Source organism: Hippopotamus amphibius, chromosome 17 (genome assembly GCF_030028045.1).
Source record: "Hippopotamus amphibius kiboko isolate mHipAmp2 chromosome 17, mHipAmp2.hap2, whole genome shotgun sequence".
NCBI lineage: Eukaryota > Metazoa > Chordata > Mammalia > Artiodactyla > Hippopotamidae > Hippopotamus > Hippopotamus amphibius.
In genome coordinates this window covers 6617311-6688386 of record NC_080202.1, presented here as the reverse complement: position 1 = coordinate 6688386, position 71076 = coordinate 6617311, and the positions used below count along the sequence as shown (strand labels likewise).

The following is a 71076-nucleotide window of genomic DNA, read 5'->3' as shown; positions in this document are numbered from 1 at the left end:
CTTTTCCTTTTTTACTGCGCTAGGGCCAAACTTCTGCTTTGTCTGAATTGTCACTTTCCAACTTCCCACGTGTGGGAGCCGGAAGCCCCGTGAGTCAGCATAAATGAGACACTTGGACCCATCATAATGGTGGTAGCAAGTGTTTACATAACTTGGGTAAAGGATACAGTTCAGCTGCTGTGGGAAAAGGATATTCGTGATGGGAAAGTGGACTTGGTCCCTCAGTCTCATCCTTACTCCTGACACAATGCTGTCCAAGGTCGATGGGCTTGTGTGAGTCACTTGAGATGAGAGTTGCCGCCTGCCTAGCTTTTGATCCCTGACTGCTGATGAAGCCACGTTATTAGCACAATATGGTCAAATTTCTGCCTGCTCCACAGGATAACCCATCACCTGGGTCCCTGGAACCGAATTTCCGGCCGCGCTCCAGAGCCGGGAGCCAGGCATTTGAACCCAGGGGCTTTTCTTCCAGCAGAGGGGCTTTCCAGCCTAGGGTTTTCCCTAAGACAGGTCTACCTCCGGTCTAAGTCAAAAATGTTTGGACTCAGTCTTAAATGTGCCTTTCTTCTCAGTTTTTAAAAATTCCCTAGCCTAAAATGGCTTGAGCAGCCTTCATTCAGGTGTCTTACGGTTTCTCTGTGAAGCTTTTCTGGCAGACACTATCGTTTGCCTACACAAACCATTTCGGGCCCCCCTTTTGCTCTTGCTACCTCCAATTACAGAAGCAGAAAAGCCAAGTACAGGATTTCCTGATTTGGACCAATGAGAAGAAGAGGAAGTCCACCTGGGGCTTCTGAGAAAATTTTTCTTCCTTATATAAGAGGTAAGTTGAGATGCTCCCTGATGTCACCTTTCCCTCCTTTTCTCCATCTTGAACGCATTTATGCTGAGCTATGACTTGAATAGTTAAGGATGTTGGATTGAACAGATTTCTGCGGACATTTACTGAGCCTCTCCTGTGCGCTTGACGCTATCCCAGGTACCAGGGATGTGAGTCTCAAACACGACGGGGTGCCTGTCCTCACGGGGTTGACAGTCTGGTCCCAGGGAGGGTAAAGTCAACAAAGAAGCAAATAAATTGATGGATCAATAGTGACTGAAATTGAGCATCGGAGAAGAAGTTTCCAGGTCTGAGGAGGGAGAAGGGTGGACTCTCCCAGAGGATGCTGCTATTAAAATACCACAGGCCAGACAGGCTGAAGATGAGAGAGACGCAGCAGGGAGCTTCACAACACCTACTGGGCAGAGATCCATTTTCACCATGAAAGGGAGGACGAAAGAGGGGAGACCAAAGCAGAAAAAGCGACAGGGGTCTGAGGCGCACACGTCCAGCTGCAGGCAGAGAAAAAGGTGGTTAAAGAAAAGCGTTAAAGCTCTGTCGAGGCAGAAAGAGGCATCAGTAGGTAATGAAAGGGATTCTCACAAGTGCCTGGAAATAGGCTGGTGAGGACTGTACAGACTAAGGCTTAAAAACACTTTGTTCTTCTGTGGGACAAGGAAAGCTATTGTGGTCCACAGGAAGTAAGGAGCTCTGGGGCGTGTGTATGTGTGTGTGTGTGTGTGTGTGTGTGTGAGAGAGAGAGAGAGAGAGAGAGAGAGATTGGGGGCGGTGGTCTCTAACCCCACATGCAGAACGCTTGCCAGTGTGTCTTCTGTACCTTGCACTGCCTGAGCGGAGGGCTAGAACTGTCCCTGTGGGGACACAATGAAGCCAGGCCCCGGGGTAGGAAGGTTGGGATGTCACTGTGTGTTCGAGTCACAGCTCATGACTTTCTGTGAACCAGCTCGACCCTGCTGGGTTAGCATCAGGGCATGAAGACCCTGCTTCGGGGTCCCAGAGCCCACCAGGTGGGGGTGTGGATGCAACAGGAGAAGCAGGGACTGACTGCAGCCCTGAGAACCTGCCCCCAGGGCCTCTGGGTATGACAGAGAACCAGTGAAGGCAGGACCACAGCTGCCCTGAGGGCACCCCCACTGTGACCCCACGGGTTAGGTGGGTCCTAGGATCTGGCTTAAGCCAAGTCTGGAGAGTGCCTGGAGGGCTGCGGGCTGGAATTTTCTGCCTGCCTTCTATCAGAGGAGCCATGTAGTGAGGTGTGGGAGAGCCTAGGCTCTGAGGTCACCTCCAGGGTCAAATTCAGGCTCCAGGGTGGCTTTGGGCAAATTTTAACCTGTTTCTGCATCTATAAAATGGGCACAGTGGTACCTCCCTCATGAGTGATAAGGGGGAGTGAAAGCTTAAAAAGTGTGTAGGACATAGAAAGCACTCAATAAATATAAGTAATTTCATTTTATTATTACTATTATCATTGCCATTGTGAGTTGCTTGGACAAGGGAAGGGCGCACACTCTTTGAAATAGACCACTTCCGCTCACTCCTTAGTTTCAAGGGCAACTGACGTTTTTCAGTACAGGGTGAAGTCTGAAGACAAACTTTAAAACGAAATCCCAGACCTCTTAGCTGTCACTTCTCCCCTTTGCCCTGGGCAGTGGTGAGGAAGCCTCCCAGGGTGGTGTAACCCTGGCTTAAGAACTGCCGGGAAGCCAGCCTGGAAACACACAAGCCTGGGTCGTCACTCCTCCCCAGAAGCTCTAATAGCTGATGACGTGAACTGGGTGATCTGGACATCAGCTGCCCCTGCCGCCCAAGGTTGGACTTTACCAAGGAGACGTTTGTGATAGTTCCCTGGTCCCTGTCCCCACCACCACTGCCTCCTAGACTCTGCCCAGCGAGGGCAGCCCTGGCCCTTCTCTGCTCTCTGCTCAGTGTCTCCTTGACCTTCTGGGTGAGGCGGTGGTGGGGGGGTGGGGGGGGGATGATTTGCATAACATGTGAAAACAGAATTGTGGCCGCTTTGTTTGATGCCAGGGGTCTTATGCAGGGCACAGAGGCTACAGAGGAAAAAACAAAAGGAAATATTCTGGGAATTCCCAGTTAGTTCTTGGCACCAGTAGGAATCTTAATTCGCTAGAAAGTTTTTCTCTGCTTCTTCGTGCCTCCCACCTGCCCCCCTGCCTCCTAACACTTTCAGGAGCTTCATGGGTGAGTGACTGAGCCTGAAACAAGCCCTTAGAGGTCCCAGGTGGTGTCCCTGGGCCCACTGCTGGGGATAACGTGTGTCTAGCAGGTGTGCTCAGATGGGCAGCTCAGTGGGTGTCCGAATCTCTCCAGAGCGTGTTGGCAGCCAGAGCCCTTTGGGGACCAGGGATTCCACTGTGGGCCTTGGCCGTGACCTTGTTCTCTTTGATATTCCTAATGATGGTACATGGGATAAGAATAGTAGCTCCTCTTTGAACTATTGTGGGGATTGAATGAGTGTATATCCAAGAAAGCTTTAGAACACCGCCTGGTACATATGAACCCTCAGATCTGAGCTATTTTCTGTAGTTGCTATTTGTTAAAAGTAAGCTGCTTCTTTTTAAAAAATTCATCCTTTCCTATGCCCCCAAAGGGTCCCTTTTGGTAGAGCAAGCGTATCTTTCCACCCTGTTCTTCTTCCTCAAGAACACATTAGTGATTTCCTTATAAAATGTAGGATTAACTTGTTAACTTCTGCCAAAAGAAAGAGAGAGAGAGAGTGGGATGAACTGGGAGATTGGGATTGCCATATGTACATTACTAATAAGAAAAAAATATCAAATTATACACTTTAAATATATGAAGTTTATTATATGTCAAAAAAAGAGAGAGAGAGAGAAAGGGAGAGAGAGAAAGGGTTTGAGGGGGAAAGATAGAAAGAAAAAAGACTGTAGAAATGTTTAATCTGGATTGTACTGAAGCTCTAAATCAATTTGGGAGGAAATGATACCTTTATTCTATAGAGTCCTCTAATCATTTAACATGCTGTATGCTTGTTTTAGGATTTTTTTAGAGGGGGGAGCTGCTCTGTGGGGCCTGTGGAATCTTAGTTCTCTGACCAGGGATCAAACCCAAGCCCCCTGCAGTGGAAGCGCAGCGTCTTCTTTGTTTGTTTGTTTTTTGTTGTTGTTTGTTTTGGTTTTGTTTTATGTTTTGGCTGCTCTGCGGGGCCTGCAGGATCTTCGCTCTCTGACCAGGGTCAGCTACAATTGGCCCTGGCCGTCTACCTCTACAAGGATTACACCACGTGCTGCTGCAGCTGCTGACTCTCAGCGCCCCCCAGAAAGGAGTTCAGGGTGCAGAGCGGACATGAGGCACCCTGCGCTCTGGGAAGAACTGGCAGAAGAGGTCTTTAGATAGTTAGATATTTTCAGGAGCCAACTTTATGGGCCCAATTCCTGGATCTCCTCATATCTAGGAAAACACTGAAGTCCTTCATGGTGACAACTGCTCCTTGTGACCAGCAGTAACCTTCTGTAAACAATGTGTGTTGATTGCATGTTTTTCCCTTTCACCAAAACCACGTATATACTAAGCTTCCCCCTTGCCTCTTGGAACAGTTTCTCAGAGCTACCTGGGATGCTGTCTCCAGGCTGCAGTCCTAACTGAGCTTGCAACTCTCATGTTGTGCAATTTTTTTTAAGTCAACGAAAGTAATGATGGTGGGTATCCAGGTCTTCTTCTTGATCTCAAAGGAGAAAGCTTTCAACATTTTACCATTAAGTCTGATGTTTTTTACAAGTTTTTTTTTTTTTTTTTGTAAAAACTCATTGTGTGATCATGGAAGTTCTTTTTTATTCCTAGTTTAAGAAGAAGCATTTTTTTAAAAAAGGATTTATTTATTTATTTTTGGCTGCATTGGGTCTTCGTTGCTCTGCGTGGGCTTTCTCTAGTTGTGGCGAGCAGGGACTGCTCTTAGAAGCATTTTTTAAAAATGGTAAATGGAGGGTCACTAGTAATAGCACATGCTTAACATGGTAAATGAGTGTTGAATTTTTATCAAACACTTTTTTCTGCACCCATTGAAATGATCATCTGATTTCTCTCCTTTCATCTGTGTATGTAGAGTGTTAACACTAATTGATTTTGTAATGTTGCATCAAATTTATAATCCTGGAAAAAACCCAGTCTTTTTCCAGGATATATGATCTTTCTTATACGTTGCTGGATTCAGTTTGCTAATATATTTTTTAGAATTTTTTTGCACTTGTGTTCATGTTCCTGATTGATACTGACATATAATTTTTGTTTTGATATCAAAGTTTATACACTGGCTTCATAAAATGAGCTGGTGTGTGTGTGTGTGTGTTTTGCTCTGGAAGAGTTTGGGTACGTTTGGAATTATTCCTTCCTTAAATATTTCACTCCCATGAGTGCCTAGAAACACAAGATCCTGACTTGAGTGTCTCACTCACAACCAGCTTCGCATCACGCTTCTCTCCAGAGCCCCGGAGCCCCCCTCGAGGGTTACACTAACCCTTTACAGCTACAGGTGTCTCATCCTCTCTGTGCTCTATAATGCTGGGGGCAGTGGGCAGGTCACAGATCATTTATACCAATCACTCCCCAGACTGAAGGTACAGTGATGTTTGGGGGAGGTGTCCCCATGGGTGTGTTTTGGGGGCGGGGAGGAGATGGGGCATTACAGAAAGCCAAAGTGTAGAGCCCCAGGCACCCAGTGCAGCAGGCAAATTCACCTTGACTCCAAAGCTATTCCTTGCAGACTTGTCCAGAAGCAGCAGAAGCTTGGATGACAAACAGTCCTCCACACTCTCCAGCTCCACTGCTTCCCTCCAGCCCTCTCTTCTCTCAATGGTATTCTCAGCACCACCTTCCGTGATGGGGAAACCTCCAGGGGCCTTTATTTGGATGGACAGGGTGTGACACCAGTGGGGAGGCTGACAGGGCACATTCCAGGAAAGGAAGCAAGAGAGGATTCCTTTTGCCTCTTCCTCTCCTGCATCCTGGGGAGGTTTGCTGCCCTGGAGGCAGGTTGAGATTGTGCTGGCAGAGGAGTAAAAAGAGAATCTACTTTCCTTTCCAAAGCTGTGCCCACAAAAGACCCCTCGAGGTTTAGCTAAAGTCCTATGCTAGCCATTCTCAAAGGTCTTGTTCTCTAGACCTTTTTATACTTTAAAAAATTAATGAGGGCCCCAAAGGACTTTTGTCTATCTGGGTCCTATCTAGGGATATTTACTGCCCTAGAAAATAAAACTGAGACATGAAAAAATATTTAATTCATCTAAAAATAACAACAATTAACCCATTAACAGCAATCACTCCTATCGGTTCTGAGGCTCAAGATGGTTGAGCACTTTAGTCCAGAGCCTGACTCCCAGAGGAAGGAGAGCCTCATCTCTGGGGAAGGAAGGTGACTGGGGGGATAAATCTTCATGAGCTCCAGTGAAGCCAGCTGGCTGGATTTCATGAAAGAAGAGGCCCCAGTTTCTTCAAGGCAGGAGGGGTCTTAAAGCCAAACTCCCACCCAGGCTCCATCTGAACCACCAGGCGATGTGGAACTGTTCTGCCACTTGACCTTGTTCAAGTCCGTGTCCTCACCTCTAAAACAGAAATGGTAATGTAACAACTTGGCCCACAGGGCTATTGTGAGGTCCAAGGGAGGTAAGGAATAGTAAAGCATTTTGTGAACAGTGAGCTCACCTGTTTCTGTGCTACCCAGCAGCTCTGTTAGAACATTCTTCTTTCTCTTAAGCAAGAATCCAGGTCCTGTAACTGTTACCCACTGATCGGGACCTGTCTTCTCACTATGTGATCCCAGGACCAACAGCAGCAGCATCGTCTGGGAGTGTGTTAGAAATGCAGACTCCCAGGCCCCACCCCAGAACTAATGAATCAGAAATGCAGGGGATGGGGCTCAGCCTGCCTTACGTTAACAAGCCCTCCTGGTGATTCTGAGCCCTACCTGGCGAGACGAGTCCTCCGCTCACACCAGATGCAACTAATCACCCCGGTTCTACAACACCAAAGATGGTTAGTGTGTGGTCTGTGAACCGGGAGCTTGGATATCACTGCAGTTATCACACGGCTTTAAAAGCTTCCAAACACTCTCAATGTTTGTACTTTCCTGTGGGAGACGGTGAACAAACAGTTCAGAGCTGGGCACTGGCCTCTGAACCACAGGGTGAGTAGCATTGCTCCAGATCTGTGCTTCTCAAATTGAATGTGCTTACAGATCACCTGGGGATCCCGTTCAGGGACAGGCTTAGATTCACTGTGTCTGGGAGGGGGCTGGGATTCTGCATTCCGAAGCCCCCAGGGGGTGCTGCTGTTGCTGCATCACACTTAGAATAGCCAGGCTCTGGACTGGAGCAGTTTCTGTTTCTTCTCATGAGCATCTACCTAAGTATTTGGAGCTGGTAATCATCATCCCATCCCCCAGGCTTCTTCTCTGGGCTAAATATGACCCGTTCCCCCAAGTGCTCTTCAGGCAGCAGTTTCCACCCATCTCCCCGCACAACCCCCCCCCCCCCCAACCTCCCCCCAATCCAGGCTGAACCTGTGAATACTATCCCACTCCCCGCCTCCTCTTTTCTCTCTCCCCTCCTCCTGGCATTTGGAGCTATTTCCTTCAGTATTTCCTAGGCTGGCTTCAGGCCTGGGGGGGATTTTCAGATCCATCGTGCTTCTGGGAAGCTCTTCAGACTGGAGGAAGGAAATCACACCAGAGCTGGACAGTGCAACGTCCATCTGCCTGCCCTGGCCTCACGCCCCGGTGAGCCTCCTGGCCCCCCACCCGTCTCTGAGGTCTCCTATCTGCCTGTCCAAAGTCGCCTCAGTTCAACCTTAGTAACCTGGGCTTTTCTAACTCCATCATCCCTTAAAGCACCCGGTTCACTTGAGGGGCTAGGAGGATAGCACGGAGCAGAGAGGGTCCTTCCTCTGCTGGGGAGAGGGGGCTCTCTGACCACACCAAGACACAGTAACTTTTGTGACTAAGTTGACACTTTTGTGACCCTCTTTACAGGATCCCCCATCCCCAGCACCCTGAAGTCCCCTCCTCCATCTCTCAGGACTCCCCCCAAAACAGCCTTCAGCCAAGGCTTTGTTTGGGAAGATCCCTGTAAAATGCATTTGCTGGGAAGGAGCAGAATGGAGTCAGTCTCATGTCCTAACATCTCAGCTAGGATTCATCTGTCAAATTAGGGAATAGGTTGCCCGGCCCCGGGGCATGAAACTCATGGATAGATAACTTTAAAAAACTATACACAGCTTTACAGAGAAATGAAATCTCAAGGAGATGAGAAACTCCATTTCATCGCCCTGATTGTGGGCTTGTCTGACACAGGGCTGTCATCAGCATGTAAATATTAACTTAAGCTTCTTTCATTTAACTTCTTTTAGTAAATACATTAATATCTACATCTCGGTGTAGTCACTGTTTGGCAGTGTCTTTTAAAGCATACATAACCCTGAAAGTCATTCTAGACTAGCCTGGTGATTGCAGGCTTGGGCCCTACCACTTACTAGCTGTGTGACATTAAGCAAATTCTTAACCTCTCTGAGCCACGCCTGTAAAATGAGAAAATAGGAGCCTAGAGCAGAGAATTTTTTGAGTATTAAATGAGATGATGCATGTCAAGTTCTTAAACAGCAGCTAGCACTTAAAAAGTGCTCAATGAACATCTGCTGCTGTTATAACTATTACCACAGGTATTCAGGGAGCCCTCGATTACTAAGCATTTCAGATTATTTGCAATTGTTTTATTATTATGAAAATGCTGTAACGAATGTTCATCCTTTCCGGCAACCTCTGTGGACTGCCTCATCTGCACCAGAGGATTCTGAGATGATGAAGAGGGTGCCGGTCCTTGAAGAGATGGCACTTTAGTGATGGAGAGAAACCAGGAAGTGGATGATTGCAATAACCCAAGGGCCCAGAAAGCGATGGGAGAGGGCAAGTGGGGCAGGCAAGGGTCAGGAACCATTCGGTGGAGCGGTAATACCTTTGGGAGGAAGGCGCTTCTGAGGCTTGTTATTTATTTCCCCACTTTGTTCCCAGGGCTTAAAATAGCTCCTGGTGTGTCACAGGACCTCCCTCCACCCCCTATTGGCTGGATGCGTTGTCTGCTTGCTCTCCAGAAGGAGCAACTCCCTGGCAGTGCCACCAGTCTGCTGTGGACCAGCCCTGGGTCCAGAGCCCAACCGTGTCCTGATCTAGGTCCAGATGTTTCGTCTGGCCCCACCCGGACCTCTCCCTCCTGACTCATGGGACAGGAAGCTCCTGGCCATGGAGCAGTGCCTCTGAGCTATGGGCTCTTCCTCCTCCCGTCAGCAGTGAGAGGCCCTACGTGGAATTCAGGTCACTGGCGGGGGAGGAAATGATGTGATGTTATGAGAAGTTGGACTCTCAGCAGGAGTGTTGAAGGACGAGGGGTGTCTACAGGGTCTGAGTGCCAGCTGGGTCCACAGTGAGTGAAGAGAGATCTCCTATACATACCCTATGGCTGGGAACCTTGTGTTAGCAGTGGTGCCTCTTTTGTGAGAAAGAGACAAGGAAGGAAGAAAGGAAAACGCCAGCTGGCATTCTAGAAGCCCACTTTGTGCCAGGGGGTTTACAGCCGTTGTATGGATTTGTCCACACAATGACCCTGTGGCAAGGCAGCCCAATTCCAAAAGTGAGAAGCAGACTCAGCAAAGCCCATGGCCCTGTGCTCGTGAGCCCTCGTAATGAACACTGCTTCTGGGAATAGGAACTTGACCTTGTAGGAGGAATAGGAAACACCCCTCCTGACTCTGGGTTCGTGGGGTTTGGATACAACTGGTGCCCCATGACTCAGAACTAACCAATCAAAGCCCCATATCCTCCTACCATCTCCTGACCAGGGGCCCGAGGATCCTGGCAATGACAACCAATGAGAACCACCCCTTCGGCTTTTGCAGGAACTCCTGGGAAAGAGAAGCTCTTAGGCTGCTAGCACGAGATGGTAAGATGCAGGTTATAAACCTGGCCATTTTGTAATCACAAAGGGGCAGCCTTCCTGGGAATAAAGTTAATTTAGAGGAAAGCAGAATGGAGAGATGGAAAGAAAGAGAAAAATAAGAAACCATCTGAAAACCTAGATCCAACTACATATCTGTGGGCCCAGTCAGCCTGAAGATTGACTACCCTTGAAACTTCATTTAGGTGAACCAATAAATCTTTTTTGCCTAGTGACTGAAGCTGACTTCCTGCCACAGATGAATGAATCCCTATGCCAAGGGTATAGCCGTGGAATTGGGACTCAGATGGCATGGTCCACATTTCCTTCCCATCCTCCCCACCTGCCCCACACTCTGCAGGATGCAATTCTTAGCCCTGAGAAGTCCTCTCAATTTGCTGCCTTGAATCAGGTGACCTGGTAGGACTGGTGGGAACATGGGGGGTGGGCTTGGCCCTATGTTCTCCAATATCTCTATATACAGAACTGCACATTTGTTTTCGCTTGAGTTTCATTGGTTCCACTTAGTGGTGTGCTGGTAAATGTTTAACAAGCTAACAAAGAAAAAAGCCCTGCATTGAAGCGTCTGCCAGTTTCTGTGGTGTAAATATTTCCACCACAGCCAGGTTCAGCATTCCCCGTGACATCACTGAATGCAGAGACCAGAAGAGATGTAAGTAGCACTCCATTGGAGAGCATTTCCACCACACAGGTTTAATAGTCATAAATCATAGATTGAAATGAAATGTAGTAAATAATTAAGTTATATGTATTGATTTTTTATTACCTTTGTTTTTAATATACAGATAGTCCCCGACTTACGATGGTTTGACTCACAATTTTCCAACTTGATGAAAGCAATATGCATTTAGAGGAAACTGTGCTTTGAAATTTGAATTTGGACCTTTTCCCCGGCCTGGAGCTATGCAGTCTGAGCCTCTGGGGATGCTGGCAGGGCAGCAGCCGCAGGTCCCAGCCAGCAGTGCACTCACGCGGGGCAACGGCCGATGCGCTTACAGCCAGGCGCACGCAGACCGTCATTTTCTCTTTAACTCTCAGTACCGTATTCAATACGTTCCACCGGATAGTCAGCGCTTTACTCTCATATGGGCTTTGTGTTAGATGATTTTGCCCAACTGTAGGCGAATGTAAGTGTTCTGAGTGCGTTCATGGTGGGCTGGGCTGAGCTACAACGTTTGGTAGGTTTGATGTATTAAATGCTTTTCTGACTTAACGATGTTTTCAGTTTCCGAGGGGTTTATTGGGGTGTGACTCCATGGTAAGTCGAGGACGATCTGTAATTTATCTCCTTGTAAAATTATAAAATTTAATTTTAAGAACTGGCTCACAAAATTCCCCAAAAGTTTATAATTAGCTCTGGTGAGCTGGTACGAGCTGGTTCCAGGACACCACCGATGCCACCAAGATCTCAGTAGGAAAGCACTGCTCCTTCCTGGGTTTAAGAGCTACGAGTTTAAATGAAACTGCTTTAAATGAAAAAAGGGACCTGGATGCGATCCTAAAAGCTTAATTTGGGGGGTGGTCTGTGCCAAGTTGAAGTCTGCAGTGAAACTGAACGGGTCATTAGCCATCCGAATGGGATTTATGACCTGGAGATGCACGCTCGCCGCAGCAAGGTAGCAGTGCTCTGCGTGGTCAGCTGGCCCCGCTCCATAGGAGGCCCTGGAGCAGGGACGTAGATGTGCAGGGCAGCGTGTGTAACAGCCGGGCTCCGGCAGGAAGCTGATGACACACTCAGATCTGCATAACGTGGGGAGTGTTTGAGGGAGAGACTTCACGGAGGTGTGGGCAGGTTTAGGGAGGTCACAGGGGGAGGACAGAGCTCCAGGTGCAAGCAGGGGGAGGGGACTGGTCACTAGAGATGGAGACAGAGAGGGCTTGGGAGCGGCTCGCCTGATGGAATTTGGGACCTTTGCTTGCAGGGAGGGATACAGGGAACACAGGCCCTCTCTCCTCATCCCCTCTGCTTTGCTGTCTCAGCTCCCTGTTGGCCGGACCCACCCAAAGGCCAGAGGGCAAGGAAGCCCATGGTTTCCGACCTCTTTTGGGACAGGAGAAAGGTGGGAGAGGTCTGAAGGGTCAGATGGCAAAGGTCTTGACCTGGGTATCTCAGTGGGAGTGGATGCCCTGATCCTTTGTCTCGGGCCTAGGAAAAGGGCCAAGAGACTCACTTTTCGAACCTCCACAGGCCACCTTCATCCCAGAGACACCCAGGGTCTGATCACCCACCCCCGCTAGGGGCAGGGCGCTGTTTGTGGAGGTCCACTGCCTTCCACTCTGGGGCCAGCACTTCTCTTCCAGCCTGGCAGCAGTTCCTGGGACGAGGAGAGTGAGGTCTGGGAGAAGACCCCTAGCCATGGTCCCACTCTCTGAGGTCCGTGCCATCACCAGGGCCCACTCGCTGCCTGGCTGGTCCTAAGCCTCCATCTCAGATTCTGCAGGGTCCTCGTCTATGGACACTCAGTTGAGGGGGCCCTGCTCTGGGATCCCCAAGACCTGGGCGTCTGGCTCTGACACTTCATCCTGTGGGGTTACCAGATCCTATCACGAACCTGAATTTTCTCATCTGCAAAACCAGGGGCCTGGATGGGATGATCCTGATTCCCAAGGACACCTCTGACTCTGAATGTCAACGACAAGACTTCAGGGGTGCAATCTCTAGGTCATCTGCATAATGAAAAGCGTGTCTTTCCACAGCCAGGAGGTGGCAGCAAAGCTCTGTTTTGAAGAGGCCTGTAGGTCAGGGTAGGCTCAGTTCTTCAAGGGCCCAGAACTTGAAGCCCAGGTGTGGTGGCTAGGTTTCACTGCTGAATGATACCACTACTAATAATAGTAAGAATAGCAATAACAATACCACTCTTATCATTCTTGTTAGTAAAACATCTCCAATTTGGGCAGTATTGCGTTGCTGGGGAAATCTCTTGCACGGCATCATGTAGGAATCTTTCAATGACTCTGTGTGAGGTGGGACGTTCCAGGACTTCCTGCCTCATGTTGAGGCTCAGAGACATTCTCTGACTTGCCCAAGCCCTTCTGGAAAGTATGATGTGCTGGAGATCTGGGGACCCAGGGTGGGGAGGTGGGGGACCGGGTAAGTGCAGAGATGCCAGGCAGCTCCAGGTGAACTGGGAACTGTTTGAGCAGATGGAATTCAGATCTGCTTTTGTTGGGGTGTCAGAAAGGACTGATTCCACAGGAAATTTTTTTGATGACCCCCAACTGCATGGTGTGTTAGCTTCTCAAACCAGAGGAAGACATTTAGAGACACAGCCAAAGCCTCAGCCCCGTCGGGACCTCCGTCTTACACTCCACCTACTCCTTGAGGCCATGTGTCACCTCTGCCCACCACGATGACAGGCTACCAGAGTGCTAACTATGTGTTCGGCTCCAGACCAAGGGCCTTTCTTACTTATTCTTGGTTACTTCTCAGAATAACCCTCTACAGTACATTGTTACATCCCATTTGATATGTGTGGAAGCTGAGGCTTAAAGTCATTAAGTAACTTGTCCCAAATCACACAGCTATGAGTGTTGGGGTGGGACTGGGACCCTGCCCGGGAGCAGGTCGGCCCCCAGGGCTCTCACCACAACAGCGCACACCTCACAGAGGGAAAGCCCACCGTGGGAGGTTCTGTGCTGTACTGCGAGTCTGAAGAGCTGCCAGCTCAGCTCCCTCTCAGCATTGGGAAAGACACAGCCCACCTGCAGCACTGCTAGAAAATGAGGGCATTCCTACCTGCCTGACCTCCCAATGGGCGTGTTGGGAGGCCAGGGATGGAAAAGAGGCCCGTGAATACTCAGTATCATACAAAATGGTTCTGCGTATTTGAAGTTGTATTATCACTCTAATTGGGAGGGCGATGCAGTGGGGTGGCGGGAGTGTAAGACTTTGAGAATGGCCTCGGTTTCCTTGCCTGTAAAATTGAGGAGATTGAAGAGATCATTTTTAATGGACTCTCAGTCCTGATGTTTAGCCATGGATGTGTATGGTGATGATGGTGATGAGGAGGAGGTTGGTGATGGTGGTGGTGATGATGGTGATGAGGAGGAGGATGGTGATGCTGGTGGTGATGATGGTGAGGAGGAGGATGGTGATGGTGGTGATGATGGTGAGGAGGAGGAGGGTGGTGATGGTGGTGGTGATGATGGTGATGAGGAGGAGGATGGTGATGCTGGTGGTGATGATGGTGATGAGGAGGAGGATGGTGATGGTGGTGGTGATGATGGTGATGAGGAGGAGGATGGTGATGATGGTGATGAGGAGGAGGATGGTGATGCTGGTGGTGATGATGGTGATGAGGAGGAGGATGGTGATGATGGTGATGATGGTGATGAGGAGGAGGATGGTGGTGGTGATGATGGTGAGGAGGAGGAGGATGGTGATGGTGGTGGTGAGGAGGAGGAGAATGGTGATGGTGGTGGTGATGGTGATGAGGAGGAGGATGGTGATAGTGGTGATGATGGTGAGGAGGAGGAGGGTGGTGATGGTGATGGTGGTGGTGATGAGGAGGAGGATGGTGATGATGGTGATGTCACATGACCTCAGAATCATTTCCTGCCACCACCACTGCTGCCAACCATCGTTAACTTCCAAAGCCACTGTGTCAAAGGCACGAGAGGTGGGCTGGTGATGAGATGGAAGGGAGGATCTAGAGGCCAGAGAGAAGGGATGATCTGAGATGTTAGAGGACAGTATATCTCAGTGCTTAGTACATAGTAAGCCAGACACCCTGCCCCCCTGCCATCACCCCAACCCCTCATCTGTTCCAGGGAAGCTGTGATTTTTGTTATTGTCTCTGCCTTACAGAATAAGGAAATTGAAGTCCAGAGAGTTAATCTTAAGTTGTTCAAGGCCAAGTTGGTATGTGATAATATTGGGATTCCATGTAGGTTTGTTGGAACCCTAAGTCCTTGCCCCTGACCACATGGGTCAGTCTGACCGTTGAGGCAATGCAGGTTCAGACCACATATGTGGCCAACCCAGGCCACACAGCTCTTGCTACTAAGTGGTCAGACCAAGGTTCAGATTTAATCTTGGCTCCTGATCCTGTCCTTGTGCCTCCTGTGGCGTTCCTACCCTTTCAGGGTAAACGAACCAGCATAATCAGGATCAGCGGGGTCTGGTTGGGATCTGGGAGTGACCCTAGAACTAGCTGCTCCCTTCACCCTTGGCCTGAGCACCGTGGGGGAGGATCCATGTGCCTGGAGAGGAGGGACGGGAAGGAGGAGCAGGGCTTGCAGGATAGACCAGCCGCTAGGCAGTCTTCCCCAGAGCATCTGTCCTCCCAGGAATGAATCCCAGCTTCAGAAACACCTGTTACCTCCAAAGATGTTCTGGGAGCTGTGGGTGGGCTGAGAGGAGTGGAGACACAGCCCCTGGGGGTGACGGGATGGAAAAGCAGAGCTGCTTGGTGGAAAGAGCCCTGTCTGGGGGGGTGGGTCTGGGATCTTGGGGGTCTAGGCTCCCCTGCCCTGGACAACTACATTCTGAGTACTTAATCTATCTGGGTCCAGTTTCCCTGTCTGTAAATTTAGGGGAACTGAGTTGGAAAGAATTATGAGTTCCTAGGCAGAAAATGGGCTGTAGTTATCTGAAAGGGTTGTTATTTTTAACTGCTGGGGAGCTGGTGCTATATCTTGCCATGGGTTAGATTTCCACCTTTCCTACCCGGGGCCATCCCTTACTTTCTTTACAGTTTACACAATAGACCTGGCAAGAATGTGAGGACCACCCCACGGAGGAGGAACGGATCGTGATGATAAACACAGCAGAGCCTGCGATCTGAGTAGTCAGGAGAGTTTATTTCTCACAACACCTTCCCTCCGCTCTCCCAAGGTGTCCCATGGCAACGGGCGTCGGGAGGGGCTCATTCTTCTGTCTTCTGGGGGAGAAAAAGAATTGTACACAGGAAATGAGTCAAACCAAAGGTGAGTCTGGGCATCGTCTTCAAGTGGGGGCAGCTGGAAAGGCTGGAGCCTCAGAAAAATATTAAAGCAAGGCTTTATCTCCCTTTGCGCGTTGTAAAAACAAACCAGCCGAGCCCCTGGAGTTGGGGTGGATCCCCCCCAAAAAACAGGGGCTTCTTGGGCAGCGCCTCTTGCAACAGGAGGGGCGGGGATGATAGGGTGTGTGGCCCCTGGTCCCTCACTGCTCCTCCCCCTGTGAGCCTGGAACCACCGGGGTCCAGGCTAAAGCAGTGGCATCTGTGAATGCACAACCAGCAGCAGGGGAGATGCACTGACAGGCACCCTCCAAGCTCTGCTGGGTGCTGCTTGGTCCTGGATCTCGAGGCAGCTGGGGAGGAAGTCTGCTCTCACCTGGGCCCCCACATCTCGGCTCTTGGCCCGCAGCTTGTTGACCTGGGACTCGGCGATGTCTGCCCGTTCCTCAGCCTCCTCCAGCTCGTGCTGGACCCTCCGGCACCTGGACAGCTGCGTGTTGGCCTGCTCCTCCTGAACGGAAGACGGAGGGGACAAGAGGCTGAGGAAGCCCCTCACGCTGGCGCTGAGGGCCCCGGTCCCTGACGGCCTCTGGGGAACTGGGGAACTGGGGAACCAGGAGAGCTTGGGACCCCAACTCCCTGCTGGCAGAGGAGGGAAAGCTGAGCTGTGCAGCGGTGAGGACGATGCCCCCAGCTCCTAACCGTGTGCACTGCCTGGTCACCTTGTGGGTCTGCTGACCCCCAGGGTGCCCCCAGTTCCCCTACACCCCTCCTCCCTGCCACCTGCCCCACCCCGCCTGGAGCTCTTCAGAGGACACCCGAGTCTCCCAAGGCGCGTGGAGGTGTCAGAGACCAATGGTCCAGGCCCCCCGCCCGGTGCCTGCTCCCAGCACTGTCTGCCTGTGGCCACGCCATTGTGTGGGTCTATCTGAAGGCCATCCAAGGCTTTCTGAGGAAGGTGGCCTCCTGGGCCCCCTCCAGCCTGGCCAGTCCTGCTGTAACTGTACTAATCCTCCCCCCTGCCCTTCTCCCCCACTTAACCAGGGGTCAGGATGGAAGCACCAGGCTCTTGGGCGGAGAGTAAAAGGGCAGGGAGAGAAGCCACATCCCTAGTCGTTTATCTAGGGCAGGCTCCCACTAGCCCTGTGGGATGCTTTGCGTGCAATAGAAAGATGCCAAGGTCCATCAAGGGTGGGAAATGCTACAGTCTAGAACGCCTCTCCACTATGGAGTCCATCTTATATTACCTGCCAAATCTGAGAAATCCTTGAAGTAAGGCAGTCCGTCCAACTTTGTGTAACCCAGAGTTTCCCAAATGATTTCTTTTCTATAAAATGCCCCACCCCTCCTCCACCGGCCACCCCAGCTTCCTGCACTTGACATCCTTCAGACCTAGTGTCCCCAGAAGACATTTGGGAAATGCTGGTTTCAGCCCAAACCATTCCCTTCCTGTTGCTTTTACCTGTTTGCTCAAGGGCAGATGGAAAAGGGTGACCTGGAGGATGGGAGCTAGGGAGGCCGGGGAAGGATGGAGGTGGCGGGGACCTCGGCCAGGGTGAGATGGGAGGATGTGAATTAGGACCAGGTGCTTGAAGTCCGCTCACAGGGACAGGGAGTTCTGAGTGAGTCAGGGTGGGTGGGCTAAAGCCAGGTGGGCTGAGGCAGAGTGAAGGGGTGGAGGGGTGGGGCCAGGACTGCTGAGGCAAGATGCCCCGGGGGAAGGGGAGGGGGAGGGCGAGAGGCGTCCTGAGCTTGTGTTTGTAGCCTGCACCTGAAAACTCAGGCCTCAGCTGCCGTGGACCCTGTGAGCAGGGATGGGCTCCCTCTCCGGGCCAGGGGAGCCGGGAGCCCACACTCACCGCCTTCTCGGCCTGCCTCTTGTAAGCCCTCACTTTGACCTGCAGCTTGTCCACCAGGTCCCGGAGCCTGAGGATGCTCTTGCGGTCCTCCTCCGCCTGCAAACACAGCGTCCGTCCCAGCCGCGGCCCCAGGCCCCCTCCCCCGCTGCTTCTGCCCAGTCTGATCCGGGCATTCAGGAGCGTCACTGCCTACCTGGTAAGTCATTTCCTTGACCTTTCGTTCATATCTGTGGGCACCCTTCAGAGCCTCGGCTCCCCTCTTCTGCTCAGCGTCCAGCTCGCTTTCTAACTCCTGCACCTGCACCCAGAAGAGAACGCAGAGTCACGTCTCCTGGACTTTTCTCACCTGCTCATGTGCTGGTTGTTTTAGAGTGAACTCAAGATCCTCTGATTATATTTTTGCAATGGTGTCTCCTCCTAGGGCTCAGGAACACATTTTATTCCCAAGGCCACCACTAGTCCATGCCATTTGTGCAAATGACGACAAGACGCCCTCTTTGGGCAGAAGCAGCCCCAGGTGCACACAGCTTGGCTAGTGGACTGGGCTTTGCAGAAATGACCCCGCCTCCGGGGCCATGCAGCTCGGTGAGGGCTGTCGTGGGGGCCCGGATTCCTGATCAAGGAAGGTGGCAGGGGTCATGGATAGAACTTGGGCCAGAGAGAGTCAAAGGTGTGTTTACGCCCTGGGTTCAGCTGATTGGTCCAAAGCAAGTCAGTTATCGTCACTATTAGTTTCTGTGTGTTTGAAATGGAGATAATTCCTGCCCAAACTGCCTCGAATGTGGGGATCGAGTGGGACAAAGTGTGAAAGTATTTTTTACTGATATAGCACTACACAGGTACTGTAGATATCATAGCTGTGCCTGCCTTTCCTGAAGTCGTGAAGGGGGCAGGACAGCCACTGAGAATGCAGGTCACCACCTGTGGCCCGATTCCTCAATCCAGAGAGAGCCCAGAGGTGGGGGTGGCAGCCAGTCACTGGGAATCCCAGGGGCCACAGAGAGGACGTCTCTGGGCCTGCAGACTCGGTAGATCAACCTTGAAATCTACCAGTGGAACAGGCAACTCTGGGCACTGTTCCAGAAAAGACACCACCCGCCGGCCCTGGGAAGCTGTCTTCCATCATGTTCTATAAAACATTTGCTTCCCTGGGAATTCTCTCTCGGCCTCTGTAAGGTTCATGGAACTAAGATAACTGGGGAGCTGGAGACGGGAGGACAGTCAAGGTGCCTCACCATGCCAGGGGGAGGCTGGTGGAGGGTTCCCTGCCAACCCAGGAATCAAAGTATCAAAGAGGGTGGCATGGGATCTAATTCCTTCCTCCAGGGAGGGGTCCATGTGAAGGACAAGCCCAAGTTTGTTTTAATAGAAGAGGACTGGGAATAATTAAAAATAAGCATTTAAAGAATTTTGGGGGGAGCTCTGACTTCCCTGGTGTTTACTTTTGTTACTCATGTGTCTACGGCCTTGTAGTTTTTAGCCAAAAAATCGTTTCACATTTAAAGTGTACAAGTGCTGGTGACCACATCCTTGGGAGGGTGGCATGAAGAATGTGTTTGGGTCTTTCCTGCTGGAAGAAGTTGTTTCCTTCTCTTTGCCTCCTCTTCATCCTCTTTCCCATCCCTTCTCCCGGGGACAACAGAGACAGTTTAACATCCTCCGCCAAGGAGCCCTTCTCGAAACTGCAAACTGGTGATGCAGCCCGTTTTAAAAAAACGAATATCCCCCTAAATACAGCTGATTGACTTTGGTGTACCTCAAAAACTGGTACAAGAGTGTAAAGCAATTATTTTCCAATAAAACAAACAAACAAACAAACAAAAACAAAACAAACCATCTGGGTCTAAAGGGAAAAACAAGGGGTATAGGAAACAAAGGGGACCACTAGCAAAGAAACTGAAAACTACAAAATAGGCTCCCAGATAAAGAAAAAGCAGGACTGTCCTGAGTATGGATTGTACTTTCCTGGCAGAGTTAGCTTGGGAGAAGCACCAGTAGCCCTGCATTTAGGATGGCCTGAGAAAGACAGCAGAACTGCGAGTTGTGTTTCAACATCAGGAAATCTGGGAAGGGAATAAGACCTGGGCATGGGAGGTGAAGGGAGACTGCAGGTTTTACGTAGGATGGGCCATTGTTTATCAGTGCAGCTTGATCCAAAAGGTAAATTACACCAAAATGTGTACTCTTATGATTGTAAAGTATGTCCTCCCCTCCATTTATGTAGATGTGAATCTGTATAAAAACAGATGTGAACATTTGAAACGTCATTACACTACAGCTATCGAGGGATATACATTCCAAAGTGGGTTTGTGTGTCTTGGGGGGTAGGGACCAGAGAGGGAGAAGTAGGGTGGACATTTAGCTCATAGGGAGTTTCACAAGTGGTCCTCAAACTGAACCTGCAGTCGACTCAGTGCCCACTTTCCTGCCACCTAAGTTTCCAGACTGTGGTTCTGCCAGAGGCGGCCATCCTGGTGTCACTTTGGGAGTGAGAGTCCTCTCCGGCCACCCTACCCGGTTCTCCAGCTTCTGGATCTGCTTCTTCCCACCCTTCAGGGCCAGCTGCTCAGCCTCGTCCAGGCGGTGCTGCAGGTCCTTCACCATCTGTTCCAGGTTCTTCTTCATCCTCTCCAGGTGGGCGCTGGTGTCCTGCTCCTTCTTCAGCTCCTCGGCCATCATGGCAGCCTGGTTAAGTTCACAGGAAGCATCAGTGGGTCACCCACCCTCCTACTCAGGTGCACAGAGGATGCTGCCAGGCTGGTACTGGGCGTGCTGATGCTCTCCTCCCTCCTGCAGCCATCACTGCTTCTGCACGACTCCCCTCCCGCTTTGCCTCTGCTGAGGCTCCATCTCCCTCTGTCTCTCCAGGAAGCCACCACTTACTGACTGCAGGGGTGAGGAGAGGAAATCTACTTGCCAGGCCCTGGCTTAGAAGCCCCGTTCTTATCTCCAGACAGCATCTCTGATAAGAAAGAACAGAGCTCACATCTGTGATGGCCTTCTTGGCCTTCTCCTCCGCATTTTTGGACTCCTGGATAGAGTTCTCCACCTCCATCTGGCACTGGGCTATGTCAGCTTCCAGTTTTTTCTTGGTATTTATCAGGCTCGTGTTCTACAAGAAAAATTAGATAAGAGGTTCAGGCTACATTTGGACACTTAACATTTGGAAGGGAGAGAGTTGGGCGGGAAAGGAAGTCAATCTCGAGAATGTTCCGTTTCTTATTTTTCACATGGGTGAAAAAAAATGAAAAAGACTTTCATTCTTGATAGGACAAAAAGTCCCAGAACAGACCCAAAAATTGTACATAAAAGAATTGAGTAAATGATAAATGTAGACGTTCAAATATTTAAGGAAGGATAGATTATTTAATTAAAGGTGTTGGAACAAGGAAATGGTTGACATAACTATGTGAAATGAAAAATAATTCTCATGATCAAAACATTATACATAGAGATGTAAGGGTGATGAGAAACGAGAAGACATCTGCAATGTGCATTACTGAAAAAATATTTCCTTCCTTGATATGTAAACAAGATAAATCATTAAGAAAAAAAGGGCAAAGGTGCAAATAGCTGAGATACACCAGAAGAAATACAAATAGCCAACAAATATGGCAAAATGTTCCATCTCATTAGTAAGCAAAGAAATAAGAATTTTTAAAATGAGGCATTTTTTCAACCATAAAACTGGTAAAGATTAAAAAAAATAATAGCCCAGTGCTCTCACATATTTTTCCAATGGGTATAAAAACTGGGACAACTTTGTTAGACAGCAATTTACAACATATTATAAACGTCTTTACTGTTCTGACCATGAAACTGTACTTCCAGGAATTTATTTACTTTTAAGAATCATAAGGAAATAGTAATCACGGATGTATGTGAAAATTTAGTCATGAAGAAGTTTGTCATAGCAATCTTCTAATCATAAAAATTTTTATTGGGAACAGTCTAAAAATATCCAACCATAGAAGACTGATTAAATAAAAGTGCCATAATACATAACTAAAATGGATTACTTTTCTGCCATTAAAAAACTTTATTGGGACTTCCCTGGTGGTGCAATGGTTAAGAATCCACCTGCCAATGCAGGGGATATGGGTTCAATCCCTTGTCTGGGAAGATCCCACATGATGCGGAGCAACTAAGCCCATGTGCCACAGCTACTGAGCCAAATGCCACAACTACTGAAGCTCACGAGCCTAGAGCCTGTGCTCTGCAAGAAGAGAAGCCACCACAATGAGAAGCCTGTGCACCACAACAAAGAGTAGCCCCTGCTCCCCACAACCAGAGAAAAGCCCGTGCACAGCAACAGACCCTATGCAGCCAAAACACAAATTAAAAAAAACTTTATCATAGAAAACTATTTTAAAATATAGAAATATGTTCATGACACACTGAATGAAAAAAAGGTTGCAAAAGTATCGATCACATTTACAAAAAATCTCATATTTATGTACAGAAAAAAGAGCCTAGAACAGAAGATTCCCAAAATGCTAACAATATGGTTGGCATTTTTCTATTTTTTGGCTAATTTCAAAAATAGTTTTTAAAGCAAGAATTTTGGGGGGAATTCCCCGGTGGGCCAGTGATTAGGGCTTCATGGTTCCACTGCAGGGGGTGCGAATTCAATCCCTGGTTGAGGAATTAAGATCCCACGTGCCACACGGTGTGGCCAAAAAATAAAAATAAAAAATAAAAAGAGGAATTTTTTAATTTTCCTAAAAGTAATTATTTCAAAAGACAATCCTAACATCTAAGCTTGTGGCTTAAATATTACAGCCTCTCTGAAGCCTTTTCCAGCCCCTTTATGCAATAATGCATCATTTCTTGCTCTGATTTCCCCATGATCTTTTATCTTTAGATAAAAGAAAGCTCACTAATCCATCCATCTAGAGACAAAGTTATTCCAAGAACTAAGCCTAATGAAAGTTGGTCTTGACCACCACTAGCTTGGGAGGAGAAGTGGGAACTCCTTTCCACTGAGCCTGAGTGCTGCCTGCCCCCAGGGTGGACCCTGAGTGGCGCCAGGTTGGACATGCCTGGGAGTGAAGGAGCTGCACGCGGTCACTGGCATCCAGCAGCTCCTGCTCTGACAGCTTGCGGGTCCGCTCCGTCTGCTCCAGGGCCACCTTCATCTCCTCCAGCTCCTCCATCAGGAGGCCATTCCTGCGCTCCACAACGGCCAGCTGCTCCTTGAGGTCCTCATTGCTCCTCAGGGCATCGTCCAGGTGCAGCTGGGAGTCCTTCGCAGGAAACCAGGGGTGAGGGCAGAGCCCAGGGCGGGCTGAGGTCCCACCAGGTCCGCCAGGGGCTGAGCACTCACCTTGAGCTGGCTCTGGACTGAGCGCAGGTGTTTCTGGGTCTCTGCCACCTGGCAGTTGGAGTGGCCCAGCTGAATCTCCATCTCATTGAGGTCTCCCTCCATCTTCTTCTTCAGCCTCACAGCATCATTCCGGCTGCGGATCTCAGCGTCCAGCGTGCTCTGCGTGGCCTCTGCTGCCCGCTGGCTGTTTCTTTTCAGCTGCTCGATTTCTTCATCTTTCTCAGAGATCTTGCGGTCAAGCTCGGATTTCACCTGGTTTAGCTCTATCTGGACACGCAAAAGCTTGCTCTCTTCATGCTCCAAGGAACCCTGATACAAGTAAAGGAGAGATTTGGGAGTGCTGGGGGCAGCCACCTTCTTGAATGAGGTCTTTCATCCCCATTATGATAAAGTGAGTATTATTAGGCTCGTTTTACAAATAAATAGAAACATACTCAAAGATGTCAAACAATTTGCTCCTAAATTGTTACTAGTAATGAAACCAGAACTGAAACTTTGTTATTAACAACCTTATGTGTTTCTGGGAGCACAGAGCATCTGTTTTGAATAAGTAAAAATTTGATTACTGTGTCTTTTTAAATAGTGACCATAAATCAGGAGCCAACCTCTTCTCTAAAAAGATAAAGACAGAGAAATTGCTCTCCTGTTATCCTACATTGTGCAAATTTCCCTAGACACATCTTAACCATCTGCCCCGCACTGGCCACAACGGATGGTTACATCAGGACAGTGTACTCTTTGGACCACATGGAATTCCCAACAGCCAAGATGACTGTGTATCACCCTCTCTTAAACCTAAGGGATTCTGAGCTGGCTCTCAGGCTGTTTGGTGATTGAGTTCTTGCTTTCTGAGAGGAAGACGTTGAGGACATAATGAACAAGTTTATTTATTCAATAGGGGAAATACGATGGACTAGAGGATGCCCAGCAGACAGGCAGCAGAGAGTGACTTGTTCCCCTACAACCCCCACCCCGCGCCCCTCCCCCGGGACGGTGGCGGGAGGGAGGCTGGATTCTTCCAATGGAGCCCCAGTGCCTCCTGGCAGGAAAGGCCCTGGCGGGTGGTCTAGTTCCCCTTCCTCGGTGCCCTGCCCTCCTCCTTCACACCCCAGACACTTGCCTCCACCTCTTCTAGGGCAGCCTGGAGGTCTGACTTTTCTTGCTCCACTTGCTTCTTGGTCTTCTCCACTTCCTGAAGATTCTTGCTCATTTCCGCAATCTGCATGGTTAAGTCAGAAATCTCTTCTGCAAAGGACAGGCTTGATTTAGGCTGTTTTCACAGGCTGTGTCTGATAACACCGGCATTTGCCAGGCAATTTGGGGATTGGTGATTATTTATGACATGCATATAGGAGAGAACAAATACAGCAAAACCTTTTGGGGGAGGTGTCGCAAGACACAGGTGTGTGGCCTCACCTGAAGATGCAGGGGGAGGAGCAACAGAACACGTATATGACCCTAAACCTTCACACAGTATACAGAATGGTCACGGAGAGGACCACGGGAGAAAATTGTGGAGAAAACACACAGAATCATAGTCTCAGAAATAGAAGGGGCTCTAGGGGGATACGGGTCTGGTCTAATTTTGTAGGTCAGGGATCTGAGATCCTAAGGCTCTAGAGACAGGATCAAGGACACAAAGCCACATAGAGACAGAATCCATGGAAGATCTGTGCTCTAGCAGAGCAGGGAGCTTAGCAGCCTGGTGAGCCCTCTGTTCTCGAGAACAGGGCTTGGCTGTAACTATGCCTTACATTGGGAGAGTGTGGATCTCGGGGTAAACTGAATAGGTGTAAGGAGTTTGTGAGACAGTGGGAAGGAGGAGGCTGTGGCCAAATGGGGGAGGGGTAGCTGGAAGAAGAGGGAAACTATCACACTCCTGTGTTGGGGAGAGAGCCGGGGGCTGTCACATCCCTGTGATGGGGAGAACTCACCTTGCAGATTTTTGTTCTCCCGTCTCAGTGTCTCTAACTGATCCACCACCTCCTCGTAGGCATTGCGCATCTTGAAGATTTCAGAACTAAGCGACCTGGACTCTTTCTGAGCAGCTTCCAACTCAGCTTGACTCTCATCCAGTTTTTGTTTCCACTCTGAGAGGACCTAGGAGATGACAGAGGGACATGTGAGAAGCCAAAAGGACCAGGGACTTGGATGAGTCATGTCAACAAGGGCCATCAGCGATGCCAAGGTTGGTCCCTTCCATCCTTAGGGACCCAAGAGGCAGGATGAGCCCCAAACTCAGGGGCTCCCAACTCTGCTACCTCTACAGAGATCTCCTGTATTCTGAAACTTTTGTTGATCTCAAAGTAATTTGAATTAGCTTTGACAAAAAACAAAGTTCCTTTTGGAGGGACCCTCACGAAAGTAAAGAGCTATCAGCCCAAACCCTCTGCACTAGGACTTGATGCTTCAGGGCCTCCCTGAAGGCATGTGCATCTCACCCATCTCTTGCATCAGTCAAGTGAGGGGGAAGAACCTTATCGAAGTTCCTCTGCTTCTTGTCCAGGCTGGCACAGGCGGCATTGGCTCGCTCCAGACCCAGCATCAGGTCATCCGCCTCTCCCTGGAGCCTCTGCTTGGTTTTCTCCAAGGAAGCGCACTTGGAGCTCACAGCCTCTGTGTTTTCCTCTGCTTCCTGGAGCCTCTGGGCCAGTTTTTTCCTAAGAGAACCAGGTTGGTTGTTGTTGTTGACAAAGGTGGACTCTTTCAGAAGTAATTGTCCGATCAGAAGGGAATTGAGCCATCTCTAAAGGACTGGAATTTGATAAAACCTAGAGTTTGATGATTGGACAGTAAGTATCAACTGAAGAATCCCCAAAATGGGCAAAGCAGTCACCTAGGAGGTGCCAAGGGGACCAGGTGGAATGGACCGTACCCCAGGGGAAGGGCAGGGAGACCTGGTCTGAGGACTTAAGAAAACGTGAAGGCCTGGGGAGGAAGAGTGGGGCTGTCCTCTGTCCCTTCCCTTGTGTCTTAGCGTCATCTCTCCTACCGTAACCTGGGAGCCCCTACTTGGCCTCCTCCAGCTCCTCTGTGCGCTGGATGGCGTCTGTCTCGTATTTGGTCCTCCACTGGGCCACCTCGCTGTTGGCCTTGGACAGCGCCCTCTGCAGCTCGGCCTTGCCTTCCTGCTCCTCTTCGTACTGCTCCCGCAGCAGGTCACCGTCGTGGCGGGAGGACTGCAGGGTGTGGGCCAGGGCTCTCTTGGCCTGCGGAATCACAGTGGCCAGGTTGCAAAACTGTTTGGCCATTTTCCATGTTAAGATATTTTTGTTTCAACCAGTGTTTCCCAACGTGAATCACTCCCTTGCTGCCTTCACAAACTTTGCTGTGGCAGAACACCTCCTGTTTTATTCACTTCATTTTTTAAAATGTTGACTACTTTATTGTATTTAAATACATTTATTTAAATGGAAAGCCATTAACACTTGCCATAAATAGAAGGTAACCAGAATAAATGCAATGGCAGTGAGGCAATGTTATCACCTTCTCGCGATGTACTTCGCTGCTGTGGCTCCATGTCCAAGGCCTACTCTCTGTGTCTTAATGAGGAAGATACACAAGTGCTAGGGAGCTGGTATCCACATTGAGACCTTCTCCTTATTTAATCAGAAGAACTGAAGTAGACTTGGAAGGGAATAATTTTCTCAGTACTTAATGCAGTATTATGGAATACTGTGACCATGAAAACCCCAAAAGCATCTTCTGGTGTCACCAGTGGGCTGCGTCCCCACCTGGGGAACTCTGACATGAGCTGTGCAGTTTCCACGGCTCTGCCCCCTTTTCCCAAGGGGGAGGGGGACATGCCCAGAGGCCTCCATCACTCACTCCCACCTGGTCCGGAAGACAACACAGCTCTCATGATAATGGTCACAAAATACTTTCTGGTTGACCTAGTGCAATAACATACATTTTCATCCTTTTAAAGACACAAATAAAAAACAAAACTTTGCCCAGGAAGGAAAGCTTAGCTGTATCCTGGTCAGAGGACAGCTTTGCTCCTGTAATGGACCTGCTCAGCCTGTGGTTCTCTCCACTCCCCCTGTTCCCCTAGTCCACCAAAGACCCCTACCATATAGTAGGAAGATGGGAGACAAATATAGCACTTCTTCTTTTTGGGAAGAGGCAGATGGAACTTGGTGGAATTCCAAAAGATTGCCCTGTTAAGTTTTAGCTGGCACATGGTGACCTCAGAATTACACTTACGCAGTTTTCCAGACTCCTGGATTCCTATTCTAGTGGTTGAACGCACACTGACAGCATTTCCTAAGAACCTATGTGTGCTGTACTTACTCTTTACTACTACGGTGTGGAAAAAGAATTCTTGCCCTCTAAGAGTTTACAGAGTAGTGGAGAGACATGTATTATGAACACAAACATCTTGATATTGACTTCAAGAACATGATGATGGTGTTTGTGTTTATGAAAATGTCCCAAGGGTGCCCCTAAAACCAAGCAGTCTTTTTGGAGGAGGAGGGCTTAAAGGTGGGTGTTGTAGTTGGTGATATGCAAAGAGTGATGAAGGAGAAAGGAGGCATTTCAAGGGGCCTGGGGTGATTGCTGGGCAGAGTGAAAGAATGCGCAGAGGCAGAGATGGCCCAGCTAGCACAGCGATGGGGAGGGGAGTTTATCAGCCCCTCCAGTGGGGGAACAGAGGCGCTCCGAAGATGGAGCACCCTGGTAGACTTTTCTATCTCTGAAGAAGGAGATCTGATGCCAAGATCCTGTGACCTCCAAGGACAGGTTCCTACATTACTACAAGGAAGAGAGGAGGAGCATCAGACTTCGCAACGTAGCACCGCCCCCAATCAGCCTCGTGACTTCTCAGGTTCTACCTGACTCTGCCTTTCAAAACAGAGGCATCCATCCTTACCTTGGTTTCTTCTTCCAGCTGCCTCTTAAGTTCCTCTAGCTGTTGGGCGAGGGCCTGCTTGCTTTTAGTTAGCTGTGAAATCAGAGCCTCCTTCTCTTCCACTTGGTGGGTCAGCTCACCTGGCAAACAGATACAGTCCCACGTCAGGGTTTGGACCACCCTCTCCCACGGCCCAGTGGGACCCTGGGCCCTGCCCTTCCTCACCATTTTGGGTCTGCAGCCTCGCCTTCTGCATGTTCAGATCATGGATTAACTGCATCTGTTGGTCATCCTTGGCTTTAATTTCATTAAATTGATCTTCCACAGTTCGGCATATTCTTTCTACATGACTCTTAAAAAAAGAAAAAGAAAGAAAGAGAGAGAGAGAGAGGAAGGAAGGAAGGAAGGAAGGAAGGAAGGAAGGAAGGAAGGAAGGAAGGAAGGAAGGAAGGAAGGAAGGAAGAAAGATGAATGTGAAAAATGGATCCCTGGTGCCCAGTATTGAATTGTTTGATAGTTTAGCTTCTCATCAGGTAAAATAAGAATAAAAATGCAGAACACATAAAGATCAGTTTAAAAACTCAGTCATTTCAGGTTTGCTTTATTTTTATTTGTGATTGCTGCCTAATCATTGATATCTTGAAACATCAGCTTTTGATAGATAAGTATTTAATGGTTTAAATTGAAAATCTCCGAGAAGATGACACTCAAAGGAACCATGGGCTCTTCTTACAATTTAGTGATTTTATTGACATGTGAATAATATTACCTTCTGCTATGTCTGTGTGTAAGCAGTATATTCAGGTGATAGTGTTAAGTATCTTATTTAATTATTAAAAAGGTTTCCTATGGTGGAGATAGCGTGGAGGGATTCACCCCACAGCCTCTAGTGGCCCATATTTTTTCGAAGTTTGTTTAAAAACCTCATATATGTTGTAGACCTCGTCCCTTCTCCTTTCACCTCATATAACATAAAATAAATACATTGAGCATGTGTTCGTCTTTAGACTGCCAAGTATGAGAATGCAGCAGGAGAGGAAGGGATATTAGATTCAAAGGAAATCCTCAAGGAGCTTAGGGCGTCTTTGAGAAGAAGACACACGAACATGAAATAATTAAATCAGGTTGTTGAAAAAGGGATATTGATTCACAAGGAGAAAAATCAAAGGCTACACCAACTTTAAACATATAAAGCAATATAAAGTGCTTCTGCCACTGGATTTTAAAATTGAAAACAGAAAGCAGACAGCAATGATGGAGATAGGGAAGGGTGTAAGGAGAGGCCAGTTATAGGCACAGCATGTGGGTGATCCTGGGGTTTCTTCTAACTCAGCAACCGGGCCTGGCTGGGGGAGAGATAGGTAGATAGAGAAAGAGAGAGCATACAAACACAACTTCTTAGAGGGAGACAAAACCCAAGAAGGGCAGAAACATGGAGAAACTGGAAAGAGAGAGCAAGGAGTTGCAGTCAGGGAGTGAGGAAGAAGTCAAGTGAAATCACGGGCAACTTGAACCCAGACCCTGAATAAGGACAGCTAGAGGCACCACGGAGGCCCCCTTAACTCTCTGATCCAAATCTCCTGTTTCTTTTCTCCATAGACACCTTGACCTTCTGAGTAACCCTCTTCATGAGGCCCACGGCCCCACCTCTGGGGTCACTGCTTTTTCCAGCCCAGCTGAGCCACCCAAGTGCAGCTCTGAGTGCCCAGGAATGAGGGCAGCTCTTGAATCTAGGAGCACAAGTCACTCTCTGAGGAAGCCTTTCCTTGGAAGTCACATGCAGAGGTGGGTGAAGTTTAAGCTTCAGGGCCCTCTTTTGCATGGGCCCCAGATCATGTAGAAGGTTCTAGATGAGGATGGGAAGCTGGTCACAAGCAAGAATATATTTCTAGGTAGGCATTTCTGGCAAATGGCCGGAAGAGGTCTCAGAAGAAAAGGACCTGAGTCTCCAAAGCACCAGTAATTTGGGACTTATTTTTCTCATTCTAAATAAATATTTACTTTCATGCTTAATTTTGTATTTATCACGTCGTATACATTTTTCTTAAAGAGCCCCTCCTCTCCTGAATTTTATGTGCTTCAAGGACACCACAAAACCTGGATCCACTGCTGATGTCATGTATAACGTCACACTGGCTCCGCCTCCTGGGGACCAATATTGTGGGCTAAGAAGCTGGAGGACCCTGCACTCTCTGGTGCAATCCATCCACGGGTTTCGTTCTAGAAAATGGCAGATGGATTGGAAGCTTTAGGGAAAGACTTGAGTCGTAGCAGATTTGTGGATCGGGGCTTGGGTGACTTGAATGAATTTGTGGAATGGGGAGCTGGTGGAAGTGGGGAGAGGGTTTCGGTTTAGAACATGCAGTGAGTTGGAGGCACTGAACTACACACACCCACCGGGCAGGTGGATGCCGCCTTGTTGTGTCTGCCAAGAGCAGAAGCATCTGGTACCTTTGACGTGGAGACGGTCTCGATGTTACTGGACATGTCGTCGATCTCCATCTTCAGCTCACTCTTCTCCTTCTGCAGCTTCTGCTTGACCCTCTGCAGGTTGTCAATCTGCTCCCCCAGCTCGGCCACACTGTCCGCGTGCTTCCTCCTCAGCATGGCTGCCGTGGCCTCGTGCTGCAGGGTGGCCTCCTCCAGGTCCCGGCGCATTTTCTGGAACTCGGCCTCCCGCTTCTTGTTCATCTCGATCTGGACCAATGTGGCCCCACTGGCTTCTTCCAGTCGCTCGCTGATCTCCTCCAGTTCCCGGGCCAGATCCGCGCGCTGCTTCTCGATCTTGCCTCTGAGCATGTGTTCTGCTTCCACCTCTTCCTCCAGCTCTTCTGTGCGGGCCTGAAAGGGTCACTGGATCAGGAAGGCTGTGGAGGGGCAGAGTCAGCCCCCTTTGGGAGGGCACGGTGGGGAGGAATGGGGGTGGGCACCATAAGGTCCAGAATACATTACAACATTAAATCCATGGGAAGAAACTGGGCAACAACCTAAGTATCCATCAGTAGGGGAATGATCAGATCAACTGTGAAGGAGCCCACGGTCTAGGAGACCATGAAGCAGTAAGATGCCCATTCATGTCTACCGTGGACAACTCTGCAGGACATATTCCTACATGAAAAGATCAAGTTGCAGAAGGATAGTCTCCATATGATAATATTTTAAATGTATATTTTTATGTGTATATATTTTATGTATATAGACATTTGAATTTTTTTTTTGGCTGTGCCATGTGGCTTGCGGGATCTTAGTTCCCCAACCAGGGATCGAACCCAGGCCCACAGCAGTGAAAGGGCCGAGTCCTAACCACTGGACTGCCAGGGAATTCCCCAGATGCATATATTTTATGTAGAAGTTTACATATACATATATCTTCCTTTATCTTTTTCTGTATATGTATGTATATCTCCTATACATTTTTTCTTTAGGTCTTAAATGTGTACATAAATCCATAGCAAAAGACCCAGAAGGATGAACGGAACTTCCAAGAAGATGGAAGAGCACTGAGCTTAGGGGTGATGCACCTTTATCAATAACATTTTGCCTTGTTGGTAATATTTTGATTATTTTCAAGGAAATCTATGTGCAACATAGAAAATTTGAATATTAATTTCAAAAAAATAGAAGAACAAATCATTCTCTCCAGCTCTAAGAGGAGGGAGACAAAAAGCAGCAAAAGAAACCCACGGGAACGTGTGCAGCGGGCGTGTTGACACTTTACCTGCAGTTCTTTAATCTTCTTCTGTAACTGCAGACTGTAAACTTGTTCATCGCCAATTTTGGTCTGTAACTGACTGATTTCCAACTCCTTCCTGCAAATAGATACACACACATATTTGAGATAACCTGAAACACTAGCCTTTTAAAGGCGGAAGCCAGCTTTTGGGCTCAAACACTGGGATGAAAACGAAAGAGCTACTTCTTCAGTTTCTCCTCTACTTGCTGCTTGTTGTTTTCTAGATCCACGATGGACTCCTGGCACAGTGTCAGGTCTCCTTCCAGCTTCCTCTTCGCTCGCTCCAGGTCAGCCCGCAGTTTCTTCTCCTGCTCTAAGCATCCCTCAAGCTGGGAAGACACAGGTGGGGAGGTGGAGATGCTGCTGGGAAACGGGCTTGCCTCTCAGCCCGGGCAGTGTCCCTGGGCCCCTGTAGGTGTGACAGCATGCCTCTGGCCCCAGGAGCACATTCCTCCTGCCTCCCCCAGTCCCCTCTCCTCCAGCAAAGGCTGGATCCCTCAGAGGCCTCCTGGTGCCTCTTTCAGCTGGTGCCCACTGGGCCTGTCCCAGGCCATGTTCCTGGTGGAAACATGGTGCCTGGGGATACATGCTGTTGCCCAGACAGGAAAAAATGGGGCTCCTATGGGCGGTCACTGCACCAGCTGTGCCTGTGAAGTTCTAGATTACGCACCATCACTCCTCTCCCCCACCTACACCATGCAACTGTGGGGCAGTTTAGGCAAAGAATGTGTGTGTGTGTATATGTGTAGGTGTGCACAGGTGTGGGTGTGGGGATGAGAGCGTGTTGGGGAGGAGCACACCTGCTCTGGCTTCAGGACAATTACAGTGATCTGGAAACATTCTAGCCATGACTAGGAGTGAAACCTGAAAACTTCAAAGCTGGCTCTTATATCAAGAACAAAAATGTAACGTGATGGGGGGTGGGGAATGGTAATTTTGTGGCCACCAATGGAACTTATTTTTAACAGAGCTAGAACAGGATCAGAGCTTCTGGAACCCAAAAGACCTACAAGTGGATGTCAAGGATGGTGGTGGTGGTGGCGGTGGTGGTGGTGGTGGTGATATTAGCAACTGACATTTTACTGAACGCTCCATGTGCTGAACTTTCCCTGCAAACCCTCCGAGTTAGAGTTAACTGTATCTCCATTTCACAAGGTGGGAACTGAGACTTCACAAATTCAAGCAGCTCACTCAGCATTCCAGACTTGTTTGGAATGGGCTGAGTTCTGAACTCAGGGATTCTGACTCTACAGAGTCGGAACCGTCAACCCCTGTGTCCTGTGTAGACCCCGTCTTGCCTGCGCTTCAACAGGTAATCAGTGTTAGGGCAAAGTAGTGAAATATCCTCACGTCATCTGCTTGCTGCTCCAGCTTGGCATTTATTTTGATTAGACCATTGACTTTGTCTTCTTCAACCTGAAGATCATCCAGTGTTTGCTGATGGGCTTCCTGCAGAGATTTCTTCTCTTTGGTCAGTTTGGAAATGTTTTCTTCAAGCACTGTCATTTCTTCTGAAAGATTCTTTACCTAAGAGAATATCAACACCGATTGAAAGTTCAAACAATTAAACCAGAAGCTCCAGCAAAGGCTATTGATTCTTTCTTTCCCTTTTCTTTGACTTTTTGTTTCTTGGCTACGGCTTCTTTGCCTCCCCAGCAGGTGCTTGCTGTGTTGGCTGCATCATCCTGAAATTGGCAGCCTCTGGGCTTTTTAAATCCTCGCTGGCCTATCACAGAGCCTCAAACCGTCCCCTTAAGGATAATTCCTTTAAAGAGGGTGTTAGGGCTTCCCTGGTGGCGCAGTGGTTAAGAATCCACCTGCCAATGCAGGGGACATGGGTTCAATCCCTGGTCCGGTAAGATCCCACATGCCACGGAGCAACTAAGCCCGTGCACCACAACTACTGAGCCCAACGTTCTGCAACTACTGAAGCTCAAGCACCTAGAGCTCGTGCTCTGCAATAAGAGAAGCCACGCCAATGAGAAGCCTGTGCACCACAACGAAGAGTAGCCCCCACTCTCCACAACTACAGCAAGCCTGTGTGCAGCTACGAAGACCCAATGCAGCCAATAAATAAAAATAAATTTAACAAAAAAAATTTTTTTAAAATAAAGAGGGTGTTAACATGGTACAAGGAAGGACATGGATAAATTCAAATATGCTGCCTCTTGAAGACAACACAACAGTCTATATTCATCACACTACATCCATGGGGATTTGTTTATTAGCTGACCAGGGTTTGAAGGACAGGCCTGAGGGGCTATGCAAGAAAATCCAGAACGGGAGTGCTATGTGTCAGGAAGCAGGACCAGGGCACCAACCATGGAGCTTTAAGGCATTCAATTGAACTCTATTTCCATGTACGACACTCTTCCAGATCAGAAGTTGTTAATTCCTGCCCCATGAGCTGCATCTAGCCATAGAGGTTCTCTTTAGTCCATATAATAGTTTACAACTTTTGAGCAAGTTGCAAACATTGAGAGAAAATGAGATTTCACATGAAATCTGGGCTGTCTGGTTTTCGAGGGACATGGGAAGCTCTGGCAGTGCTGGACTTACATTCCCGCCTGGGAGCAGTTGGCTGGCACTGGGTTGTGGCCGCCACTGCGGGCAGGGCAAGTACTCTCCAGTTTTCCCCATCACCTCCCTATCACTTCCCGGTTGTTTGTCTGATACTGACTCGAGTCATCTCACATCTGGCCAGCCTCATCCCTGCCTCCACCTCACTGGCAACCATTATGATGTGAATCGTGACTTGTGTTCTTCATTTATTTTTGTAAAGTGTATATATGTTGCGTGCATGTAATTTTCGTCTAGCTCAATGGTATCATGCTGTGTATTTCTTTTTCTTCCTTTGTCCCCGCACTCAGCACTAGGTGTTTTACGTGCATCTTGTTGCCCTAATGGCTGTGTAGTGCACCCTGCGGTGTGTCCTCTGCCTCTTACCTCTCCCTTCCCCCAGGGTGGACTCTGATCCTGCCTGCAGCATCCCCCCACCACAAGCAACGCTGCCACGAACATCCTTATACCTGTCCCCTTGTGGACCTGGCAGAAGAATTCCCTGGCCTATACACCCAAGAGCAGAATCACTGGATTGAGGGATGTGTGGATTCTTAATTCAACTAAGAATTTCCAGATGGCTTTCCGAAGGCTGCATAAAGTCTACACTTTACCAGTAATGCACGAGGGTCCCTGTACCTCTAACCTCCCTGCCAGTCCCTGGTGTGGTCCAGCTTGCCGCCTCCTTCACCACCTGCCTCCCTCATTGTCTGCCTGGCCTTGTAGGCGCGCTTGTTGGCTCCCCTGGGCCAAGTGATTCTCCTGAAGGATCCCTTGGTTTTGTGGAGGAAGGGTTGGGCTGGAAGTTGGCGGTGCAACCAGGCAGGCAGCAGGAGTGGGGGAAGAGCCTACAGGGTCCAGAACAGGGCAGAGGCGGACTCGCTGGGATGTGACCACCCGTCTCCTCACTCCCCTCTCACTTCTGGGCCGGGCACGCCCACCTTGTTCTCCGTGGCGTGCTTCTCCTTCTCCACCTTGGTCAGGGTCAGCTCCAGGTCGTCAATGTCTCTTTTGAGGGAGGAGCATTTATCTTCCAGGTCCCTCTTCTTGGCCACCAGCTCAGAATTCATCTCCTCCTCCTCCTCCAGCCTCTCGTTCTGCTCCTTCACTTTGGCCTCCAGCTGAATCTTGCTTCGGATGAGCCCCTCGCACCGCTCCTCCGCATCCATCAGGTTCTCTGCTTCCTGAAAGAACCAGAGCGTTATGTTTTCTTAAAAATTGGTTTCATTGACGTATAGTTGATTTACAATGTCCTGTTAGTTTCTGCTGTACAGCAAAGTGATTCAGTTATACGTGTACATATTCTTTTTCATACTCTTTTCTGTTATGCTTTATCACAGGATATTGACTATAGTTTCCCGTGCTACGCAGTAGGACCCTGTTGTTTATAGATTATTTTATTTATATTTATTGGCTGCATTGGGTCTTTGTTGCTGCACCCGGGCTTTTTCTAGTTGTGGAGAGTGGGGACTACTCTTCATTGTGGTGTGCGGGCTCCCATTTTGGTGGCTTTTCTTGTCGCGGAGCTTGGGCTCTAGGCGTGCGGGCTTCAGTAGTTGTGGTGCACAGGCTTAGTTGCTCCGCGGCATGTGGGATCTTCCTGGAGCAGGGATCGAACCCATGTCTCCTGCATTGGCAGGTGGATTCTTAACCACTGTGCCACCAGGGAAGCCCAGATCATTATTTTTTAATCAGCCTCTTGACCAGCCCCAGAAGGGAAGGGCTTTGTCCTCCAAAAGCCCATTATCTGGACCCAAGTCAGGGAATGGGTCACGGCCACACACATACACGCACATGCACACACACACACACGCACACACACACAGACACATTTATCATCCAAATACTTTTTTTTAAGCACTAAGGATGTCATCCACTTAATAGACATTCACCTAAAATAATTGCAAGCAAAGGCGTTCATGGCGTTCTTAAAGCCTCTGCAAATTTACCACATTTGGATGCCTGGCTCTCTCCCTCTTCCTTCTACCATGGGTTGAAAAACAACTCATCTACTCTGTGCTTTTGCAAGCTAACCAAGATTTCACAAACATGAGTACCTTTTTAGACTCTCATCAGGAAAGTGCTCCCTGTCTCCTTAGCCCCGCCTCCTCGAGCCGCAGAACAGAAAACTCCAAATAGATAGAAATAAGTGATTAAATACATCCGTGTCCCAGAAGACTTTGTATTGAGTCTCTTGGACTGGCCAAGATTAGCTGATTATGCGCTTAAATGTAATCAAGCTATGTCTTCTCCTACCAGAGGATTGTAAAAACTGGACACACATTTCAAGGTAATGGATGAAGAGAGTCTGGCAAGAATAGCCTCTGTGTTTGTTGAACGTGTGCTGTATGCTGGCATTGTACAAGCATGAGCTCACCTGATCCTCCCAACAACCCTACAAGGTGGGTACTATTGTTGTGCCCATTTTACAGATGAGAAGACTGAGGCACAAAGAGGATGAGTCACCTGCCTGAGTCACCTGCCTGGGGCACACAGCTGCCAAGTGGGGGATCTGGGATGTAAACCTGGAGATCTGATTTCAAAACTTGTTCTTGTGCCCACTGTGCTTGGAGAAGGATTCCTAACAGCCACACGTACTGACTGGGAAAGTGAAAAGGGGAGGAGGAAGTGCTGTGCACTTAAGGCAAAAGATAGAAGTAGTGGGGGTTTATTAAAAAGGGCAAATGATAAATGTCTTAACTCTGTAAAAAGAGACCATTACACTGCCAGAGTGTTAGGTCCTGGATAGATGTTTTCACTTTCCCTATTTCTTTGATTAAAAAATGCATATCTTTAAAGCATTTTTATTTTATTTTATATTTGCTTTAAAGGAAATGAGCAGTAATTTATGAATTATGTATATATAAAACATTTTTAGAGTATAATTGTTTTCTCAAAAATCACATATATAAAATTACTTTCTACTTTGAATTGAATGATTTAGTTAATTAATTTTTGCTGCACTGTGTGGCTTGCGAGATCTCAGTTCCTCAATCAGGGATTGAACCCTGTTCATGGCAGTGAAAACCACTAGGCCACCAGGGAACTCCCAGTGATTTTTTTTTTACACGATTTTTAAAAAAGACCTGGTGCATTCCTGACAACTTTTTATTATGATGACAGACACATCCCCCTCATGCCCACAGCAAAATACATCCAACCCCACTAGGAAAGACAGGGAGAAATCAGACCGAGCAGAAATTCACTTTGCAGATATGTTTTCCACAGTGCTCTGAGTCCGCAGAGCCGGGCCGGCCTCCCTCACTGGCAGGGTAATGATGCAATACCCCGTAGGCCCACTGGGTGACACCACTGTCTCTTGAATAGACACTGATGGGGCCTCTTGGTCTCAGGGAGATACTTACAGACTGGACCTGCAACTGGAGGTCATTCTTTTCCTGCAGCAGGGATACCATTTTCTCCTCCAGCTCCTTCCGACGCGCCTCAGATCTGGCCAATTCTTCCCTGGCTCTCTCAAAGTCTTCCTTCATGGTGGCCATCTCCTTCTTGGCCTCCGCGCTCTTCAGCAGCGGCTTGATCTTGAAGAACAGGGTCATCCAGGGCCAGTGCTTGACGTTCATAAAAGATCGGATGTTGTACTGGATGCAGAAGATGGAGTCCCTGTGCATCATCAGGACGGGGATTAACGGACTGCAGCAAGGCCCAGTCTCCCCCCCTCGCCCCCCAGACCCCAAGACTGTCACCCCAGCCAGGTGGGAAGGAGGTACGGCCAAGCTGTGCGGATCCTAAGGACTCCAGAGTCCCTTCTGCGACTGAGGAGCAGAGAAAACAGCACGTGCAAATCTGGGAGGTGAGAGAGGGCCCAGGCCATTAAGATCTCGCATCCTCCTGGCTTCCACCCCGACCACCCTACTGAAAATGCTCAGCCTAAGGTAGTCAGTGGCCTTTGATTACAATGAGATGAGCATCTTTCGTTCCTATTCTATTGGGTCTTTCTCCCATATATGAGTTGTTCACTCACACCTTTTTTAAAAAATTTGTTTTTTGGGTGGTGTAGTTGATTTACAATGTTGTGTTAGTTTCAGGTGTACAGCAGAGTCAATCAGTTATACATATACATATATCTGCTTTATTTTAGATGCTTTTCCCATATAGGTCATTACAGTGTATTGAGTAGAGTTCCCTGTGCTATACAGTAGGTTCTTATTAGCTCTCTATTTTGTAATATATAGTAATGTGTATATGTCAATTCCAATCCTTCTGCCTTTGATTCCATGATAGGACAGTCTTCCTGTTTTACTGTATTTTGCCATATTGGCTCCTGCTTCCTACTTCAGTGTTGGTGTCCACCCAGGACCCGTCTCCAGCCCACTGGTCACCTCCCAGAATTGATCTGTTTCCTTGCCTTCCCAGAATTGATCTATTTCCCAATTGAGACTATAGCCCACATCCCAGCGACATCAACAATATCTTCCACTCCTCATCCTCCACAGCGTTGTGTCAAGCTCATGTGAACTTGAAAACCTGCTTTTCTTTCCTTTAAACTGGTCCCTTCTCTGAGATTTTTTTCATTTCCACGCTGGCTTCCTTTCCCTTCACTGAGCTAGATGCCTGGGAGGTGTTCTCAACGAGTCTGTAATGGTGTGTTGTGGCGAGGACAGGGTTAGGGCTGCACGGGGTGTCGGGGAGTTGGGAGAAGGGGCTCCCATCGAATTCCCTCTCCCTGACATTCCCGCACAGGCCCAGCCAGCGGAGCTGCTGTTCCTCCTGTTGAATTCTTGAAGGAATAAGGCACTTCAAGCTTTCTTCAATCCCTCCCCTCTTTCCCATCATCTGTTCCCTAATTCGGGTCCCTGTCATCTTTTATTTGGACTTCGGCTACAACCTGGTCTTGGCCCCTCTTGTGCCCTCAGGCCTGCTCTTTCTGTAGCCGCCAGAGTGACCTCTCTGAGTGTGTGTGTATGTGTGTGTGTTTTCGGCTGCACAGCATTCAGGACATTAGTTCCCCGACCAGGGATTGAACTCATGCCCCCTGCAGTGGAAGCACAGAGTCAACCCCTGGACCGCCAGTGAAGTCCCCCAGAGCAACCTCTCTGAGCTACAAATCTGCTCCCTCACCCGTCTCCTCCACGGCTGCCCATCAACTGGAAGACTTAACCTGGGCTCTTTAATGTGGCACGTGGGGACCTCCACTGCCAGCCTCTCACGCCTCGCTCCAATCATGTGACCTGCTTGTCCGTTTCCTTCCCCCCAAGGCCACCCTTCCTCAGTCCATGCGAAGCCTCCTTCAGAAACTTCTTTCTTGCTGACCCCTTCATGCCAACCCCAACCAGTACCCCCCTTGCCCCGAATATAACTGACATTGCGCTTGTCACAGGCATTAAAGTTAGCCAAGCACGTGTCTGCTTTCTGCTCCTCGGCAGGCTCCTGGAGGCCGGGGCTCATTTCTGCATCCCCAGGGCCAAGCAGAGGCCCCAGCACAGAGCTGCGGCTCAGCAAAGGTGGGCTAAAGGGATGACCAAGTAAATTAATATCCCACGACTAAAGCAGGAAGCGATAATCAGCTCCAAGGAGGAGGGCAGGGGAGGCGAGGGTCTGCGTCACCTCCTCTCCATCATCTTCTTGAACTCCACCCGCATCAGGTACCCCCGGCACAGGGCCTGCATGCCTGTCATCAGGGTCGCCAGCTTCTCGTCCCTCATCTCCTCCAAGAGTCCCAGGAGCCCAGCTTTGAAAAACACCTGCGTTACAGGAGAGACAAGCCCTGCTTCATCCTCAGCAGGTGTCCTCGAGGGAGGCTGTCTCTGCCCAACCCCAGCCCACAACCTTCAAGGCCCTGGGTTGGGACCAGCAGCCATCTGGCTATCGGGACCCGGTTTTCGGAGGCTGTGGTCTCTGCAGGAGCCCCTCCTGCGTCCTGTTCCAAAGTATGCCCCAGGCCACACCAGCCCACGTGGATCGATTCTGATGGAGCTCACATGCAGGAAATAAGGATGAGGCGGGAAAGTAACTACAGGTGCAACTGGGCCCAGATGTGGAGAAACTCACAGACACCTCTGCCTCCCCATCCTCCTCTCTCTCCGCCCATCGGAGGAGGCTGGTCCCACCCTCGGGACCCCTCCCCACACCGCCCACACCAGCAGGGCTTCCTCCCCCCTGTGAGGTTCCAAGGAAATGGGGCACCCTTGGAGGCAGCAGGCCCTTCCCTGATGGGGGTGATGTTCCCTGACCCCAGCCTGGCCCTTTTCCGGAAGTAGAGCTTTGGAGTCGGGCCAGGATTTGCAGCTGGCCTTTGTCACCCACTATCCATGTGACCTCGAGCAAGTTTCTTGTCCTCTGGGAGCCTCCCAGTAATCCCATGAGGTAAGTACCACCCTTATCACCATCAGGTTATTGGGAAGATTCAATGAAATGTGTATGGAAGGCTTGTCACAGGCCTCAGTGCACATGTGCTCAATAAGAGTGATCATTTTTATTGATTATAATTCTTCTCAAGTCCTCTCTGTCCCTGGAATTCTTTCTGTGTTTTCTGATCTCTGGGCTCCTTCTCCCTTTAGGGGCGCTCTTTCTCCATCGCTTCCTTCTGTTGCCGGTGGGGCTTGGGCTTCCAATTAAGCCTCTAGACACTTAAAACCAGCAGGGAGACAGAACTTCCTATACCTGGACACAGAGTTCCCTTGGCCTGGGCTACTGGGCAAGGGGTGGCTGGGCTGACTGGAAGGGGAAAGAGACCCCTGTCCTCCCATCAGCTCGTGAGCAGCCCAGGGCTGGGGGTTACCCGGGGTGGGGGCTGTCCCAGCCCGACAAGCGCTCACCTTGGTGTGGCCAAACCTATATTGCTCGCGGTCCACGTTGATGGAGTTCAGAAGCTTCTCGGAAGCGTTTTTGCTGTCAATGAACTGCCCCTCTGGGATGGCGCTGGCACTGAGGATCCGGTACCTGACGAGGGAGGGAGAGGGGCGTCAGTTTTAGGGCCTGAGTGTGAGTGGTCTGGAGAGGGGCCTCTGGGCACAGGGCCTTGGGCAGAGCCGGGAGGATGCTCAGCCCAGCTGTTTCCTGACGGGGCTGCTGTTTCCTGCTCCTCCCTGCTCAGGCCCAGCGGCCTCAGAGCCCTGGAGGGGCCCAGCCCAGTCACTCTGTGATGACCCAGCCCAGAGAGGCCACAGCCTCCCCTGTCCCATGGGTACAGCTGGGACAGGAGGAGGTGCTGTCCCTTGCATCCGGGATGGAGTCTGCGAGGCAGACGCCAGGGAGCCACTGCAGCTGAGGGGACAAGGCTGGGCCAGCAGCTGGTGCAGCACTCGGGAGCCGAGGAGACACCTCACCCTCACTGGATCCCTGCACCGGGGAGGCTGGGTCAGGACTGGCCTCTACCAGATGGCAGTGCTGGGGATGGTAGAGGTTTCAGCTGGGGAATAAAATTTCCCAAGTGGATTCAACTCCTAAGAAAGGCTCCATACCTGAGACCAGGCCTTCTAGAACCTTCTCCTGCTCCTGCCTTAGAAGGAAATGGAATATTATACAGTGACTAGCTTGGCAGGGGGGAATCTAGGGGTTGATTTTAGGCAAGTGGGCCATGGCAGGAGGGAGAGAAACGTCATGGAAGGAAGGCCAGAGGGGTGCATGGCTGGAAGGGTGCTTTCAGAGGAAATGGTCCTTATCTGACTTAAAAGAGCCTTGAAATCAGCTGTGACCTGCATGCTGATGGTCATTCTAGAGGGTCCTCTTTCCACCACTTCCCTGGACAAGGCCTGGACCTGTGGGCCCAGAGGGCAGCTGGGAGAAGAGTATTGGTCTAGAGCAGGGGTCTCAGATGGGGGCAGTTTGGTCCCCGGGCCACTGGGCAATGTCTGGAGATTGAGGAGGTGTTGTTGCTACCAGCAATCGTGGGTAGAGGCCAGGGGTGCTGCTAAAATCGTATAACACACACGATTGTCTGGCCCCAAATGTCCGTAGTGTGGGGGTTGAGAAACCCCGGTCTGGAGTCACAGTCAGGCTAGAGTGGTCTGGGCGCTGATCTTGGAATGGCTTTGGGCCGACCCAGCCCTCTGCACAGGATCATCCCCCCAGCCAAAGAATTGGAGGGAAGGGTCGGGCGGAGGGAGGAGTAGTTAGGGAGTTAGGGATTGACATGTACACAGTGCTGTATTTAAAATAGATAACCAACAGGGACCTACTGTATAGCACAGGGAACTCTGCTGAATATTCTGCAAGAACCCAAGTGGGAAAAGAATTTGAAAAACGAATAGATACGTGTATATGTATAACTGGATCACTTTGCTGTACACCTGAAACTAACACATTGTTAATCACCCGTGCTCCAATATGTAAAATAAAAAGTTAAAATAATTATGCCTGAAATATAAATAAAGATCTCACTAAAGTTATGGAAAAAAAAAAAATCAAGAAGCCCAGGGAAACCCTGGGAGGCTTGTGAGCTCACCAAATACCCCGCTCCATGAGTGCCTTTGGGGGATGCAAAAGGTACCCTCAAAAGGAGAGAGCTGCAAAGACAGGCGACCTACCGCTGCTTGAAGTCAGCATAGAGGATCCGGCTGGGGAACCCTTTCCTGCAAATCCGGATGCCCTCCAGGACCCCATTACAGCGCAGCTGGTGCAGGACCAAGTGGTGGTCCATCATGCCTGGGGAGAGAATGGCCCAGGGGGTGTTTGGTGGCTTTTTCCTTGTTTCCTTTGATCGTCTGGGCACCATGAGACCTCCCAACACACTCAGACGTGAATGGGAAGGTTTGGTGCCTGCTCCTTTCCAGAGGGATGAGGTCAGAGGGTTTGAGGGTGGCTGGACCCTGCCTACAGTCTCACTATAGAAATAATCACAATGTCTTGGGGAGACTCTAGCACTCCATAACCATGGGACGAAAAGCCAAAATATTAATCTTTGCCTTGTTCATGGCCCTTGACCCTGATGAGGACAGAACAGTTGTCTTGACCTAGAAATGCTTCTCATAAATGTTATTATTCTTATGATAATAATAGTCACTATTATTATTACTATAATTGACAGCCAACATTTACTGAGTGTTCACAATTTGTTTGGCTCTATTTTATTTTATTATTTTCCTTGGTGGCCTAATAATCACTTGTAAGAGTTTCACGGGAATATACAAAGAAGTCTTCTCTGTCATCAGGGCATTATGTTTGCGATATATTGATTAGACTGACCATATAATTTATTATATTGCATGCACTCCTACATATTTTGACCTACCTCATTAATCATGAACTGCCAGAGTTTATTTAATTCACCTATAACTATTGTTGTAGTGCTATCTACCAGCATTTAAAAAAAATTGAGGTGTAATTGACATATCACATTTTACCAGTTTCAGGCGTACAACACATTGATTCGGTATTTGCATATATTGTGAAATGATCACCACAACAAGTCCAGTTAACCTCCGTCAGCATCCATAGTTACAACTTTTTTGTTCTTGTGATGGGTCCTGTTTCAAATGCTTTACGTGAACTGGCTTATTTAATTCCCACAACAACCCTCTAAGGCGGGTTCCATGAGTTAATATTTACAAAATGAGTCAACACTTTATAAGCGCTCACTCAATAAATAAATGAACTAATAACTACGTGAATGCGTAAAGAAAATGCCACTTGAATCCTCCTTTTATAGACCAGAAAGCTAAAGGACTCAGCTGCGGTCCCTTGGGCAGCAATAGAGGAGCTGGGATCTTTTCCTCCATCGTCTGATTCTTCTGCTCTCCTGTAACGTTGCTGAAGCAGGACCTTGATGCTGGAAACCCAGCCTTGGGGATGCAACAGTTTGGCTGGTGAGTGAGCTGCCTCGTGGCCACAGCTGTGTGATGCTTTGTTCTTTGTGACCAATGGCCCTGAAACTCAGCCATACTCCAAGAATAGTTGTGAACCCAGGATGGTGATGGTTAAAGGTCTACTGTGCCACACCATGTTCTATGTCTATGTATCTGGTCTCTGATTCTCAATTTTCTCACTTATAAAGTGGAGATAATTACACTTATCTTGCCTCGAACTGTTGTAAGCAGTAGAGATAACATAATAATGTGACTGCGTTAGGCTCAGAAAACAGTTGTTATTGATGCTGTTTTCATTATGGAATACCTAAGCTGACTATGCCAAATATAGTGGCTCTTCACTTTTGGGGGAAAGATTTTTAAGAATCTAATGAAAGATATGGATTTAATATACCTATATATGTACATAATATTTTGGATATCATGTCATAGTAGGGATGTCAGATATAGTATGCCCAGGATGCCCAGTTGAATTTGAATTTCAGAGAAACAGTAAATAATTTTTTTTTTTAGTATGAGTATATTCCAAATATTGCAAGGGTCTTTATTTATCTATTTGGCTGCATCAGGTCTTAGATGCAACGCTTGGGCTCTCTAGCTGTGGCGCGCAGTCTCAGTAGTGGTGGTGTGCGGGCTCTGGAACCCATGGACTTAGTTGCCCCAGGCATATGGGATCTTAGTTTCCGGATCAGGGATCAAACTCACGTCCCCTGCACTGGAAGGCAGATTCTTAACCACTGGACCACCAGGGAAGTCCGGCATGGGTCATATTTATATTAAGAAATTTTTTACTGTCTCATCTGAAATCCAAATTTAACGGGGCGTCTCTTGGTTTTAATTTGCTAAATCTGGCAGCCCTATTTCACAGACTGAGAAGTGATAAAGGCTATCATGACCCTGTCCTCAGGGAAACACACACACGTGTGCACATCCCCCCCCACAGAACTTGGCATACGTTTCAGGGACCCTTTTCTGATGGATTCTTACTCACCAGGAGTCTTGGTCTCATTGGGAATCAGACATCGCACAAAGTGAGGGTGAGTGCTCCTTAAATTGGTCATCAGTTTGTTTAGGTTTTCCTGGGACACAAACCAGAAGAAGCACATTTACCTTAGCAAACACCATTACACTGGCCAGAAACACAACTGAATGTGAAAGTTGCCAATAAACAAACCCTGAACACAGCAGACACGGTCTGGAAAGAGGAGCCCTTCTTCTTCCCGCCCTTCTTGCTGGCCCCGGGGGCGTCGCCTGGAGACAGAAACAGAGGGTATGTCTGGTGAGTCCTGAGGACACAGTGGTGACCTTTCCTACCCACCCCCGACCAGTTTTGTTGAGATGTAACTGACATATAACATTGTATATGTTTAAGGTATACAACATAATGATTTAATACATGTATATATTGCAAAATGATCACTGCATTGTCTAGTTAACATCTATTGCCTGATACAGTTATATATTTTTTTCATGTGACTAGAGCTTTTACGATCTACTCTCTTAGCAACTTTCAAATATACAATACAGTGTTATTAACTATAGTTGCCATGTTGTACATTACAACCTCAGAACTTATTTGTGTTATAACTGGAAGTTTGTACCTTTTAACCCATTTCACCCAATTCCCCCACCTCTCACCCCACCACCTCTGGTAACCACAAATCTGATCTCTGTTTCTGTGAGTTTGGTTTTTTAAGATTCCACATATATGTGAGACTATACAGGATTTATCTTTCTGTGTCTAACTTATTTCACACAGCATAAGGCCCTCAAGATGCATCCCTGTTGTTGCCGTGGCAAAAATCTCTTTGGGACGGTAATTTCACTTCCTTTGGATATATACCCAGAAATGGAATTGCTGGATCATATGGTAGTTCTATTTTTATTTTTATTTATTTATTTATTTTTTGCTGCACCACGTGGCTCATGGGATCTTAGTTCCCCAACCAGGGATGGAACATGTGCACCCTGTAGTGGAAGCGCAGAGTCCTAACCACTGGACTGCCAGGGAATTCCCCTACTTTTAATTTTTAAAGGAACCTCCATGCTGTTTTCCATAGTGGCTGCACCGTAGTGCTACATCTCCACTAACAGTGCACCCTTTTGTCAGAGTGGCCTTTCTAAACCACTTCCTCCAAGCCCTGAAGTATGAGTTTGGTTTTCTTTTCACTTAGGGGAGCTGAGGGTTTTTTGGTTTGTTCATTTCTGGTTTTTGATTCTTAAAATTGCTCCAAACTACTCAGATTTGGGAACACTGATTTTTATCACTGTGGGAATGGGGTGGGGTGGGAAATGGGTGGCATTTAATCTGGGAGTATAATTTAGACTCTCTGTATCCAAGGATAATCTTTCCCCTTAGATCCAACTGAATAGTTGGCGAGATTGAGACATTCCTCTTGGTGAGTGTGGTTTCTTTCATTAGTTTACCTTTTAAAAATTCTTTATTTTTATTTTATTTTATTTTATTTTTTTAAATAAAATAAAAAAAAAATTCTTAAGCCCCTGTTTATCTCTTCATGAGGAAGTAACTGAAGTAATACAACGGAAGTTTCTCAGAATATTCTAAAAGTCAATTTTTTCTTGTCTAAATGGAACAACCCAGCTTAATGTGGCATCAGTGATGCTGGGTCTATTTTTCTGAATGGCTCCATTTCAGATTTAGCTTCTGACATGTACTCAAGGTTCAGTCCTGGGGGAAATGCCGTGTCTCATTTCCCCCACCCTCTTCTCACTCCACCCTCTTTGTCCCCAGGGTCTAGCATGACCATGTGTTTGGGTGGGAAGGAGAGGCAGGAAAGCCACTTCCCCAGGTTCCCACCTACACAGGGGCTTAGGTTTTGAGTCCTAGCATCACTGCTAAGTGCGGTTATGCAATGCAGTTACAGGGATGCCCTAAATAGATTCCAGGAGGATGGTGTTCATCATTCAAGGTTAAAGTTATGCCCATTTTTTATTCCCCTGCCCAATACACTGGACGTTAATTTATATAAATTGTCTAATTATCTAATGAACGATTATATTGCATAAATTAAGAGGCCTCATTGGTTAAGTTGATGCATTTAAGATAGTCCATAATTTTTAAACCCTATTCCGGAAATTACTTTTTAAATATATACATATATATAAATAGATAGATAGATAATCTTAACAAGTGATATTGGCTTTTGCAGCCATTTGGGAAAATGGTCTGGAAGTTCCTCAAAAAGTTAAACGTAGAGTTACCATATGACTCAGTAGTTCCACTTCTAGGTATGTACCCAAAAGAACTGACAACAGTATCCACACAGAAACTTGTATAAAATGTTCATAGCAGCATTATTTACCAAAAAGTGGAGACAACGCAAAGGTCCATCAGCTGATGAGTGGAGAGACAAAATGTGTAATATCCATACCAGGGAGTATTTATTACTCATCCATAAAAAGAAATGAATTGCTGGCACCTGCTGCAACATGGACAAACCTGAAGAACATTAAGCTGAGTGAAAGGAGCCAGACACAAAAGACCAGATAGTGTATGATTCCACCTACATGAAACATTCAGAACAGGCAAATCTGTAGGGACAGAGAGTAGATTGGTAATTGCCACGAGCTGGGAAGGAGGCAGTGGAAAGTGACTGCTAACCGGTGATGACAGTGATGCTGAATTGCATAGTGGTGACGGTTGCACAACCCATAAGTATACTAAACACCACTGAATTTTTTAAAGGGTGAATTTTATGCTATATGAATTATGTCTCATTTTAAAAAAACCTATGAAAGAATGTGTATTGGGTATTGCATTCACTGGGAGGCCCTGTTTACCTCCACAGAACTCAATCTCAAAATTTTTTTTTTGATTTTTAAAAAATTATTTTTTATACCCAGAGAAAACCATAATCCAAAAAGAAACATGTACCATAATGTTCATTGCAGCAATACTTACAATAGCCAGGACATGGAAGCAACCTAAAAGCCCATCAACAAATGAATGGATAAAGAAGGTGTGGCACATATATACAATGGAATATTACTCAGCCACAAAAAGGAATGGAATGGAGCTATATGTAATGAGGTGGATAGACCTAGAGTCTGTCATACAGTGTGAAGGAAGCCAGAAAGAGAAAAACAAATACTGTATGCTAACTCATATATGTGGAATCTAAAAAAAAAAAAAAAATGGTAGTGATGAACCCAGTGACAGGGCAAGAATAAGGATGCAGTTGCAGAGAATGGACTGGAGGACACGGGGTTAGGGGGCAGGGGGCGAAGGGGAAGCTGGGACAAAGTGAGAGAGTGGCATAGACATATATACACTACCAACTGTAAAATAGATAGCTAGTGGGAATTTGCTGTATAACAGAGGGAGATCAACTCGATGATGGGTGATGCCTTAGAGGGCCAGGACAGGGAGGGTGGGAGGGAGTCGTGGGAGGGAGGGGATATGGGGATATATGTATAAATACAGCTGATTCACTTTGGTGTACCTCAAAAGCTGGTACAAGAGTGTAAAGCAATTATATTCCAATAAAGAGCTTAGAAAAAAAAAGAGAGAAGGAAAAAAATATTTTTTATTGAATGAAAATTTCTTTAAATTCTATAGTGCTTTACAATTTTCACACATGATTTCATATAATCCCATAATAACCCTTTTCCCCCCATCCCTATATTACCCCTCCCCTCTTCCCACTGGTAACCACTAATTTGTTCTCTATATCTGTGAGTCTGTTTCTTTTTTGTTTTATTCACTAATTTGCTGTATTTTTTAGATCACATATAAGTGATATCATACAGTATTTGTCTTTCTCTTTCTGACTTATTTCACTTAGCTTAATGCCCTCCAAGTTCATCCATGTTGCTGCAAATGGCAAAATTTCATTCTTTTCTATGGCTAAGTAATATTCCATTATGTGTATATATATATATACGTATATATAATTATGTATATAAAAACATGATGGAATATTACTTTATCCATTTATGTGGGTTGGCCAAAAAGTTCATCTGGGTTTTTCCCTAAGACATTATGGAAAAACCCAGATGAACTTTTTGGCCAACCCAGTATCTGGCGATGGACACAGGTTGCTTCCATACCTTGGCAACTGTAAATAATGCTGTTATGAATAGCGGGGTGCATGTATCTTTTCAAATTAGTGTTTTGTGTTTTTTCAGATGCATATCTGGGGTGAAATTGCTGGGTCATATGGTTAGAACTCAGTCTCTTAAGGAAGAGGAAGAATCGAAATAGGAGAAAGGAAAACAGAGATCAGAGACAGACAAATAAATCAAGCTCAACCTGAAGCCTATGCCCAGCTACTGGTTCTTCATGAGTTATGAGTAATTACACAGAGTTTCCATGGGGCGAGGGGGATTAAAAAAAAAGAATTTTACCTGCTTCTGCACCAGCATAGTTGGAAAAAAGGAAGGACAGCAACTTCAGTGAAGACTTCTGATACAGGCCAACCACGGTCTCATTCAGGGGGTCCTTGTTCTTGTCCAGCCAGCCGGCAATGTTGTAGTCCACGGTGCCCGCGTAGTGCACCAGGGAGAAGTGGGCCTCGGCCTTGCCTTTGGCAGGCTTGGGCTTCTGGAAGTTGTTGGACTTGCCCAGGTGCTGGTCATACAGCTTGTTCTTGAAGGAGGTGTCTGTGGCCTTGGGGAACATGCACTCCTCTTCCAGGATGGAGAAGATGCCCATAGGCTGGAAGGAAGATAACACACTATCCTCAGCATTTGTTAGTACATCTCAATGACTCCGTCATCTGTAGGAGCCAAGGAGAACTTCTTTGGTGCTGTCACTCTGTTACTAGGAACCCTAGGAGGTAAGTACTGCAAGACCAAGGCTGTTGGTCTGTTTGGTGTGAATATAGAACAGTGCTTGACATATAGTAGGTGCTTATTTAATATTTGTTGAACAAAAGAGCATGGAATGAAACTGCATGTGTATAAATGTAGCTCATTGTGAGATAATAGAAAATATATATGTTGGTCTCTGTCCCTGGTCCCTGGCACAGAGCTTCTAAAGCCTTTATAATATCCCTTAGTGATAAGAGTACTAGGAGCGTCTACTATTCCACTGAGGTGACTCTGGGTGGGCTCCTGGATGGGGGCTGGTCACCAGAAAGACCAAGCCATGATTAGAAGCTGGGGATTTTCAGCCCCTCCCCGCATCCTCCAGAGAGGGGAGAGGGGCCGGAAATGGAGTTTGATTGATTGTGCCTACGTGAGGAAGCCTCCGCAAAAATCCTAATTGTAGGTGGTTCTGAGAGCTTCCAGGTTGGAGAGCACATCCACATACTGATAGGGTGACACACACCCCAACCTTGCAGGGACAGAAGCTCCTACACTTGCGACCCTCCCAGAACTTGCCCCCGTGTCTCTTCATCTGGCTGTTCGTCTGTATCCTTTATCACATCCTTTAATAAACTGGTAAACATAAGTAAGAGTTTTCCTGAGTTCGGTGAGCCCCTCTAACAAATTAATTAAAGCTGAGGATGGGGTCATGGGAACCTTAGATTAGTAGCCAAGTAGGTCAGAAGTTGTAGGGCATCTGGGGACCTATTACTTGCACTTGGCATCTTTGGGTAGATAGTGTCCGAATTGAGTTAAAGTGTAGGACACCCAGCTGGTGTCGCAGAGAATTGCTTGTTGTTGTGAGGAAAAACCTCCACACATTTGGTGACCAGATGTATTAAAAATGAAGTGTTCAATGTGAGTAGTAAAGGAAACTCACGGGAAACACAGCAGGAAAGAACTGTGTTTTTCCCTATATAAAAAGGAAGAAAACTAAGTTTTCCCCAACTTACTCACCTTTAGCAATAGATGTACCAAAAATACAAAGTTGCTTACATAGATATAAAATCATATGAGTAATATTTTAAGCAATAAAATCTGGGTTTCTCAGTAGTCACCTTAGGAAGCATGCTTCCAACATGATCGGTGCTCAAAATGTGGTGGGAATTCCATTTTAAAAAGTTGATGTCATCTGCTTTTTCACAGTAACATTCCTCCAGGAAGCCCCCTGCTCCCTGGTCCCTCCTCCTTGGGTCTTTGGACAGGTCAGGTATGTGTGGAGTGTCCAGTCTCCTCTGGGCTGCATGCACATTCTTGAGGATTACTCAGCCCTTGGATCTTAATCACTCACACACCTCTGTAAGTGTCTGAAAAGATTCTGGGTGCTTTCCAGACATTTATTACCATTTCTGCACAGGGAATTCAGCTACCTGAAGGCTCAGAGCCTGTGGGAGTGGGTTCAGGGGAGCCAATCTATTAGCAGAGATGAGTTAGAGCAAGAAGATGGCGGTCCAGCCAGGGAGGAGCTGTCCCTGGGGAGAGGCGTTTCTTTACCTTCTCGATGAGCTCGATGCAGGCGGCCAGGTCCATCCCGAAGTCGATGAACTCCCACTCAATGCCTTCCTTCTTGTACTCCTCCTGCTCCAGCACGAACATGTGGTGGTTGAAAAACTGTTGCAGTTTCTCGTTGGTGAAGTTGATGCACAGCTGCTCCAGGCTGTTGAACTGGGTATTTCGAACACCAAAGAATTTGAGTGAGTTTGGAAAATCCAGTGGCGATTCAGCAAAGCGGAAGGGCCCTTTGAGGCCCGTCATTTATCCAAACAACTCACGTCAAAGATCTCAAAGCCAGCGATGTCCAAGACCCCGATGAAGTACTGCCTGGGCTGCTTGGTGTCCAGCTGCTGGTTGATGCGGGTGACCATCCACAGGAACATCTTCTCGTAGACGGCTTTGGCCAGGGCGCCCACCGCGTTGTACACCTTGAAAAAGGAGCAGCCACTCAAGCCTCGAGTTAGTGTTTTTATGATTGTATTAAGGTGAAACGTACGAAGTTGATGTCTTGAAGGTCAAAAGCAGCTGGAGATTGGCAATTTCATATATTTCAACCTAATATTAAATCTATTTTGAGACATCTGCTCAGTTCATGAAGTTTAAAGATTGGCAATTGCATATATTTCAACCTAATATTAAATCCGTCTTGAGACATCTGCTCAGTTCATGAAGTTTATCCCATTTACAAAGATTGTTTTCTACCAACCATGGTTATAACACATGACTCTAGCCCCAGCCATACTTAATTGAACCAGAGGTGAACATATGGTCCAACTTGGGTTAAACATAGTATTTCTGTTGAGAATTTGGAATTGAGATCAAAAGATGCTCTTCTCAGTCTCAGGGTGAGGCTGGAACCATGGAGATGTAAACTTGGGAGTTCTGGTGTGGCCACGGGCAGGAGAGGTGGAGAAAGCTATCCGCCTCGTGAGAACACAACAGAGCAGCAGAGAGAAGGCAGCTCACGCAGTCTCAAGAAAGAGCTGGAGAGAGGCTGCCTGGCTCCGGAGGGCTCTTCATTTCCTAGCTTCAGACTCTCATGGCACGCAAGGCACACCGTGAGTTGCCCCTGGGGTCTAAGAATGAACTCCCCCTTCACGTTGAGACCAGTTTCATATGTTTTTCCCGCAACCGAAAAAACTCTGGGATGGCAGTTAAAACAGCAAAAGACCTGAGCCATTTGGATTCAGAGCACCTCCATTACCTGCTGGACATTTTGCCCTTTAGTGACATATTCGTTCCCAACCTTCACCCTTGGACAGCACAGGCCTTTCAGCATCTCTGCAGAATTCAGACCCATCAGGTACCCAGCTTTGTCAGCCACTGAAGGAGGAGGAGAAATGGTGTCACATAAGACAGCAGTTGCTAAAACATCCGATCAGGCCCTGGGTCCTCCCAGAAATATTATCTATAATCCTTTTTGATGTTTTTATGTTTTCCTACATGCCCCAGGCCTGGAATCATCTAATGGAGTTTCAACCCCATAATCCAGGGCCCCATGTTTTGAGAACTTTCACTTTGCCTTCTAGATACAATCTTTAGTAATAGGTCGGTCTTGACCTACTGATATTTAAATTTCATTAAAAAACATATAGTTACATAGTACTGTTGGAGTCTGATAATACAACATATGGTGTATGAGTAAAGGAAGCACCATTTGGACAATTAATGTAAGTTAAGCACCTTCCTAATTTCTATAAGTTGTCATGCTGATAGCTGAGAGAGAAGTATTAAACCTTGACCCTGCCTGCAGTATTTGGAGATGGTCAAGCTCAGTTGAATACTGGCAATTTCATATAGTTCACTTGGAGTTCAGTTGACTTTGGAATGGACCTGGCTGCCTGCATTGAGCTCATCGAAAAATACAGAGAAATGCTGCTTCCCAAGGACAGCTCCTCCTTGGTTGGGACCATCACCTCATTGCTGGTTGGGGAGCTGAGTTAAGAAAAATCCAGGGCAGTGTGTGTTAAGGACTTCATAAGAGACCAATTGTGTGTTTTACTCTTTGCTCAAACCATCCCCTCTTCCTACTTTGCCCATTTATGTGGAAGCTACCATTATTCTTCTGGTTACTTATACTTAAAGCTTGGGGTGGTACATCCTTCGTTTTCACCCCTGACATTCAGTGTTGAGACAGGCACCAAGTCCGCTCATTTCACCTTAAAAATAGTTTGCATCTCTACTGTTTCCAAGAGTTGTGGAATAGTAACGTGGCAAAGAACCTGGGATCAAATTTGGGCTTTGCTCCTTGATGCCTCAGTCTTGCCATTTGTCAGCTGGGGGACAGTGACAGTACCTACATGACTGGGTGGCTGTGAAGCAGTCCTGGAACAGGGTAAGCACTCAGCAAACGCTGACTTGGGTGGGTGGCACCATCAGGGGAGCTCAGGCTCCAGTTACAGCCACCACTTTCCCCTTTGCCAGGCTCTTTCTGCTTCTAAACCCTGAACACGTGGCTGCCAGGGCTGGAAGAGGGCCTGAGACCTTGCCGTGATACATATCTGTGTGGCCCACCTGCGCTGAAGAGCCTGATGTGTTTTTTTTTCTCCTACGTTCCTCTCTCTGGGTGAGCCTGACTGCAGACAGATGAATTCCAGGCTGTCACACACTCGCTGCTGCTGCAGCGGCTTCTGGAGCCTGTCACATACGTTCTAAACCATTTACCCTGGCACAAGGCCTTTCCAAACTGATGCCAAAGCAATCACCTTTTCATCCACATCTCTTGCAAATCCACTACGCATATCCTCTCTGTAGCCAAAGTGGACCACTCTTTGCAACACTGTCCCTATCACATCCCTTCCTTTGCCTCCTTGCTCATCATATTTCTTCTGCTTAGAATGTCCCCTGCCCCCACCTTTCAGAATCCTACCATCTTTCAAAGTCCAAGTCAGTGTCCCCACCTCCCCCAGGAAGCCTTCCCTGATTACCCCGATCAGAAGTGCTTCTTGCTCTGAACATTTTAAGTTTCTCCCCTGTTATTTCACATACACCCCTGGGAAGACCCCCCACCTCCCCTTTCAGGTATACATTTCCTGTATAATCCCCTGCACTTGAGTTTGTTGAACCTGTGAATGTGATGAGATATCACTCCCATGATGAGGTTACTAATCGATTGACTCTGAGTTAATAGCAAGAGTGACCATCCTGGGCAAACCTAACTTAACCAGGAGAGCCTTTATGGACTCTCCTGTGATAGAGTCATGTATACGTTCCTGTTCTTTAATTCAGGATTATCGTTCCTTTTTATCATCTGGGGTGCAAGACACACTGCTTCATACAGTGGGGGGATGTTATCAGAAGGTAGAATTATTAGGGATGAACCAGCCTCTTACTCAGAGGGCCTCTTGTAAGATGCAGTACGAGAGGCATGAGGCCCAATGAGCAGGGCGTATGGCCATGGGTCCGGCTGTTGGTCGGTCCCTGCACTGCCCTCTACTCTGTTTCCAGGCCTCTGTGGGGGAAGGCAGAGGCAGGTGGTGAGATCATCTGGGTGAGAGTCCTGGGGAGGACGATTTGCTCACCAGTTCTTAGTTCAAGGTCAAGTTCAACAGGTGACTGGGTGGAAGAGAAAGCCATCGGAGGGAGAAATTTAGCTGCCACCTAACCAAGGTTCTTGTTTTAAGGCTCAGTGATTAGGACAATATTCTGTACATTAATAATGATACATATGCACAGAAAGAAAGTGAAATTCACTCAACCATATCCTCTCATTAATGTCCACCCTAAAATAGCAGGTAAACTGATGGTGAGAGATAATGGAGTGGACAGTGATTACTCATTTATAAGGATGATGCTCTCGTTTTCCAGGGAATCTCCACTAAAGGATTCCTTGACCAAGTGAATGGGCTTCCCCAGCGCATGTCCAAAGAGCTTTGGACAACCCAAATTCAGTTTGTGCGGTTTTCCAAGAGTAGCTCTTGAGATGAACACAAAGTTTCTCCCGTGGCCCAGTCCACACATGAACACAGGGGGAGGGTCAGACCTCTGTCCCCGTCCCAGGGGGTACCTTCAGTGCCGTCTGGCTCTGCCTGCTCCTCCCGCTGTTTCTGCTTGAATTTCATGTTCCCGTAATGCATCACGGCGCCCGTGAGCTTGTAGATCCCAACTTTCTCCTCTGAGCTGAAGCCCAGGATGTCAATGGCATTCTGGGAGTTAGAAAAAAAGACAACCGTCACAGCAGGCCTCAGGGATCCAAATGCAGCTTTCTCTTGGCATTTTGTATAGCACGCGAGACAGCATTTACCCAGGTAAGTGGATGACAGGTGGGGTATGGTAAGTTAGGGGTTAAAAACCATATCTTTAATTGAACATGTTTGTGTGGGTGGGTGAAGATTATGGGAAGAAAATGTAACTAATCTGTTTTCTTCCATCCAGTGAGCACTGATTTTAGTCTTTTCCCACTGTGCATAGATTTGGGGGCTGTTTTCTGGATGAGAACACTGGGAACCATTGTGTGAAGCTGGGAGGAGGCAGTTTCAGGGACACTATCCAAGAGCTTGCAGGCTGGTACTGCAACCCAGGAATTCCAGGGTTGTTCAGGATGGAGATGATATAGCATCACAGAATATTAGAACTGGAAGGGAAGATACCATTTTTCAAATGAGAAAGGGGCTAGGTAGGGGGCTAGGCACTGAGAAATGGAATTATTTCCTACCATATCAATAAACCCAGGATGTCACAGTCATCAGCCCTCCAATGAGAGCTGGTGAGCCCTGAGGGAACGTAGGAAGGAAAGAAAACATGCTATCTAGCAGTTATCAGACTGCAGCCATTCCCCACCTGAGCCCTAAGGAAACTCAGGATGTGAAAACACAGGACACTGGCCCCAGATAGCTGAGGTGCACATCAAAAGAATGATTTCAGTGAGCCCAGACTCTTGCATCTTCCCATACATAGAAAAGTGCTAAATTCCTTAACTTGGGATTGCTGGTTTTCTTTTATTAACAAAAATCTTTGACGTTCAGACTACCTGCCCTTGGTTGCAAAACTTCTATATAACCTGGCTCCCCCCCCGTCACCTCCCCGGAGCAGTTCTCTCAGGGTTTCTTGAGATGCTCCCTCCTGGGCCTGAAGTCCTAAAAATGCCCACTGAACAAAACATAACTCTCAACTTTTAGGTTGTATTTTTTAAGTCGACAGCGCTATCCCTATGTTATCTCAGTAAGTCCCTGCGAGAACCTTATAGGTGCACAGATTTTTCCCAATTTCCAGGTGAAGAACTGAGGTTCTAAGAGGGTAAGTAACTGCCCCAAGTCCTGCAAGGAGGATGTGATAAAAAGGGGACCGGAGCAGCACTGGGTCACTTCAAAGTCTGCAGCAGGTGCTGATTTGGTTTTATAATCTCTTGTTCTACCACAAAGATTTAAACTGGCAAATCCTTCCTCAGGGTATACGTACGACTGTGCAGCAGGGTTTGCAGCCCGAGGCTAAGCAATGCCCAGGGTGGAGTTGAAACATGTCTGGATGTGTCTGGTGAGCTAGTGGGACAGACCCCGTAGGTCAGTGCCAGCAGGATGGTATTGAAGCGTGAGGCACTATTGGCGTGGCACCCCTTTGTGGGGGAGGGAGGGTCCACTCCAGGAGCTGACAGGGGAAAGGAGAGATTCTGAGGCCACTGCATCCGTATCCCACACCAGCTGATGCATATCTGTGTCCTAGGAATGGGTGGCTGCAGGTAAAGAGAGAAAGAACTTTCGCTCAATGCTGAAAGGAAGCGGGTGAAAGCGTGACTGCCTGGGGAGCCTCCTGGAGAATGCAGTCACTCGGAGGCACCAATGCCCCTCTGTGTGGCCGTAACCATCGCCCTGGAGAAGCTCCGTGGGAGGGAGGAGCAACAGCAGTCCCTGACGGCAGGGATCTCCGTGAGGACCTGAGATACTTTGGGGACTTTTAGAATTCCTTAGGAGGGACTTTCCGAAGGCTGGAGGCCTTGCATCCGTCACTAATCTGTCTCTCCAGTTAGTAAAGGCTGGGGAAACCTGGTTAAAAATGTGTAATAGCCAGAATAATGTTAAGTGAAGTTTATTTGATCGTGAACATTTTCTTCTTGCCTTAAAACAATTAGCATCACCTGGGAACACCACAAAATGAAGCCCAGGGAGCTGGCCCTGGGCAGGGCCCCTGGGGTATTGGACGAGACCATTTTCCAACTTCCAACTTTTACAGCTTCCATGAGGACAGAGCCAGGAGGGGTAGAGAGATTCATTGCACTGAGATGGTGTCTTTTAGTTAAAAATGCAAGTTCTGGGGTTGGGCAGATCTGGGTTCAGACTGTTGTTTACAAACTGTCTGAGTGAATTGTATGTTTTTTTCTAAGACTCAGCTTCTACCTTTATGAAACAGGGACAACAGTGGTGCGGATCCCAGAGGTTTTGTTAAGGCTTAAATGAGATAACGCAGGCAAAGCTCTTTTCCCAGTTCCTAGTGCGTGTAAGTGCTCAATGTGCTTAGTTAATATTATAGTTATTGACCCTGGAGATACTTCCCGAAGCTAAAGGCCAGAGGCCTGACAGGTGTGCTGAGGAGCTGGGTACACACCGTGAGCCCGAGGCGGCAGGCAGCCGGAAGAATGGAGCCACGGCTGCAGAGCGGTGCTGTTTTTTCCTACTTTAGACTTTTCTGTATTTTCTAGATTTTCTAAAAGAACTATGTAGATGCTTTTGTACCCTGAAAACCTCCAACAAAACCTTTAAAAGCCATATGCATGCAAACATTTACTCTAAAATGCTGGAGAATGGAACTGAAGGCCTGTATTGGAGAACTTTCTGTATTCCCATTTCTGGAAACTCCTGAAATGGAGCCGGGTGGGGGATGAGTGTGATCTGTACTAATTCTCTGAGATCTTGGTTCTAATCACTGAGCCTCCTTGTGCCCCAGCTTCCTCATGAGATCATGAGTACCTCTCAGTTCATATATTCAACAATTCCTTACATAAGTGAATAAACACACAAAATACTTACATCAGTGGCCAACAATTCCTCACTGTCGTCAATACTGGCCACGGTGACCTCTCCTTGGCTCACGAAGGGGAAGTCAAAAGGGTTGGTTGAAATGAGAAGCAGGTCTGTGAAGCAGAAATATCCCTTCAGCATCTTATGCACAATTGACTCTGGGATTTTTTTTCCCAATGTGATTGGTTTGGAAGATGAGTGATAACCAAGGAACTTACCGATGAGTTCTGGCTTCTTGTTTGACATGATTTGGTAAAAAATATGATAGCTTCTCTCACTGGATAACTGAAATGTCACCCTGGATTTTTCCAAGAGATCTAAGATAACAAAAAACAATTTTAGGTTCCCTGGGAGATGCCCCTGTGGCCAAATCCAAGGTGTCAGACCATTTAAACTCACAGGTCTCAATGTCCGCTGATGCCAGCTTTCCCGTGGCTCCAAAGTGAATCCTGATGAACTTTCCCTGTCCGAAACCAGATGGCCAAACACAGTTATTTTATTTATAAGGTACTGCAGCCAGCTTCTCTTAGGTGCTACCAGGGATGTAGGGTCACGGAGGAGGTGATGCCAGAAGCGTGAGGACTTCCCTCCTCTCTGTTGCCTGGCATCCGGTCCCCATGGCAGCTCAGTCAGGACTCAGGTAGCTCTGCCCAAAGCATCTGGCCCTGTTCCTACAGTTCCAGGGATGTCCACAGGCCCCCTCTCAACTCTCTTCTTGGGTGGGACCACCTCACACCTGACCGTCTCCTTGGTTTTTATCCTGCTCAAACTCCAGGTAACACCTTTGAATGGATAACCTGGTTGGACTCTCTGACTTCTTTTTTTCCTCTCAGTGTTACTTCTGAGGTTTCTTGCCTCAGTTTCCCTTACTACTTACTACAGCCAAACCTAGCTCCCAGGCTGGGCCTCCTGGCTCCCAAAAGACCCACTCAGCACCTGGGGTCTCCCAATTTGGGGTAGTGAGAGGTAAAATTATATATAGTATACATATATGTGTGTGTGTGTCTGTGTGTGTGCATCCGTGTGCGTGCGTGTGTATACCTCCTTCTTACATTGTCTGCTTTATTGGCCTCCATCACTCTGTGAGCAAATTTGAGGGTAAAAATATTGCCGTGCTTGTTCACCCACAGACTCTGAAATGTAGTCTGCACTCAGTAATATTCTTAATATTTTCTTAATGGAGCCTAAGAAGAGTTCATGAAGGACTTATGGAGGTTTGTGTGAATTTTGTGTTGGGTCTTCAGGATTTTTAGCTGCTCACTGGAAGTGCCTCTGGGTACTTGCTCTACTGGCCATGAAATTCGAGAGAAGACTGGATGTTTGTTTATTTGCCGATGTTGGAAGTAAATGCCTCTTCAGTTGAGCCAATCCTGAGGGACATATCTTTCAATATCTTCAGGATCAACTTTTCCCCAAGTTGTGAGCTCTGCTGCTTTCGCCAGGTTTTCCCTCCTCCGAACCCCTCCTGATGGAGGTCAAATCTGCCAACTAACTTCACACTAAGGTTTCCACGGCTAACAAGTCAGTGGATACTGCTCAGTGGACTTGTGCATTTTAAAAGGCTTCCACCCGAAGAGACCAATTTTAGCGTAGAGAAATCACTTTATATTTGTGGAATTTGAGTTACTGTGACTTCAGGATGCTCTGAGAGGACGCTGATTAGTTAGGGAAGGACGGCGAAATCCTCCCTCAGCTGGGAATAAGCCAGCGCGTTCTTCGAAGGGTATCAGACTATTCCGGTTGGGCAGCTTGATCTGAATCGCTTGGGGGAAGACTAAGGCCGGGTGTACTCTAGTCTGTGTGACCATTTTTCACATGCAGCTTTGGAGGAGGGGGTTTGGTTTCTGGGGGTCACTGACAATCAGACTGCGTCTTACGAATCTCGAGGAGTTGTCGTTCCTCACGGTCTTGGCGTTTCCAAAGGCCTCCAGGAGGGGGTTGGCCTGGATGATCTGGTCTTCCAGGGTTCCCTGATAATAAATAAGGAGGGGAAAAGAGAGGACTTTGGACATCTTCTGAAGCAACTTCTTGGTGACTCAAAAATGTGGATGCTCTGGGAAGGGCACAGGGAGAGATGTCACCCAGCCCAGGCTGGTGGCAGGTGCAGACGCACTGAGTACCCACAGGCCCATTCCCACCCCACTGAAGGAGGCTGCAAGGTCCCATCCTAGAGGGGGTCTTAGCGCAGCATCAAAGGGGCTTCTCGCACCAGATTCCACGTTGAAGCACCACCCCCTCCATCTCTATTTCCCAGACTGCCTTTCCTCTCTGATAACATTTCATTATAAATCACAGATTTTTAGACCTCTGTTACGGCGTGCGCCAGGACCCATTTAGATAGATATTTGGTTTCAGAAGTAGAAATAGACTATGAGCAATGAAAATGACCCATATGATAGAAACAGTGGTTCTCAAAAACATTTTTAAGTTGCATACAATTTATTATGTGAGAATGATTACTTAGAAGTCTGCTTATAGAAAGCAGAGTTTTCACCCTCCCCACTTCCCTGCACGATTGCCTATCCTCCTGGCTCCAGAGCAGTTTGGAAACTGCTGTCTAGCTCAGTGGTTCGCAAAGTGTCATGCCTGGACCAGCTGCATGAGCAGCGAGAACGTGATAGAAATGCAACATGTCGGGATTGTGAATGTGAGATGCAAATTTCAGTCAGAAATTCTGGGCCTGGGGCCCAGCAATCGGACGTTAACAAGCCCTCCTGATGATGTGTGCTCCAGTTTGAGGACCACTGGCCTAAACTATTCCTTCTCCAGAGGAGGATGCGGAGTTGTTCAAGGTCACTTGGCTGCTGCAGATGGAGCCGGTGCTAGAGCCTGAGTCCACGAGGCGGAGCCGCTTCCTGCCCTGCCCCCTAAGTACCCCTGGGGCAAGACCTCGTGCTGTGCATCTCTGCTGAGCATAAAGCCCCGCAGACGCTTGGTTCTCACCCGGGATTTAAGTTGTCCTTATTCCAGCAAGCTTTCCAGGTGTAGGAAGCTGCTTACCTGCATCTCGCCTGACTGCTGCTCCTTCTTCTTGTCCCCAGTGACCGCAATTGTTGCAAAGTACTGGATGACACGCTTGGTGTTCACCGTCTTTCCAGCCCCGGATTCTCCACTGTTGATTTAAAAGTAAGTGAGATACACAGATATAGAGAACAGATCTGTGGTTGCCAAGGTGCCCAAGGGGAGGGGGGATGGAGAATGGATGGACTGAGAGTTTGGGATTAGCCGATACAAACTAGTATATATAGGATGGATAAACTACAAGGTCCTACTGCATAGCACAGGGAACTATAGTCAATATCATGTGATAAACCATAATGGAAAAGAATATGAAATATTCTTTACATGTGTATATATTTATATGTATAAATAATATTTATATAGGTATATCTATGTATAACGGAATCACTTTGCTGCACAACAGAAATTAACACAGTGTTGTGAATCAACTATGCTTGAATAAAATAAATTTTTTAAAAAGTAAGTGAGATAAAGGAGAACAGAAGGGACGGATGGCCTCTTCTAAGTCAACCTGGTGCAAACACAGGTTACTCACGTGATGAGGATGGACTGGTTGTCTCGATCTAGAAATGCAGAAGGAAGCAAAACAAAATAAATAAATAAACCACAAGTAGGCAGCGTATACAAATCAGGAAATATTCGGGGTGAGCAGAGTATATGAGTTCTAGTACTGACTTTGCCATTAACTAGCAGCATGATGATTTGGGTACGTCTAATCTTCTTCAAGACAGTTTGTGCAGATTTCCCAAAGGTGGGATGTGTCACATGGGCAGCATGGGACGTGAACAGTGAGTCCCACAGTGTGAAAGTTACTCGTGTTCACAGATCTTTACCTCTGAGCTAGCACTTCATCTCCCTTTTCAGCCAAGAACGCGAGGCTCAGACTCAGAACTTGTAAGAAGCCACAGCTTCTAATTAGAATTTATGGACACCTACTTGTTGTCATTGCATTTTTCTTTACTTTCTACTGGTGAACAGTGACAATGGTTTTCCATTTATAATAGTGTTACTGGTTGAATTGTGTTTCCTCCTAAATTCATATGTTGAAGCCCTAACCCCCAGTACTTCAACATTTAGAAATAGGGTTATTGCAGATGTAGTGAGTTAAGATGAGGTCATAGCGGAGTAGGTGGGCCCCTTATCCAATATGACTGGTGTTCTTATAAAAAGGGAAATTTGGAAACAGATGAGAACACAGTGTAGAAAATGACAGTGTAGATCACGGTGATGTTTCTATAAGCCTAGGGATGCCAAAGATGGCCAGCAACCCGCCAGGAGCTGGGAGAGAGGCCTGGACCAGATTCTCCCTCTCAGTCCTCAGAGGGAACCAACCCTGCTGACGCCTTGACCTCCGACTTCCAGGCTCCAGAACTGTGAGATTACACATTTCTGTTTCTTAGGCTACCCAGTGTGTAGTATTGGGTCGACCAAAAATTTCGTTCCGTTAGTAAATACGTTGTTCAATACAGTTCTTTATGAAAATGAAAAATGTCTTTTATTTTTACTTAAAACCAAACGAACTTTTTGGTCAACCCAATACTTGGTTACGGCTGCTCTAAGAAACTGATGCTAATAGTGATATTATTCTTCCTTTAAAAAAAAATAGTTTTATTCCAGATCAAAGGGCAGATTTGTTTAGTTCCTATTTTTACTTTATTTTATTTTATTTTATTTTTGGCTGCACCTTGTGGCATGCAGGATCTTAGTTCCCTGCCCAGGGATCAAACCTGTGCCCCGTGCAGTGGAAGCACAGAGTCTTAACCACCGGACCACTAGGGAATTCCCTATTCTTCCTTTTGAAGTGGATAGAACTTCAGTCAATTTAAAGAAAGATTTTAAAAATGCAGAAATGGCCAGGATTGTGAATGTGAAATAGGAATGGCTGAGCTCTGGGCAACATCGTCCTGGATGATGTTTAAGCATCTTCAGATTTCAGATGCCTGCTTGTACTTCTTCTCTCTGCACCAAGTCAAATCAGGTGAAAGTTGAACAGACGGAAGTGATGTTAGGCATGACAGGGTGACAGTATTACCACATCTCTGCTATTCCTCCCGCTATTCTGGAAATTTAAGAAGGAGACAGAGGAGCCTGAGAAAACAGGTGAAGGGAAGTTGCTGTGTCCATTTCTCTAACTTTGCATTCCTAAGTGGCTACTAATATAGTCTCTTTTCCAAGTGTGCTCATGTTGGGAGGGTTCTTTGGAGGTAGGGGCAGGGCATCTCCTTGTGTTCCATGCCCCCTCCCCACAGAAGCATGTACTTAGTGTGGCTTCAGGCCTAAGCTCTGGCTTATGCGCCATGACTGGTAATGGAAGATACTGTACCCCTGGCTTTCCATCCTGACATTTTCTGAATCTCCTAAGGTCACTTTGGTCATTGCACCATTTGGATGACCAAACCCAGTGAAGGGCTTGAGTAATTAACTAAGAACCGGTCCAGTTAAAGGACTTGAATAACTCACTAAAACTATTTTTAAAAATATGGATTAAAGAAATTACCAGTCAGCATGAACTGATAGGCGTTGTCAGAGATGGAGAAGATGTGGGGCGGGGCCTCCTGGCGCTTTTTGCCTCTGTAGGCCGTCACCACCTCGGGGTTGTACACCGGCAGCCACTTGTAGGGGTTGACGGTGACACAGAAGAGGCCCGAGTAGGTCTGCACCATAAAGAAAATAAAAGGAATATAATTACTTCATGAGGACCTACATACTGTACTATTTTTCAAAATAGTAATTAACCCCCTGCCTGAGTGGAGGCCATGAGAATGAACTCACGTAGATCATCCAGGCTGCGTAGCGCTCCTTGAGGTTGTACAGCACAGCGGGCTCGTGTAGGTGGGTCATCATGGCCATGTCCTCGATCTTGTCAAATTTGGGAGGGTTCATGGGGAAGACTTGGTCGCTATTCAGAGTGAGTGTCTGAATATTGAGAAGAAAAGCACGTGATGAGTGGGAGAGCCGAGGACTGGTACCCACGCTACGAGGGTGGTGAAAAGGGTGAGCTCTTGCTGTGCGGTCACCCTGTTACCATGGATAACTTTATGGGTCATTTCTGTGCCCAGAGATGGTCTGTAAATAACTGTTCTTGATGAATCTAAGTCTGGTCAAACTGCATAAGCAATGCTGGTCTGATGCCCCCCAGTCCTTGTGCCATTCTGTGCACCAGGAGTGGGTTACAGGTGTGCAAAGCTGTAGAGTCCTTCAGCCTCAGGGTGTCCAGATGGGACTCAGGACGGCCAAGGCCAGAGCAGCTTGCCTCTGTTTACCGCCTTTGCGGTGAGTGCTGCAAAGAGGCCAAGCTTGGAATTTTGGAAAGAACTCTTCCAGTGTATTCTGTGCATCTCCACCTTAATACCTCCTCGCACATGGGTCCCTTTGAGAGGGAATAGACTTACATTGAAATTGTCTAGTGACCTTCAAAGTTCTTCTTAAGTGCTACTTCTTCTATGACCTGTTTCTGCTCTCCCCTATCTTTTCAAGGCTTCCAGAATTCCTTGCACTGCTGCTCTAATCGTTAAAACACTTGGACTTGGATCATGGTCTATGACTGAACAGTATTCTGAAACTATTACCTAATTTTCCCCTGTTTTTCCCTCCCTTTAAGCATACAACTGGCATTCCATTGCTCAGGAAAGGTAAAAAATGTAATTCCCTGCATTAAACCAGGTGTTGCCTCTGGTGCTCACTCTGTAAGTCACTCTGCAGCCTAGAGAGTTCTATTTGGTATATTCGCCCACCCAGCAGCAATCGCATCAATCTCTCCCTTGAACAGTCCAACCTCTTCCACCACCACGTTCCCCCTTCTCCAAAGCAATATTCCAAAAATTCTCAAAGCCCCAGCCCTCAGAGAAGGAGATAGGAGCGAAGGTGTGTTCCGTGGCCGTGTTCACCTGTGGCTTCACTCAGAGTCGATCAATGTGAATCTTGTTCTAGCTTCAGATTCCTATAGACCAGCATGCAATTTCTAATATTCCACTCCAAAGGAAAAGGAGGATGCCCATGATAGCAAGGACATCTGCGATCAACACTTACCCGGTCATCGAGGGTCTTGACTGTGACTTTGTCATTTTCCCTGCTCTGGATCATACCTTTCACATACAATTCCTTATCATCCACTGCAAAGCAGGCTTTCTTAGAATCGAAGGGGCGATTCTGAGCCTCGATTCTCTCCTTCTCTGATTTCCTCAGGTAGGGAGCTGCTTCTCCAAAGATGGCCATCTCCGCATCAGAGCTCATGACTGCAGGGGCTGGGAAGACCAGGGCTGCTGAGTCTGGAGCTTGGGGGACTCCTGACTGTGAAGGGCCCCATCCTGTTCTTTCCGTTCAGACAGGGTGCCAGATTCAAAAGCTCCTGGGATTAACCTAGGTCCTGAGTAATCTAGGGCCAGATCTAGGGTCCTAGAGTGGGCAAGTGGGGGTGAGCTAAAGGGGATGTTTTACTCCAAGAAAAAAGTTTGAGGGGTTGCTTTCATCTCACTGTTGATTGTGGAACAGCTCTTAGTCCAGGTCCAGGTGTGGAAGTCGGAACCAATTAGAGGAAACTAAGCTGAACCTAATAAAGGAGGACTCAGGAAATACTTCCTAAGTACACATCACGTTTGAGCCTCATGACCTCGGTGTCATTCTCAAATCTTAAAGATGTCCGAAAAGAATTATTGGAATGTTGATAATTCCTAGTAGAACGTTCAGACAGCCCAGTGAAAAGTAATGACTTGAACATAAAGTACCGCCACACTGGTTTAGCCAATTATAGGCAGCAAGGTGATGGGAGACATTATGGCTTAGTGCAATGGTTCCAAAGTTTAACATGCACCAGAATTACCTGGAGAGCTTGTTAAAACACAAATTGCTGGACCCCAACCCCAGAGTTTCTGATCCAGTAGGTATGGGATAGGGCCTGAGAATTTGCATTTCTAGCCTGAGATGCTGATGCTGTTGGTCCAGGGACTACACTCTGAGAACTGCTGGCATGGGGCCTTCTGACTTCAAGTGTGGTCCTTCAACATGTTGCATCAGCATCCGCAGGAGTCTGTTAGACATTCAGAATCTCAGACCCACCCTGGATTACAAAACCAGAATCTGCACTTTAACAAGATTTCTGGGTGATTTCTAGGCGTAGTAGAATTGAGATGTACTGGGCTTAATGCAGGGGTCTCCAAACTTTAGTTATGTGCAGCAGTGTGGGGGTATGACAAACAGTGTTTGATTAGATTAATACCTGCTTTAGAACTCACTGCTTGGGGGGAGGTGTGTGTGTGTGTGTGTGTGTGTGTGTGTGTGTGTGTTTATGTGTTTTTCTGCCTCTCTCTCTCTCTCCCCACCGTCCCATTCATCCCTCCCTTCACTAACCTTCCAAACCATCCCCTTTCATAGGCCTTCTCTTTATGTATTTTCTCTGCTTAGAAGCTAGAAAATCTGGCTTAAAGTCCCGGCACTGAACTTGGTCAAACCACTTAACTTCCCTGAACCACTAATTTCACTCAAAATGAAGAAGCAAGCCTAGCTCATTTCTAAGGCCCCTACAGGTTGTGTGGCTTTTCTGGTTCCTTTTCCTCATCTGCATTTGCTTCTTCTGTTTCTTGTGGACCTCTTCCTGCATCTTTCCTGACCCTCTACTTGTTTCCCCTGCATCTCTCCCTCTTCTTCCTTTCTTTCTCTCCTTTTTGTTTCCCACTCATTCCTCTGTAACTGACCATAAAATGGAGTTCAATTACATACATGTATCCCCATATCTCTCTTAAGAAATAGTTCATATTTTTTGAATAAGGCCTTTTGTTTCCTATTAAAAGTGGGAAAATTGAACATGTAATAGTTGTCTCTTGGAAGTTCGCCCCCTCATCTTAACACTTTATGAAATTGCTTTTCATTGGTAGCTGACTGTTGTTTCAATATCCCTCCCTGAGATTCTGGGGGGATCTAGTCCTACAGAAAGAAGAGCATCTGCTTCCCTCTGGACCTTATTCAGATAAGCTGCATTGTGATTTTACTTTGGCCAGTGGCTCTGCTGAACCATCTGTGTGCTCGTGGTTAAGTTTTCATAGTAAGAGACTAGAACTCAATATGGTACCACAAAGAGGGCTCCTGGCCTGCAGGCTTCATGCAGTTTAAATTTTCTCAGTTACTGCCTTGTGGAGAGAAAGAATTCATCCGTCTTATTTCCTCATCTGTGAAGATAGTCCCTATTCTTGTGGCTTAAGTGGGTTTTATAACAGCAGCCATTCTCAAATTTTGTCCTCTCAAAACCCCTTCACACTCTTAAAAATCATTGAGAACCCAGTGAGTTTGGTTTATGTAGTTCATATCTACCAATATTTACAATATTAGAAGTCAAAGTTGAGAAACTTTATTTCATTTAAAATTACTATGAAATCCATTGCATGTTAACATTAATAACATACTTTTATAAAAATGACTATGTTTTCCAAAACAAAAAGCAATTAGTGGCAGGATTACCATTGTTTTTCATTTTTGCAACTCACTTTAACACCTGCTGAATAGAAGATGGATGGATTTTCATGCCTGCTTCTGTATTTAGTCTGTTGCTGTATGTTTTTGTTTTGTTTTTTGGTTAAAGTAGACATAGAAAATCTTCCACAGTTATGTAATTTGGAAAAGGAAAGAGTATTTTAATTGCCTTTTCAAATAGTTGTGGATATTCTTTTTAGATACTCTACCAAAACTTTGCATGTGGTAGTTTCTATGGTGGTTCCTTAAAGGCCAGTTGCAATGTGGAAACTGAAGCCATATTAACAAACATTTTGTACCTGTTACATTATGATCTGTTGGTCTATATTGAACTTTGAGTGAAACTTTTACCCATGTATAAACAACATACATCAATGATTTGGAAAATATTGTTCACTGAATTATACAGAACTTCCAAATATTGACACTTTTCATTATACAATACAAAAAATCACAATCATTAATATCAGCCCAGATCTCATTAGGAAATTCAAACATTAGGAAGTTGTCAAGCTAATGGTAGTAGATACAAGTCTCCCAAAATTTTAATTTTTGCTTGAAAGCTCAAGTATATCATTTGTAACAAATACTATTAGTAGTTTTCCTTGAAAGGATAAGCACACTTCATTGCTTTTTCAGAAAATGTCTGCTAAATATCCAAGTCTGAGGAACTGTAGTTTGTCTGCTAGTCATTCTTTCAAGTAAAAATCATGCTTCATGAATTAAGTGGCTGGTTCATCTTGCAACTCAGACAACTGCACATGTGCTTTTCCTTGAGACAAATGTCAAAGTCCAGTGTGCAGCAGGAGTGCTTTTCATGGATTTCCCGTTCGATCACGTAGAATATTATAAAGATGTGGATAAAATTGAGATGTAATAAAATTAATAGTTTCCACTGCTGCAAATTTTAAGTCATTTTTCAATGAAGCTGGCTTTTTAAATTAAAAAAATTTTTTTTTCATTCTCAGTGTATGGCAGTGAAGAATACTGTGTATACTGGCACAGCTTGGTATAGCACCAGAGTTTCTAACCATCCTTGCTTTTGCATCATTGAGTCAACACAGTGAAGAAGGCAAGTGGCATCTGGGTATTACTATGAAAGTTGTTTTGACCTCATGTACCTCTGGAAAAGTTCTTAGGACTCTCCAAGGTCCCATGGGCCACACTTTGAGAATGGTTGTACTATAGCGTGAGGGAATCTTGTCAGGCTGCAAGCTTATGATCTGATGTCGTTTAGCTTGACGTAGCATTCAGCCTGCTACCCAAAGTGTTGAAAATTGATCCACATCAAAATCATCTGCAACAGCATCTCTGTGGTTGAGACTGAGGAAACTGATTTTTTCTCAAGGGCCTCAAACACAGTGATGTTTGGGACCATTATTTTGCTTTCTAAAGCTACTTTTTCCAAAACCATCACATGGTCCCAATGGTCAAATCACAAAGTGATTTTTGGCGACTATTTCTTAATTTTAATAGTTAAAGTCTATTACCTTATTTTATCAAAATCTAAGATGCCATCAATTGTAAGATAAACTATTTTGTGTCCCATAAATAAAGGGAAAAACCCTGCCAATTACAATACTTTTTTCATTGGTTATAAGATGCATCCCAAGTGAAAAACATGAAGAAAATTATAATTGATACAACAGGATAATATATGCTAATCGCCTAGAGACAGGGAAATATCTGTTTATATTAGTGATATAAAGCAGTGTTTCTCAAACTTTGGTGGGCATAGGAATCCAACCGGGAATCTAATTGAAACGGATATTCTGATTCAGCAGATCTGGAGTAGAGTTTGAGGTTTTGAATAGCTAAGTGTCTCAGCTAATGCTGATGTAGATGGTCCACACTGTCATAGCAAGCATATAGAGTAACTCTGAAAAAACATACCTAAGGAAAAAAAGGAATCAAGGTAAATCAAAATATTAAGTGAATTAGCAGTACTGGTGTTAAATGAATATTGCAAAAATTGTAATGGTAGCATAAGAATGAATTCTGAAGTTCAGGAAAGACTACCATAGTTTGTGGTCTAACTATATCTTTAGGCCTCTTAGAAAAGCAACACTTTCCATCTGGGATTCAAGACACTACCAGTTTTTTGTTGTTGTTGTTGTTTAAAAATTTTATTTATTTATTTATTTGGCTGTGTGGGGTCTTCGTTCTGCACATGGGCTTTCTCTAGTTGCGGCGAACGGGGGCTACTCTTCATTGTGGTACGCAGGCTCCTCATTGTGGTGGCTTCTCTTGTTGTGGAGCGCGGGCCCTAGGTATGTGGACTCAGTAATTGTGGCTCACGGGCTCTAGAGTGCAGGTTCAATAGTTGTGGTGCACGGGCTTAGTTGCTCCATGGCATGTGGTATCTTCCTGGGGCAGGGATTGAACCCATGTCCCCTGCATTGGCAGGTGGATTCTTAACCACTGCGCAACCTAGGCAGTCCCCACTACCAGTTTTGAGGTAGAGATTTTTCTTTTTCCACCCACAACACTAGCCATGACTCAGCATCTAGTATCTCCTAATTTTACTGCCTAGATGAGGCATGAATCATCTCAGTGATATTCTTGCAAAGGTGTTGTCCAGCCTACTTGAACACCTTCAAGGTGACTTCTTCCCATTTTGGAAAAATTTTGGAAATTTTGGAAAATCATTTTTGGCAGTTTACACAGGCCAAAGATTCTCCTTGCTTTAAACTAAAATCTGGCTTGCTGTGACTTCAGGATGTTCGATCCTCATTCTGGCTCTTGGTAACTACAGAAAGAATTCAAACCTTCTTCCCACAAGATAACTTCACCCATGTGATGGTTGCTCTGGGTTCTCCTCAGCTTTATCTTTTCCAGGCTAAAAAGCCCAGTGCCATCTTCATCAGCTTCTTCTGTGATGGGCTTCTGCATCTCCTTTACTATCACAGTGAACACACGGCTGTTAATCTTTTCAAGTGTGACATCCAGACCACCTGTCATCCTCCACCAGCATCTGCGCTCACCTCTCCTGACCTAGGTGTCATGCCCAAGCTGGTGACAGCCCTCTGGCAGCCTCACTGCACCGCTGACTCACCACTTACTGTCAAGCAAAGCCCCTCAATCTGCTGCATGCATGCGGTTGCTAAGTCAGATCTTGTCCCCATATTTATACAACTGTACTCTGGGACCCAGCGCTAAAACCATTTATTCCTGGCTAATGAACTTTGCCTTGTTAGGTATGATCCAACTCTCTTGGCATGACTCATGGTGTCCCTGGAGACTCTACCCCCAGAAATTCCCCTAATTAGCTTCTTCTCAGTTTCAGGAGCTTGACCTGCTTCCAAACCTACACAACTGTGTCCCTGAAACCATCCACTCTGTTCCTGTCTTTAGGGGTCTGCCAATGGAGACGGCCACCTCAGTCTACCTAACCTCCATCACCACCTTCTGACTGCTCCCCGCCCCCTCTTTCTGCTGTCAGTGTACGATGACACTGCTCTCAACT

General features: G+C 47.1%; 1 protein-coding gene and 1 long non-coding RNA gene across 2 annotated transcripts; one reads left to right on the top strand and one right to left on the bottom strand.

The window, feature by feature from the left end:
• Nucleotides 1-9118: 9118 nt before the first annotated feature.
• Nucleotides 9119-10972, top strand: LOC130839711 (uncharacterized). Its single transcript, XR_009049875.1, has 3 exons — nt 9119-9288; nt 10032-10210; nt 10605-10972. It is a non-coding gene; the product is annotated as an uncharacterized LOC130839711 (long non-coding RNA).
• Nucleotides 10973-16008: 5036 nt separating this feature from the next.
• LOC130840325 (myosin-13) lies at nt 16009-65381 on the bottom strand. The gene is made up of 38 exons (XM_057715735.1): nt 65178-65381; nt 63921-64064; nt 63646-63802; nt 61684-61711; nt 61128-61239; nt 60005-60097; nt 58527-58590; nt 58346-58444; nt 58137-58240; nt 55184-55322; nt 52382-52500; nt 51456-51605; nt 51178-51348; nt 49222-49531; nt 45029-45105; nt 44846-44933; nt 42577-42694; nt 40867-40990; nt 39656-39792; nt 37456-37711; nt 35032-35274; nt 32882-33058; nt 31715-31860; nt 31517-31607; nt 30250-30639; nt 28024-28150; nt 27820-27938; nt 25959-26155; nt 25423-25606; nt 24881-25046; nt 24067-24191; nt 22947-23255; nt 22663-22866; nt 20607-20732; nt 20135-20305; nt 17814-17918; nt 17621-17716; nt 16009-16272 (listed from the first exon to the last, which is right to left on the bottom strand). The coding sequence occupies exons 1-38, from the start codon at nt 65379-65381 to the stop codon at nt 16009-16011; spliced, it is 5934 nt and encodes a 1977-aa protein (XP_057571718.1).
• Between the last annotated feature and the right edge of the window lie 5695 nt (nt 65382-71076).

Bases quoted from the DNA above. Each gene is read 5' to 3' on its own strand.
- LOC130840325 (XM_057715735.1), bottom strand. From the start codon at position 65,381: ATGAGCTCTGATGCGGAGATGGCCATCTTTGGAGAAGCAGCTCCCTAC. The intron at 23,256-24,066 runs GCAAGTGTCTGG...TACTTGTATCAG, and splicing joins CTGCCCTAGAAGAGGTGGAG to GGTTCCTTGGAGCATGAAGA. The intron at 16,273-17,620 runs GTGAGTGTGGGC...TCTTCCGTTCAG, and splicing joins AGAGGCAGGCCGAGAAGGCG to GAGGAGCAGGCCAACACGCA.